We start from the raw sequence: 64109 nt of genomic DNA on the forward strand, positions 1-64109 counted from the left end.
ATTCTGTTGTGCTAGTCTACGTTTTTAGTCTCTCAAAGTAGTTTCTTCTGTTCTTTTTAGGAACTTTTTGCAGAATTTGGTACCTTGAAAAAAGCAGCAGTACATTATGATCGTTCTGGCCGCAGCTTAGGTACTGCAGATGTACATTTTGAAAGGAAAGCGGATGCATTAAAGGCAATGAAGCAGTATAACGGTGTTCCTCTTGATGGTCAGTATTGTATATTTGTTTCGATAAGGTTAAGAATTGTGACCTTTATGAAATGTTTACCTATGTGCTAATTGCAACATGTGAATCTGCTGTATTTTTTTTTTTTAGGCCGTCCAATGAACATTCAGCTTGTCACATCACAGATCGATACACAAAGGCGACCACCTGTTCAGAGGTAGGCACTTCTCAGAATCTATTTACACTTGCTCAAGAAAATTGTCAACTTCTAATTGAAGTGTGTCTCAAATTTTATTCCAACCCCCCCTTTCATACAGCCTTGGACGTGGCGGTGGAATGAAAAGGACCAGAATTGGCGGGGGATTTGGAGGACCTATGAGACGAGGTGGACGGGGCATTGGTGGTGGAAGCAGAGGCAGAGGAAGAGGCGGCCGAAATAATAATAATGGCAAACAGCAGCTGTCTGCAGAAGAACTTGATGCACAGCTTGATGCATACAATGCAAGGGTGAGTTGGAGTCCATGTAATATTTTTAGTGTGGGTTTTTATGCCTATTTTTAATCTGCAAGGGTGGGTGTACACAGTTTTGGATCTTGTTCAGAAAGTGGATGCCACTTGAGAGGGCCTTCTCACCAACACACTAACCTTAAGGTCAATAAAATAGGCCCCTGATAAGGCACTATTTTAAGGCTAAAATAACGGAAATAGATACTTTATTAATCCCCATAGGGAAATTCTCATTCTCCAGCATTGGCATACTGAAACAATATTAAAGAGTGATGAAGATGCAAGGTGGAGTGTGCAAGGCACGTATAAGTCAATCTCTATATATAATCATTTGGATCTTGATCTTTGAATTGGAAGAAGCACTAGATGGCAGAGAGACAGCTAAAACATAGGCATTACATTAAGAATCTCCTCTGGGCTTATACTACTGAAGACTGTAGTACGCCAGTCACACCTCAAAACACAGACATTCAAACTAAACAAATCGTTGTGCTTTAAATTAACTAAAGAGATCTTCATTTAGATCTTGATCTTTGTTTGTCCGAATTCCACGCATGCGTAGACCACCTTCCAGTTTAGTACGTTGTTGTTACTCACGGATGTCAACAATGTGCCGGAATAACGAAAGGGGTGGTGGGCAGTGTTACGCTGGTTAGCCCCTGAGGCCTGGTTAGAGCATTAGATTGCCAAAGATAAAAGGTACGCGCCTACGTAACATGAATGAAAGACAGACAGTGGGTAAAATGAATGACAACGTAACCGCATGTTCCGGAAATTGTTGTATCCGGCAAGTGCTGCGTGTCTCACAGTTGTACCGTGGCTTGCTCACATGTCAGTGAAGTGATCCCTATTTATGCTTTAAAAGACCCTGGATACCCATGTGTCCCCCTTTTATAACCATTGCTCCGTGTATATTGCCTTACTCTTTGGATTGCCACAAAGCAACCTGCGAGATTGGAGAAAGGTTGAGAAGACATTGTGAGAGGAAATGAGCGTCGTGAAAACGAGACGGACTGTGAACGGACAGAAGCAGAAATGCTCGTACACCACCACATAATTACGATTCGGACAGTAATGTCGAGTAGGCCGTTCTTATCAAATCAATGTCCAAGGGTTTTCTTTTGTAATTTTGTTTTCCTTATAAAAAATCCTAATGCTGTGCGACAAAGGGCCCAGTTCACGACTGGCAGCCACGTTTAAACAGGGAGCCCTTCACAGACAACTTTTAACACGTAAGTTGGGCGCACATGGCTAGTAACATTGTATAATGTTAACGTTTACCATGCCCGAGTGGAATTGATGAGTTGCATAGTGTGGGGAAGCAAAGATCTCAGTCTTTCAGTGGAGCAAAAAATGTGAAACCTACTTGTATACCTAATCTTGCTTGTGAAACAACCAAGTGGTGTCTGCTTTCTTAACGGCCGATTTTTCTAATCCGTGGGAAGTTTGGGGTGACATCTTGCACTCCTCTGAGCCAGTTGCCAATTAGTGGCCTGCTTAGTCTGTAATTGTTTACAAGCATTTGGACAGTCTGATGTGAGATTGCATAATGAGACCTATGAGCAAGACTCGTGGTACCAGCACAGTGTTGCTGCAGTTGAGAGTTACGAGGTATTTGGAACTCTGATTTGTGACCAGAACCACCCCGTGGTAGTTTTGCAGCATCTCAAATTTAGTCTTGTCCACATTTTGACTTTGTTTACACAGTTTGGTTCTAATTTGGTCACAGGAATCAAAAATGCACAATCTGCTTTCATGGTTTTATTACACCTAACATTCGAGCTGTTTCTTTGGTTTAACATAGACTAGCATTGTTTTTCTGATTGCTCTATTCTAGCCTGGGGTGGGTGCCAACTTGAAATCCCATCTCAAAAACCTGTTTTGTTCAGTAATTGAAGTTTTCCCCTCTGAATATCAGCATATACATTGAAGTGGTTTGTAGCGATTTTTAAGCTATTTCAATTTGTGGCAGTACAAGGTCACAGGATGAATATTTGTGTACACTAAGTGTTGAGTATGAGTGAACCAATCAGTGGAGACAATTGCTAATATCTTAAATGGAAACTTGCTCATTTTGTCTGTACCTTTTTACTTTGACTTCTCTCCCTTTTGTTCAGCAGTGGCTTTTGTAGTACTAGATTTAGCTGAATGGGGGTACATAATTGCAGTACAGAATCCTCTCTTCTGACTGCACTCCGTTCCTCCACCGCCCCAAATAACTCCTTCCTTGTGGGCTGCACTTTAGTGTAACTTACCTTCTCTTTTTATTCCTTCACAGATGGATACCAGCTAAGATGGGACACTGCGGATTTTCATTTTGGTTGGGGAGGAAAAACCTTTTGAACTGGGTTTGTCTTAATTGTGGAATAGGTTTTAAATTTTTTTTTTTATGGAATTTGTGTGGGCTTTTTTGTACTGGATTATTTTTGGCGGGGGGGGAGAAGGGTAGAAATGTTACTGGTTGTGTGCTACTGTGGGAGTGGGGACTTGTTTGTTCCCTCTGCTTATTGAAATAAACCTACAGTGTATTTAACCAAAGACTTCTTTTTTTTTGGTCTGGTTTTTGTCTTAAGTATTCCATCAAAAGTAAGACTAGTAGTTCTTGAACTTTGTATGTAATTTTTTAAATACTAGCTGAGATTTTAATGCCCCTAAATGTAAACACTCCCAACTGTGGGAAGGAGTGACTTGTTTTGAAAAGCTATGGTGAGATCTGATATTTGTTTAGATTTCATGGATATGATTGCCAGTCCAAGAGTGCATCTTTAAAGTTCGACTCCATTTTGTGCTGTTTTTGAAAATTAAGGAACAACCTAACCTGTCAGAGTCGAGGGCATTTTCTAAACGCTGCTTTGGAATATACTGCATTTTAAGCAGATCTTCAGTTTCTTTAGAAGAGTGTTCAGTGGGAATAATTTGAATAACTTTACAGTTGTGCTGTACAAAAGTTTAAGCTATCATTTTGCCTGACTGCATGTTCAAAGTTCTCTCTGCTGCTCTGCAAATGTTTAAACATAGCTGCAGCTTTCTTTAAATTCTCCAGTAAATGGCCATACATCTTCTGAAACATTTGCAAGATTTCATTTTGTATTTAAGACATTTCGGACAAATGACAGAATATGACTTTGTAACTGGAATTTTTTTTTTTTTTTTTTTCCCTCATCACTTGTCAATGACATTCTCAAGTCAAAATACACAGTTAATATTACTGGCCAGTGGACTTTTTTTCAGCAGTAGTTGCTGCTTTTGTTGGACAATTTAACAAGGAAATAAATACTGGTCTGTTCAAGTCACCCAGTACTGCAATGTATACACCGCCTCCGGATCATGTAAGAGGATCTGCTGCTATCCTAACACAAGCAATAACGAGAGGTTGTATATCATGCTTGCTTGTGTGTAGAAGCATTCTTTATGAATGGGTCCAGGTTAAAGTGTTTAAACTAAATTGCTGATGATGCATTGTTTGCATTTCCATTAATAAAAGATCTGAACTTTTTTTGAACAAGTGCACTTTTTATTGATCCTAAAAAATAATGCGGGGTTTAAATTTATGTACATTTGTTGGAAATGTTTACCTTCATAAACCTGTAAGGCATTTTATTACTTGAATAAGGTTAAATGTTTATGCAAGTCTGGGGGTTTAGAATTTGGTATTTCAGGTTCCTTCCATTCTTTCCATGGATGCACTTTTAAAGCTCGATTGTTTAAATTGCCCCTTAATTTGTGTCCAAATCTTGTTTTTTGGTTTTTTTTTCTTTCCCCGGAGTCCTCAATCATGTTTCTGGAGGGCCCCAGTGGCTGCAGGTTTTTGCTCCATCCCAGTTGCTTAAGAAGTGTGTGTGTGTGTGTATATAATTAAAATATATATATATATATATATATATATATATATATATATATATATATATATATTATACACATACATACTGCTCCAGTGATTTTTCTGCTTAACTTGTCTCACTCATTAAGATTTTGAACCCTTATTGCTTATTTTAGTCTTAAACTGCTGTATTCTTGGTTTTAAATTGCTCCTAAGTAATACGATGCAAATGACCAAACCAGCATTAAATACTTGGAAGGAAAGTGAAGCACTGAGAATTGCTCATCTGTTTTAGACTTCAAATCCTTTGGCTGATCCCCTTAGAAAGGGGAAGAAAGTCTAAGATACGAGTTACCTGACATGGCAGAGATAAAGTACAAATAAGCCATGAAATTGAATTCTTGGCAAGAATTGCTTTCTAATTAAGCAACTGGGTTAGAACAAAAACCTGCAGCCACTGCGGTCCTCCAGGACTGGGGTTGAGGACCCCTGCATATGTGACTAGGCTTTTTTTTTTTTTTAAAGTATAAAATTCTAGTTTAGGTTTCATGTACTGATTCCCTTCTTTCAAATGGTTATATAAAAACTAATCCAGCTGTGTTAACTTTGTTTTTAGGTTTTGATAACTGGAGCCTAGCTGTAGTATTAATTCATAGGACTTGAGATGAAAGTATGCTTTTCAGGTATTTAGGACTTTTTCAAAAATCAATGCTTACTAAATGACTGCATTAATCTGGTTATACCTAAAGCAGGGGCTGTTCAACTCTGATGCTGGAGGTCCACAGTGGCTGCAGGTTTTTATTTCAGCTGCTTTATTTAGTAATGAGTTAATGCTTCTAATATAACATGAGATTTATGATTTAGTTTTTCTTTAACTAGAAGCCAAAGAGATGCAAAATAAGCCAGTAGGTAGCCAAGTAACTGAACAATCATTGAGAGCCACCATTTTTCATTCCAGTCATTTTCCAATATTGGCCCATAATGTAATGAATCACATTTACAGCTTATTAGTTTTCTCCTGCCATAGCAGGAATTTCCAAAACTGGCGTAGTATTTTGTGGGCAGGTACAGATCAGTGTTTCTCAGACCACCTTTTTGTGTTGTGTGTGGCTTTTTTTTTTTTTTTTAAACCATTTAAGGTATTCAAGTGAGACATATTGACACACTGGTACAAATGGGACGTTAACCTAGTTATTTGGCTTACTTTGTATCTCATTGTTTGGCTGCTTGTTGAAGGAATGAGCTCAATAAAATGAGTGTTAAAATCGAGGCCGTTAAGTATGCTCCACAATTACTAATTTTTGATTAATGGAGAGTGTGGCAGGAATCTGTAGATGCAAGCCCCCCAACCAAATCCAGGAACAGAGTTTGACATCCCTGACCTAAAAAGAGAGAGGAAAAAATGCATATTGGGTTGAGGATCACACAGCAGTTGAAGGGTCTTTTAATTTATTCTTCACGTCTTCACTAAACTTGGTCCTGGCTTTGCACATGTTAAAGCTGTAAAAAAAGTACTGCATCTCCAAAGTGGGGAAGAATATGGTTGGTTTGAGTTGTATGTATGCTGTTTGGTCATTTGTTACTATCTTGAATATGTGATGTTGAGGGTGATTGCATATTTAAATTAAACCAAACACTTTTTAATCCCAGTTTTAGTAATGCTTGTTAATATTTCAGTTTTATTAAGTGGGGGTACTTTCCTAAATGTGTCCTAAAGCTTCATTTTTTAGGTGATTTTTGCATCCAACTGCCACTTTTGATGACATCTGGTCCACAATTTAAAGCTGGGAGAGGTGTGGGTGTGAGTAGGTACATCAGCATTATTCCTCTACTGCTCGTGTAAGTTAACAGTAAAAATTAAAACGGTTATTTATCTACAGGGTGGTCCAGATCTAATTATGTAGATCCAGATCGTCTGAATGAATTTGATTTATTTGGGGACGATTCCATTTTGGCGCAGAGGTGATTTTTCATGTTGTCAGTTCGCGCACTTGTCGATGATCCAAGATTTTTTGGGTGTTTTTTTCTATGTAATAAACTTAAGTTATAGTGTAATAAATTGCATAATTGAATCTGGACTACCCTATAGAAATGAACACAAGATCAAAAACTCTGTAAGCAAAGTTGCATTTAAGCCAATCTAAAAAAGAGCCCGACGGCTGCAGTATCTCCACCTTCAATGCTGGAGTCGGTGACACGGATTCACGGGCCAAGTTGCAGACCTGCTGTCTCTTCTGGTCCAAAGCGGGCAACAATTTTCACATTGAGATGAAGAAAAGTTTATAATTGCAATTGGACTCCCCACAACCAACGGCTAGCAGTAGGATGTTAATCAATGCCATTTTTACATCGCTTGAGTTGGGGTCTGTTAAGTGGAATTTATTTTGTCTTCTCTTCATCATGTAAAGCACTTTGAGCTACATTATTTGTATGAAAATGTGCTATATAAATGTTATTTGGCTCACATTTCTAAATATATGGCATGAGTTAGGGTTAGCTGGATTGGCAGTGCTAATCAATCAATCAACATTTATTTATATAGCACATATTCATACAAAAAAATGTAGCTCAAAGTGCTTTACAAAATGAATAAAAAATAAACATAAGTCAACATTAATTAACATAGAATAAGAGTAAGGTCTGATGGCCAGGGTGGACAGAACAAACAAAAAAAAAAAAAAAAAACTCCAAAGGCTGGAGAAAAAATAAAATCTGTAGGGGTTCCAGACCACGAGACCACCCAGTCCCCTCTGGGCAATCTACCTAACATAAGTCAAACAGTCCTCTTTGTATTTAGGGTTTTCATGGAAGAACCTGATGATGATGGTCACGTAGACTTCTGGCTTTCAGTCCATCAATGTTGGTGCATCATGATGCTTTGAGTAGGTGGTGGTGTGTGTGTGTGTGTTCACCCTGTCGTGTGTGTGTGTGTGTTCACCCTGTCCAGGGATGGTTCCTGTGTTGGGCTCAATGATTTCTGTGATAGGCCCCAGCTCCCCTTCTTAGGATGATAAGCAGGTTTGGAAGATGGATGGAAATCTCAATGTACTATTTAATAGCATGCATGTAATTGCATTACCTCTATTTTTAATATAATTTAGTATTGATCAGGAAAAAAATGGGATAACGGAATCAGTTATGAAGTACACATTTAAAATACTCAATTTCAAATCCGTTAACTACCTGAACCTTAATGCTATGTGTGTACATTTTATAATTTGATTGGTGGGTAACATCGGCCTTGGATGGCTGCAGGTTTTCATTCCAAACCAGTTGCTTAATTAGAAACCAATCCCTACTTTTCTCAGACCTTATTTAATTGTATGGCTCGTTAGTCTGCAATGTTAGGTTCTTATAGTGTAGATTTTTTTTCTTTTCCAAGGATGTCATCCAAATAATCTGAAGCCTAAAATGACACATTCTTAAGTGTTTTATTAAACCAAATAGTGCAGGATGCATTCCAGCGGGTGTAAATGGAAACAAGTCGGATAGAGAACTGCTGGCTTCTTTTGTCATTTGCATCTTATTGCTAATAAGGAGCCATTAAACACAGAGAATGCAGCGGTTTTAAGACTGAAATAAGCAGTTGAGTGTGGGGGACCTTAAGAAGTGAGACCAATAAAATGAAGCCTCAAAATGTCACTTGAGCAATTGATTTCTTAAGAACAAAAACCGGGCTGGAAGAAAAACCTGCAGCCCTCCAGGATCGATGGTGCCCACCCCAATGTGTGAGTGACAGGTGGCTGTAAGGGCATAATGTACTAACATTTAAACTACGAAGGTGTGGCATGAAAGTAATGAGACTGATTTTTTATTTACCAAAGTTTTAACTTTTTTCAAACATCAATGTTATCTCCTTCAAAGTAGTTCCCTTGGGCAGCTACACACCGATGGAGACGTTGTTCCCACTGTTGGTAGCAGCGCTGGAAGTCTTCAACCGGTATGGTCTTCAGCATGTCCGTTACACTCTTTTGGATGTTTTCTAAAGTCCCGAAATGACGTCCTTTGAGGACATTTTTCAGTTTAGGAAAAGGAAAAGTCACACGGACTGAGGTCAGGTGAATAAGGGGGCTGGGGGACCACAGGAATGCCTTTTGAGGTCAAAAATTCTGTTATGGAGAGGGCAGTTTTTCGGCACAGACCTTTCGCATGTTCAAATGTGCAGTCAAAATTTGAATGGTAAATGTGTTCAAATTTAATTGTTCACTCAACATTCTTAATGTTAAACGACGGTCTGATCTCACAAGAGTGTTCACACGTTCGATGTTTTCATTGGTTTTCGAAGTTGAAGTCCTCCCTGAACGGTGTTCATCTTCAACGTGTTTTCTGCCTTCCAAAAATGATTTGTGCCAGCGAAAAACTTGAGCTCAGGATAAAGAATGCTCCCCATAGGCCTGTTTTAACTTTTCAAACGTCACACTTGCCGTTTAATGGCACAACGTTGCTCCAAATTCCGCTGTTCCATTTTACGTGACGCACAACCAAAAACACAACTTCGCTAATAGCAGTCACAAAAATCACGGAGTTAACGGAAGGAGTTGAAACTCGCACTGCGCTATGGGAGGGGACTGATACACGTGCTCTATCAAGGACATCAGCGCAGCATTGCCAGATCGCTTGCAGTGTTGCCAGTCTCATTACTTTTATGCCACACCTCGTATATGTATGTGTGTGTGTGTGTATATATATATATATATATATATATATATATATATATATATATATATATTTAGTGTGTGTGTAACCCATGCTTATCTCGTACACTATATATTAAGATGCGTATGTATGTGAAAGTAATATGTACAGTAGATTCAATGACTTTTATTGTGTTTTAGGCTAAATTTGAAATCGATAAATTTAATTTTTCCCCCCCGTCAATCTACATTTAATAATCCGCAATGACAAAGTAAAACCATGTTTACAGAAAGCTTTTGCAAATATATCAAAAACTGAAATCTCTTGTATCATTTATAAAACTATTCCGACCCTTTGCTGTGGCACTCTAGATTGTAGTGGTGGGAAAACGAAGCCTCGTGAAGTTTTGACACTTTATTTCTATTCGTGCCAAAAAAGATTCGAAGCATTAAATCTTCAGCCCCAGTATGAACAGCGACATCTGGTGGTTAACTGAGGTTAAGGCAGGCTCTCAAGAGCGCAAGTGAAGCGACCCTCGCTATTTCAGTGTCATGTTACCATTAATAAAAGGTTTATTCTGCTAAATTCCTTGTCCATTTATACTATAACTTTTGAACGCAGTTTTAAGCTGTTAGTCGCCATCTGTCACAAAAGTTCTCTAAATCTCTCCTCACAACCCAACATCGATGAATGAGAATGATGCATTTTATACAGGCTACCTGTTAATTTAGAGTCAAAGCAACGAAACGCTACCAAACCAATAAAGCACACTGTGACGCAATGATGACGTTGGAAGCTTCAAACGTCACAAGACACGTGACAGCGGTGTTTTGACACAGTGATTCGGCTCACTATGCTTCAGGTTGACTGACACAAGCTCCGAGGCTTCGGTATCATTTTCCTATCTCTCTACCAGATTGTTTTCCAGCGTCTCCTGCTTGCTTTCATTCTCCTTCTTGAGATGTGTCCAGAACTTCATTAGAGTCCACCTGTGGCAAACAAAACTGATTGGGCCACTGCGAAGGACACATGCATGCCTGTGTATAGGTGGTCTCGCAATTCACACTGCATTATCAGGACAAAAAACAAGCCATCAAGTATACATCCAGAATCAAATTGTGATGGGCCATAGATTAGGGCAAGGAGAAAGACCAGTCTGTAAAGCTATTTGAATGTTCCCATGGCAAAGCGGCCTTAGTAATTGTGAAATGGAAGTATGTTTATACCCACCAGGACTCATCTTAGAGTTGGACATCCAGCCAAACGGAGCAATGGGGCAAGGAGGTCCTCTGCTGAGATAAGAAAATCTGTTGGAAGGACCTCCATCTTAGCCCAGCTCCATCAATCAGCTGTTTTTGGTAGATTAGTTAACTTCTATGTGGGGTCAATGTGCCTGATCAACCTTTTCCACAGCCTGGCCCTGCACCTTCTCTCTATTCAGGACCTTCTCCTTCAGATCTTCTTGTTACTTTATATATGCACCTCCGCTTTGGCCTCTCTCCCTTTCTCTTCCACACCCATCAGTCTTTTGCCCACATATCCATTTTCTCTCCCCATCACACGTCCATACCATTTCAACCTACTTTCCTGTACTTTCTTAGATATATCTCCTACATTTCTGCTACCTCTGATTGTCTCGCTTCTCACTCTGTCCTCCTTTATAACTCCACACATCCATCTCAATGTTCTTGTTTCTGTTGCATCTGACAAGTTCTCCTGCTGTACTCCCTTAACTGCCCATGTCTCCGCTCCATACATCTTTGCAGGTCCTACCACTGTCTTAAAAAGATGGACCTTAAAAAGGAATATTCCACACCAAAATTATATATTTTTTGTCAGTAACTTATTCTTGTGTATTTTGTAATGGTGACCAAGTAAAAATTTTAACTAGATGTTTTCATGGATCCACCTCTCCTCCATCGTTCATTGGTCAAAATTCCTCCCTTCCGTTCAAAACCTCAAGCTCATGTGACTTGTGTTTCCTGCTTTTGATGCACATCGGTTTTTTGGGAAGCATTCATTTAACAATATTTTAGCAAAAAATGCAAGTTGTGTGCAAATGGCTGGATAACTGACATATGGATAATGCAATATGAATAATCCCAAGATGCGGACTGGCTTGGCTTGAAAAGTAGACATATTTGGTATATTTGTCTGTGTCCCATAGCCTCCATTGCACAGTGCCAGAGCGGGCAAGATATACGTACACACACATATATATATATAAATTTATGGAAAGCACTTAACTTTAGAACATAATTCCAGCTTGTCTATGCATGTATAGCCAGTTTGTCAAGAAACAAGTTTGAGTTAAAAAATACCAAAGTTATCCTTTAACACGACCACAACTCGAATGCATTGTAGAAAAGTTAGATGTTCCTTCCTTTTGTTTATTTTCTTTTTCTTTTGTCTTTTTAATGGCAGTTGACAGATGCACTTATGGTACATTACTGCCATCAACTGGTCTGGAGTGTCATGAAAAGCGTGAAAGAAAAAAAAATTACTAAATTACTCCAAAAAGCCCATAGATGTGAAATTATGAAAAACTGTCTTATGATATGAATTCAATTTTTTTTCATAGCTAGTCATTTTTTTTAAATAACATTCAACCCCTGATGCTTGTATTTTAAATGCATGTGCTCTTATACTATAAATGTTTCTGATGAACCATCTGTTGGAATGACAACTGCAATGCATTTGATTACTACATGAATTACAAAATACATTCCAATAGCTGGTGCACTGCAAACATTAACGCTGAGGTCTATGTTATTTAGACTTCCACCCACCTTAGACTGGTAGCAAAGCTAGTTACTTTATAAAGTGTAGAGATTTGTGATCAGCAACTTCGAAATAGCATGACGCGAAACTCCACATTCCAATATTACCGACCCCCATTTTTTTTTTAGAAGTTTTGAGAAAGGGCGTAACTTGGACCCCTCATATCCCATTAAAGGTCGGCTGATGTGGAGGTCACAACTTCAAGTGCTATCGGTCATTTTTCCTAAAGATACCTACTGGATTACTCTGTATCAAAGGGGTGTAATTCCCTTCGGGTCTAGAGGGCCAAAATACGGAGTTACCTTTAGAAAACGTGTTGTCTCCAATAGCTAGACATCAAGGCTAGTCGAACAGCATATCATAAGTCGGGGTTTTCTCGTGCCGGCGAGTCAGGGGGCGTTGGACAAAAAAAAAAATAAGTGATTTCAGAGCGTTCAGAATGAATTGTTATGACCTTAGTATTTCTACTTAATATATAGATTTCCAATGAAAGATAAATAAAAGATTTCCTTTAGTTAACACAAAGTAAAATCAGCTAGCGACAGAATGGATTTCGCTTGCTTGACGTTCCCACTGAATGAAACTATCCCAGTGGCAAAGGAGCTGCGCGCGCGCGCACATTGCCCCGCCCTTTACGCTTGATGGCGCGCACACGCACTCAGACTCTCGGGCGCGCAGCCCCTCCCCCGCCTCACTTTGCGCGGCTCCCACCGGTTCCCGGAAGCGTGTCGGGCGGGCGGTTCCACTTCTTATTCGCCATTCCAAGCAAAGGAAACAGAGCTGCTGTTGCTACACTCCGAAACGAGAAGGGCGAGACAGAGAAGGCAAAGCACGGGTAAAGAGAACGCGAGGCGGCTTTCGAAGGTAAGGTTAGTTTGATGCGTGGGGCGGTTGAAGGGTTAGTGCCGACAGCGAGACTGTCAGTTTGCGGAGCATTGGCCATCACACCGGCTGAGCGTTTTTCAAAGCCTGCGCGACACTGACTGGCGATTTCGAGTCTTGTCTGGCTGGAACAGAAGTTAGGCGTTGATATGTTGGCGTTTTCGGTGGACTGTTTGCTCAGTGTCCGCCGTTTTATATTTTGAAGCGAACAAGACGGATGGAGAAGATTTGCGTAGTTGGTGTTCTTGCAGAAATAAATTCCTCTCCGCTTGGTCTGTACAGCACGTCCTGCGTCGCTGCCGGTTTTGCATAGTGGCGCATTGTGTTACTCACTTTTCTTTCACCCTCTAAAAAGTATACGGTCTGCAGACTCGATTCGAAGCCCTCGTGCACCTGTGCCGAAAACGCTACCCGAGTGTAAAAGCCGCGAGGGTTCGCATCTTCTCCCGCGGCGCGGTTGTCCTCTCCACGATCGCAGGTGAATTTGACATCTCGAGTCCGGGTGGTTCACATCCAGTGATTCCTGTCGGCCGCGGCGCGTGCTGACCTGCCTGTTTTAGGCGGTTTGGCTGCAGGAAGTGATGCTTTGTGTCTGGCATTCGGGGATCTGGAAAATGTGAAATCGAAGGAAAAGCAGAATCGATTGAACAGTGAAAACTTTTCGGAGTGCGATTTAGGCGAAGTTGATTTTTTTTGTAACTAAAGAGTCACCATGAAACCGGTGGCTAATGGGCCGAGATGGCAGATACATCAAAAACCCCGGGTTTGTCGGCACTGACGGGAAGGAAACTGATTAAGATGTAAAATTTAGTCTCACCAATGGCTATGCACTTTGCCACACTACCGATAAAAAGATATCTTGACAATCTGTATTACTTAGTCGGACGTTTATTTTTATATGAGCTGCAAACGGTGGTTTTGAGTTGAGCAAGTGGCCCAGCCTCATTCTCCTTCTAGCTCCTTCTGTACAGAGCAGGGCGGTGGCGCCTGAGAGGCGGGGGAGCTGAGCTCTTGCAACTCGGCGGCGACGCTTTACTCGCTTTAATTTATACACTAGATGTATATTCTGTGATAAACCCTTCGCGACGGTCTAAGACCCCGCTGCTCCCCCCTCAACGTTTTCTTGGTCGTGACAGCTTGGCTTGTGTAAGGTACCCAAGTAGTCTGTTACAATGCCCCTTCCTGAAGTACCGATCGCAAAGCCTCGTGTCTCTTTCAAAGTCAGTCTTCACTTCATATGAAAGTGGGCCTTCCCTCCCAGCTGGTTTACTTTAGCGTACCGAGGAGGCTAGGTGTTTTATGGAATACAATTTTATCCCTTATTGCCATCGCCGTGTAACTCAAATCCGGTCAAATCAAATCCTTGTACGAGCTTCTGATAATATTCTGCTTAATACGTGGGCAATCGGGTGCTGCAGGTGTTGATAGAAACCCCTGAGTGCTTAGGCATCCTGCTGATTAATGTTAAGTTCCATCATACAGAATTGATGCTTTGGTTTGTTTTTATTTTTGAATATTTATATATTTTTTTAATAGTTGTCAAATATTGTACCCTATATGCTACCTGCATGATAAAATAAGGGTGGCGCAGTGGTAGCGCTGCTGTCTCGCAGTAAGGAGACCCAGGTTCTCCCCGTGTCTGCGTGGGTTTCTCCCCACAGTCCAAAGACGTGCAGATTAGGTGGATTGGCGATTCTAAATTAGCCACGGTGTGTGCTTGATATGTGGGTCCTGCGGTGGGTTGGTGCCCTGCCTAGGATTGGTTCCAGCAGACCCCCGTGACCCTGTGTTCGGATTCAGCGGGTTAGAAAATGGATGGATGATAAAATAAGAGATGTATTTTTTTTTTTACACATGATGATGACCTGAATGGTCACACATCTCGCCAGCGTCTTGGTCACCAGAAAACCCATGTCTTGTCACCAGTAGTTGGAATGTAAGCGTTTTAGTTGGGTGTCTAGAGTTAACCCTCGTTTGATGGACAGTATGTTGCCCTAGTGAGTTATTTCAGGACCCTCACTGTAGAAATAATAAAACAGTCAAAGTGTACGCTCACTGAGCAAATTAGGAATGCTATACTCTGTGCTGCCTGTACACTGTGGGTGTATGCTCCCTCTTGTGGATCAGATTGTGTTGTTGTTATTTTAAAGTCAAATCAAAAATCCCCCTTGGGGATGGGAATACATTTGTATCTGTGTATGAATTTGAAGAACTGGATTGTTGGGTATTGTCCTTGGATATCAGGGCACATTCTATTTTATGGAGTGGGTAGGGGAGGGTTCAGAGAGATTGATTTGTCCCTCTTGGCGATTGGAGAATACTTGTGTATATACCGTCACTCTATAATAACAGAAGAGTGAGGAGGTTGGGGAAAGATATGTCTTGGTGGGCAAGAAGTCTCAGTGCCCAGGCAAGCAGCTACTCGGCCTTAGCCCAGATCTAGCCCAGACTATACTAATACTGGGTATGGCCTCCTTTTGCTGTCGTAACAGCCTCGGTTCTTCATGGCGTGGATTCTACAAGATGTTGATAATATTCCTTTGAGATTTTGGTCCATGTTGATATTGTATCATGCAGTTTCTGCAGATTCGTCAGATGCACACTCACCCTGCGAATCTCCTGTTTTACCACATCCCAAAAGTGTTCTATTGGATTCAGATCCAGAGACTGGGAGAGCCCACTGAAGAACACTGAACTCCTTGTTATGTTCATAAAACCACTTTGAGATTAATTAGTAACAAACTAATCTTGCTAGAAGTAGTCGTTAGGAGACAAGTAAATTGTGGTCATGAAAGGATGCACATGGTCAGCAACAGTTCTCAAATAGGCCATGGTATTCAAGAGATGATTGATTTGGTATTTATGGGCCCGCCATTCTGTACACAATTACACCCCCACCAACCTAAACTGTTGGCACAAGGCAGGTTGAGTGCATGGATTTATGTGGTTACTGCCAAATCCTGACCCTACCATCTCTGTACCCTCGGCGTTCTGTTCTTGGCTGACAGGAGTGGAACCTGACTTGGTCTTCTGCTCTTGTAGCCCATCCTCCTCAAGGTTCATCAGGTTGTGCATTCTGATTTGCTTTTCTGTCACCAGAGTTGTACAAAGTGGTCATCTTGGTTACCACAGCCTTTCTGTCAGCTTGAACCAGTTTGGTCATTCTTCTCTGACCTCTTTCATCAACAAGGCACTTCTGTATGCAGAATTGCTACTCACTGGATGTTTTTTGCACAATTCCGAGTAAACCCTAGTGACTATTGTGTGTGACAAATCCTAGGAGATCAGCTGTTACCAGCCTGTCTGGCACCAACAATTGTGTCATGGTCCAAATCCCTAAGATTCCATTTCTTTCCCCAGTTGTGGTGTACGTGGTTTTATGCATTGCGCTGCTGGCACATGATTGGCTAATTAGATATTTGCATCACTAAGCAGGTGTACAAGTGTCCTACTAATTCGCTTAGTGATTGTAATCCTCAAGTGTCTTAGAATGCTTTCTTGGAGAACTTCATCCCAAGTACAGTTAATGGACAGTGTGCCTTCTATAGGCTAAGGTTGTACTTTAAAATATACATTTTACTCTTTTATATCCAGCCTAGATAAAATCAAATTGCTTGCTAAAGGCACAGCTTGTGCCATGAGGTGGTTCTGCTCTGTATTTGTAATTTTTCTATTGCACTATTTATATTTGTATTGAGGATTACTTGTGTTCTGTTCTGTGTATTGTGTTGTATTTGAAACCCACTACACGCCCAGCCAACCTGGAAAGGGTTCTCTCTTTGAACTGTCTTTCCCAAGGTTTCTTCCATTTTTTTTCCCCCTACAAGAGTTTTTTTTTTTTTTCTTTTTGGTGTTTTTCATTGTCTTAGAGAGTCAAGGCTTGGGGGCTGTCAAAAGGCAGAGACTGTTAAAGCCCTTTGCAACCCTCCTTGTGTAATTTTTGCTATATAAAATGCATTTGTATTGTACTGGCATGTAAACCAGAACGTTACCTGTTTAGTTACTACCTCTTACTCTTGTCACTTAACACCCCAGTGTGTCAGCTGTAAAGTATATGTGCAAACAGTTAACATTGTGTCTTGATCTTGTAAGCATCTTTGGGTGAAGGTGTCCGCTAAGTATTTAATAACCTGCCAGTGCATACTTCGTTCCTTTGATGTGGTTCAGCATGGAAAGATCCATTTGTATATTTCCTGAGCCTGCTTGTATAGAACAGGGGTCTCTGATAGCACAAATAAGCGGAAAATGGCAATGCCTGTCCATTACAAATTGTGGTATGATGTTGCATGAGATGGTTTAGATGAATAACTTGACAACCAGCAATAAGGTGCATAGTAACCAAAATATTGTATATTAAGTCCCTACATACAAAAATACTTATTTTATAGCCTTGTGTCCATCACTTTAGATGGATGTTGTTGCTCTGGGTTTTTGTTAGACAATCGGTAGTTAAGTTATACCAGTATGTCACTAGTTTACCTGTCTTTGAACCCATTAAAGCTGTCTATTTGGAACTCATCTGTCCATTTTCCAGACTGCTTATCCAGTTTTGGGTTGTGAGAAGATCCCTGGCAACATTGTTTGTAAGGCGAGAACCATCTCTGGCCTGGTGACAAGTCACTGCAGGGCACACTTGCTAACTGTCATGAGCCCAGTTTGATATCATTTAAATGCACAGTGTTCAGCTAAGTGTTAAGGTTTGGGCAAATTGCCACCCTCACTGAAAATGTACGGGGGATTTAAATCATATTTTAAATGATAACTTTGACTGTAATATGAGTGTATGTTTAGATCGTCATAATTTGTAATCGATTAGAAATTAATTTGTTGTCAGCCTAAAAACAAGCAGTGCTGTCCAGTTGTGGCATGCCATGAAGAATTATGTTCACTTTCCCTACATGGCCTAATAAAAGTGCAACAGTAACCCCCCCTTTTTTTTTTTTTTTTATATAAAAGAATTTTACAGTTTAAAAAATAAAGTACTAATTTTCTGGTTAGTCAACAGATTCACAGCTCCCACCTTTGGGAAATGGGTTTTTTACAACAAAAGCTTCCAGTGTATTTGCAATCAAGTTTTACATAAATGTGGTAATAAAGATAGAGCCGTCCACTTCACATCCTATTATGGAAATAGATCTCCTGCACGTGTGCAGAAAATTCTGTCAAAAGATTATTAAAGTAATTAAAGTCTTTAAAATGTGATTCACAGTTGCCCAGTCTAGCATACCACTGTGGGAGAGAAAACCTTTGTATGCCTGGCAACCTGAAGATTCCAGCTCTTCGTCTTTTGTGTATGTGCACATATGAAATTTTCTAAGAGAATGCACCTTTGTCCCCCTGTCACCATAAGGGTGATTTGTCTGAATCAGTGCTGGAGAGTACTGTGTGTGTGTGTGTGTGTGTGAGAGCGAGCATGCATATTTACAGTACAGTTTGTCAGCATTGAGTATACAGGTATGGTAAATTTATTTCTTCTGAAATGATTTTTTGTTATTTGTGCTTTAACAGGGGAAAGCCTAGAATCTGGAAAATTCATTGTATGCCTTGTAGCTTTATTAGTAAATGAAGAAATATTCAATTTATTGGTTTGGTTGAATTAAGTTTTAACAATTCTGTTTAAATATTTAAAATACCTTGCAAATGAACAGGCTGAAATACTAAAGTCTCTAAAGAGGGATTTTATAAAGGACTTCTACCAGAATTAAGTTACAATTATTTTCTTATACTCTCTTCTGTTGCAACCTCTTTATATTTTAATGTTAAATTCAAAATGGCATTTTATAAAAATAAATGATCGGAATATTTAGTCATAATTTTACCTTATCTTTCATTATAATTATTCAGTATACAACCTCAAGGTCTGAATGCAAATGTGTCTCAGTACATGCTATTGATTATGTAGGTTCTGCTGATATATATATTAGTTTGTTTTTATTTATACTGAATTTGACCTATTCTGTATATTGCTCATGATTTATGTATTTAGCTATTATTAGGATTACATAACACAGACTTCTCTTGAAACATGTTTAGTGTTCAGGGAGCCTGTTCATTGTTAAATACAGCCAGTCATTGACAGTAGAGCACTGCAACCGAGGATGCCAGAATGAATGTGAGCCTTTTTTGTTTGTGAGAGGAATACAAATGTAGGCTTTCTGGAGTCTTCAAGCAACATGAAGACCTTAATCTTGGGGCAGAGAATATGAATAATGCTTAAGTATTTTCTTTTGAAAGTACAGTGTTAATAATCTTTCATTATTTACACAAGCTGACCTAGCTTTGACTGCAGCTGCTTGACAGTATGTAACTTGAGTGTGTAAGAAATATTAAGTGCTGCTCTACATCCACTATTTTTAAGAGTGGAATGAGATGTAGATTATTTTTAACCTTTTTCCTTGAATTTCTCACATTATAAGTACTTATTAATTTAAAAAAAAAAAAAAGACTTGATTTTATTTAACTGTAGTAACTAGAGCCTGGATAATCTAATTCAGGTTCCGGTGGGATTGGAGACTATCCCAGGAGCATCAGGCAGAGGCCATACAGGAAACTGCCCTGGACAGTGTGCCAGCATTTCACCGGGCATGCACTCATACTAGGGTCAATTTATAAACGTCAATTAACCGAACAAGCATAACTTTAGGGGATGTTTGAAGAAACACCACACAGACGTGGGGAAAATGTGCAAATACTACACACATAATAACCGGTTATGGGTTTGGCTGGGTGTGTGATGTACCATTTCTTAATACTGTAATGAAATAAAAACAAAAATGACCTTGTTTTATGGCTCTGAAGTTAATTGGTTAAGAACAAATGAGTACTTGAACATGCTACAATGCCATAGTCCAATAAAAGTATTTAAACTTTGCCATTTAATGTCCTGCAAGTTTGTTTATTTCTGATTTAGTCCAAATAAGAAATTATCACATAAACATTCCGACTGTTTAGCTGCCTTATTTGCTGCCTTTTTCAAAACATATTACCCTGCAGTATAATGCACACAGTTGACATTTTTTCTGTCAGGCTTATGGAAATCGGGAGAAAATGTTATTTAGCCTTTTTCAGATATGTACCAATAATGTCATCTTCTGTGCATTTGAGTGTACCATGTAAACTACTGAAGAAAATAATGACGGTTAAATACTGTGTGTCTAGTGTGTGTTGTCAAAATGTCCTCCAGCAGTGCATCCGTACAGTGCCATATTTTAGCTATTCCAGCCACTTCAATTGTTTAATAGTCCATTTGTGGTGATCAGCCATGAAAACAAAACTGAAATAACCATAAATACCATTACAGTTCTATTGTTTTTATTTTTACTAAGTTTAATTATGGAACTGTGCAAGAATTTTTGCTTTTGATTTTAATGAAACAGTTAATGTGGGTTTGTTGCATATAAGCCTCAGTTGTATATGCAGTAAACTATCACAGTGTTGTTAATTACACTTGTGTACACTGGCATTAGAACAAAATATGGGCACATTGATAATGAGGTGCCATTTAGGGCATCATTTTTTTAAAGGGTGTACAATCTGAACTGAAATTAGTGCACTGTATATAAAATAAATATGCAGTAAATGGAAATAATTTAACATTTTTAGGGCTGATTATTTTTTTTTCCTTTTCTCTCAGGTCTGAATATTTTTCCAAAAAACTAAATTTTCTGAAAAGCATACAAAGAAATAGTTTTTCACATATATCAATGTAAACCATCTGTTACTGTATGCAGTGTCTTATTTCAGCATGTTAGCCATCTCAGTGTCAGTAGGTGCATAGGGGTGGCATCAGCAGATCAGCTGGGGACTGATCAGCACAGCTGATACCTGTACCTCACTTTCGTTTTAGATCTTGATCTACAGATCTCCTACACCAAAACTGTAGTCCGACAAGTCAAATTCAAAATAAAAAATATACGTAAAACGTCATCCACTGCGTATTTGCTTTGCCTCTCTCGCCAGATGTTAATGCCATTCTAGGTATTGTTTACGCTACTCCCGCTAGGAGGAATGTTGAATTCCTGCATGTGCAAGGACGGCCTACCTATAAAGTAAGGGTGACTTTTGTCAATGTTTCCAGATGATTATCACCCTCTACCCATGGATGTCAACTTTAGTCATCTGCCCTCAACCCTGTTGTCGACAAAAGTTGACATCCGCCTTAAAAGAGTTAAAGCATATGTGTTTCTTTTTATAGTATATAAGAAAATATCAATGTGTGCCTATTCGCCTCTGTGTATACAATAAATCTCCGAATATTTATTTTTTATTTATGAGTAATTCAGGTCCTAAACAGTGCAACATTTAATGGCTGACAACTTAATTACTGCCTTCAAGGCCAGTCTTGTTCTAGGGCGAACTCTGAACGAATTTGCAGCAGTAAGTTCTGTAATTGGTACTTTTTTACCTTGGAAAGAGAAAACAATGATTTTCATTTGTATTGTAAAATAATAAAGTGCAAGGCAGGAGCCATTGTCTAACAAGTGTTCCTCATCAGTGAGAGTTTCCTGAATGTACTGATGTAAACATAACTGTCCCAGCATCAAATATCAGGTGCCACCTAGTAACTTGAGGACAAGCCTGATTTGAAAAGTCTTGTTACAAAAGAATCTTTAATGGTTTGTTGTAAATGAAAGCGTCCTGATAGTCTCATTGTTTGCTGGTTCAGGTTATACTGATGTTACAGTAAGTTTTTATTCTGATATTGTGGCTAAGTCATTGTCTGTTTTTTCAAATACCAAAAGCAACATTGGTGAATAAATTTAGCTAATGTTTTAGCTTGCATATGCTAAGATAAGGGATATGTTGGTTTTTGTTTTTTTTTTTTTTCTTTCTTAAACTGAAGGATTTTTAATTTTTTTTTTTTTTACAGTGATTGTATGCATTCTTTTGGTCTGAAAACCTTTTGTTCTTAAGAGAAGCATTATTTATAAATTAAAAAAAAAAAAAAATCCACCAAGTGACTTAAACAATAGCAGCCTTTGGGACACCAAAGGAAGCTTGAAACAAAAGCCTTAAAGCTTACCAAGTACAGCCACTTTAAAACAGAAAATATTCCCGAGTGTTGATTTACTATATGTAATTATCAGAAACGTTTGTATTCAAGATTTGTTTTAATGAAACTGTATTTTTGCATGTTACAATTTTCGAGTACAGCTGTCCTTTAGACTTTACTCCTCATTACCCCAGGGGATTGTATTTTTGTAGTTTATTTTATTAAGGGTCCAGCCGCATTGATGCTTTTCTTTGCAAATTCAAGCAAGTAAAGCTTTTTTTTTTTTTTGAGGAGGGAGGGATATCTGGTGAAATTAAAATTTTAAGAGCATTTTGTTATGCAAGCTTATTTTATGTCAGCAATATGCCTGATGGACAATGAAAATGACAAGACATATATTGCTAAACCTTATTTTTTGAGTGTGAACGTATCAATCTGGGCAATAGATTGAAGAGAACATGGAAAGACAGAGAAAGGAGAGAGGAACATTTCCGGCGTGAAGTTATGGCAACACTCACGATAACTAGCAACTGTTGGTGCAGATGTGGAAAATGTTTTCCAGCCTTCATAAACCCTGGAATTTTGGACACACTTTTCAAAATTTAAAGTGGAAGAAGCGGTTTAGACTGAAGGACCAAATTGACCACTTTTGTTATATGAAGTCTGTTTATTTATTAGCTGTAGCTACACCCTGCTTAGCACAAAGCTCCAAGTGGCACAGTGGAACCTGTACTTTAAGAGGTTGTGTGAGGGTTTCCTTAAATATTCTGGTTTGTTTGCCACATTCAGAAGACATGCATGTTACAATTTGCCCGCTCAGTGCATGCTTTTTAATTTTAATTTTTAATATTGTAATTTTTTACTTCATGTTTGTGCTTCTTTAGCTTAAAGGTGGCGTTGTGCTAAGCAACTAGAGAAGCAGATTTCAGTTTATATTGTCTTACTATGGCACTTTCAGTTTGCACAGTAGCTTCTGTTATATTAGTTACTGTTGATATGAAAACTCCACCCTTATCAGTTACTGTGAATAGAGAAGTAAACATTTATCCTTTCCTGGGATAGATATTGCCAAAAATCTGTGATTTAAAAAAAAAACATAAAACAATGTTGATTTTGTAAATATTACAAAAAGGACAGGCTTTTTTTTTTTGCTGACCATTTTCATTTCGCAGCAAGCACACACAGTACGTTTTTTAAAGGATTTATTTCAAGTTTTTCCTGAAGCCTTTAAGCTGATGGGTGAGGCTTACTAAAATAAAAGGTTTTGGTTACATCATGAAGATATCGGGCAAAACCAATGTTCATGTTAGGATAGCATGACTGAAGCCATGGTTCACTTATAAGGAGGACAAGTTCAGTATGTCTGGAGTAATGTTGTATAGAAAAATTAGGACATTTGGAAAATATCATAGTCATCCATTATTTGAGCAGCAATTCTTACACGGATTATATACAGTATAAAGTAATGTCCTCCTACTAGTAGTCAAGCATTGTGGTGTCACTGATGTCTGGGATGCAGTGATGGAAAACAAACAAAGAAACTTTACATTAATTAGAATGGCTGATGAAAAACACTGGAATAAGAAAAGTGCACTATTTACCAAAAATATTTAATAACTTAAATTTGTGGGGGCAACTTTTTTCACTTTTTTTATAACTCTTTATGTAATCTGTTGTTTATCTTAATTAGTAATGTTGCTCTTTTGCCAGTTAATGTGAAACTGCGTTTGTCTTAAGTGCACTGTGATCACCACAGAAGAGCACAATGCAGCAGTGTATGTTAACTCCAGATATAATGGTTGCCTGGAAAGTGTTCCATGTTTTTTCAGATCTCTTTTTTGCTGTTCTTATTAGTCACCCATGTTTTCTGCTGTGCTGCTCTAGTAGTGATCCCAATTTTGCCTGCTAGAGAAAGAAAGGCGAGTGCTTGTGACATCGGGAAGAGACGGCAGTAACAGAATCCACTTCTTGAGTCTACTTGTGCTACTTGCTTTGGAGAGTTAACTCTGTTGTACCCTTTAGTCACTAACATGCAGTGGGCACCAGTTTGCTGTTTGGAGTCAACACAGGCTGGTTTGAGCTTCAGAATCTGGTCATATGTATCATGCCACCTAGAAATGATTGCTTAGTATTAGTCGAAAGCAAGACAGCTGATTTTAATCACTTGTTTAATATACTGTTACATTTTAGTATATTCATTCATATTAAATATTGATATTTGACATATCTTATCAAATATTGGATTCATGCTGATGATAAACCAAACCAGCTCTCTGCCAAACGTCAGTATGAATTTAGCCAATTTTATATGCACTGTTGCTTGGTGAAGTGGTTAAGCTGGGAGGGTACTATCTGTGTGTTTTGTTCCATACATTGGGCCAATATTTTGTAATGTCAATTTCCCCCAGCTGTTATGAAGCCAGTGCGGGGGTTCGGATATTTAGACAGTTTTTTTTTTTTTTGAGTGGGTGTACGCCGGAGAGTGCCTTGTTGAAATTTGGTTCTCGCTGTGCTGCTGAGATAACTTCAGCTTCAAAGTCAATTGGATAAACAAGTTCAGAAATAAATGAATGTAATATAGTCTGAACTAACAAACAACAAAATACCATATGTTTATATAGATTAGAACATTTTATGTTGAAATGGATTGATAAATAAGTTCAACTTTATTAAGGTCTTGAACAAGTCTTGTTTTAGGTATTGTTTATCTTGGGGTTAACCAATTAAAATTATAAAATTCATATTCTGTGCTTTTTATAATGGTCAATAAAAGAAAAAACTTTATATAAAAAAAAAAAAAGTTTTGTTTTAGTACAATTTGCTATTTTAATGGCCAGTAATTGCTTGCATTTACCTGTATACAGGCCTGCTTTTGGTCTCTGCCAAATACTGTAGTTCTGAACACCATGTTACTTCACATTTCACTCAATGTGTTTAAAAGCCAGATTTCTTTTTTTTTTTCCTCTTTAAATATAGCTAAACGAACAGCAAGTACTTTTCCAAGACTCATTTTTTTCCCCCCAGTGAAATTAAGGTAACTGCCAGCATGGAGAAAGAAAACACCGCTGAGCAGTTTTTCTTGCTGTTTTATTAAGAATTGCACCTCACTAGGAATCCAAAAGTTAAAGTATGATTTCATATGTAGTCATGGAAAATGAGAGCTACATTCTATACACACCCCAAAAGGAAAAAGAAAATAAAAGAATGACTTTCTGGATTTTCATACAGAAAGGCAGATGACAGATTTTCATTGTAGTCCTTTAGTAATTGACGTACACTGTGGCTATATAAAAGTACAAAAGAATCAAAAAAGTATAATTGTTTGGTGTACAATCTAGTTATTAATGTTATGAAAAAATTACTCCCCAAAGTTCCTGCTTGTGCCTAAGCCATATATTTTGATGCATCTTTCTTTAGTTACAGTATGTAAGCAGATTTTCCATATTTATTTATTTAAATCTGAGTTGTTGGGTAATTATTTACACATTTATTTAATAGAAGTGGGACGCTGACTGGGTATTTTTAAATGAAAACTACAAAACGGGTATAATTCCCTATCAGATATCTTTGTTCCTTACTTTAGTGTAAATGTATTATTTGCACCCTGCTGCTTCAAATCACAATATAAAAATGACTTCCAAGTATACTGCCTACAGCAAAAGTAACCAAAACTGTTACGGAGGGATCATGCAGCTTGTTACATTGGGTATTTTATGTTGTGCTTGGAAGTGGCCCAAATGCTGTCAGCATGAAAGCACATGATCTAAAAACTTGATTTTGTTAAAGCTCGGGGGGGCTTTACATATTCTGTTGTGTAATTTCACTTGGGTGTTTTAGAACTTGCATCGTATTTAGGGTGACATTATCAACTTTCACTGTGTTTTGGCAGTTGTTGCCAAGTGTATTTTACATTTCATGCCAGTCATTTTGGTTCCTGTTTTCTGCTTTAAATGCTACAACTTTCCTAGGATCACATGCCACTATTTTTCTACAATCTTGGTCATTTAAGCAGAGTGTTTGTGTTTTATTTTTAAGTGCTTGGCTTGTAGGTTTATTTTTAGCTCATTACGTTTAATGGAGGTGTCTGTTGAATAAACCATTACTGGGATTGGCTTTGTAAACGTAATATCATTTTAAATGGCTGGTGGGGTGACTGCACAGGTGTCTTCTCTTTGACAGCTTTTCAGTCACAGGAGTAATCCACAATGATGGATATTTTTGTTGTTTTAGATTATTTGTGAAGGAGTTTGCTTTTCATTAGTTGTAGAGCTTTGCCCTCAAATCTGCTACATTCATAGGTATTTAGTTAAAATGCAGCAAGATGAGCATGGTATATTGGCTGTACAATTGTTTTTATGTCCTGTCACTTCACCAGTAAAATTACTGCAAGTGCGAGTCATAGCTGCGACGTGCTGAACTTGACAATCCCCATTTGCCCACCACAGCCCAGCTAAGATATCTAGTTCCCTCCAGCATGTCTTTGGTATACCCAAAGATCTGCTCCCAGTGGACTGTGTCTGATTTGCCAAATGGGAAGGGATCGTTTTAACTACGTGCTTGAAATGCATCAACTGTCTCTGCTGGTTTTGGAGCAGCAGTTGTAGTGCAGATCAGCTCTCCCTCATCCCTAGTAGTGAACACTGCAGCCCTGTGTGCAGAAAAATCACTTCGGCCACTTTTACTTGAGTCCGCATCAAGAGTTTGTGACCAGAAGTGGAAATGGGGCGATGCATGATTTCAAATGAAATATGTGCAAAATTAAAATTCCATTAATATTATTGAATATATTTTGATGTTTCCAACTGTTCTCAACTGCTGTCATTTATTTACCTTTTGGTTCTGAATGGCTTTCCATTTTATGGTACTGCATCAACATTTTTTGAAAAATGTTTATGTCGAATCTGTTGGAAATCAAAATATAGCTTTTTTAATTTTTTTTGTATTTACATTTATTCATTACCAATTGTTTATCTAATTTGTTACGAGTTTAATTTAGGTAATTGTAATTTGTATAATTAAGTTTCCATTGAGAAATGCAATTGCCTTGCTGCACTGTGTTACTGATAAACTGTGTTTGTGATACGTTCTTTATTTAAATTGACAGTATTTCAAGGATAACAGACAACATTTTCTGACATAATAGTAAAAATCCTGTAATGTAGAGGCTTAAAACAATTGCAATGTGAAACATTGCAGCTATCTTGGTATAAATTGCCAATCTAGAATGGTCCAGTGGTATAACTGGTTTAGTATTGCAATGAGGAAAAAATGTAAAAACCCAAGAGTCAACACAATGGGTTAGGGGGGATAGCTGGCTATGCATGGCTTAGTCCACCCCACTGCATTGGTTCTTGGGATTTGAGTTCTTCCCCTCCTTCATTACTAGACCAGTGACGTTACCGATCAACTCTTCTGGCAGTTGAAATGATGGGACCATTTAGTTTAATGCTGCAGGATTTTTTTTCCCCAAATCTCCTACATGAAAGAGTTTTTCACTATTAAATGACAGAAGAAAGTGACTGTTTCCTTTTTAAAGTACACATTTACATTCAAAAGTGGAATAGATTCAGGGTCTTCAGTGAAAAAGAAATGTGATTAAAGGCTGTTTGGGGAATTTAGAGTGAGGTTGTTTGAAAATTGTACAATACTTTACCAAAAAACCATTTAAGCCATAATCTTGAGCCAGGCAGTACTTGCTTTCAGCTGCCATTTGAGGACCAATTTATACTTTGTGTACTCCTTTTGTTGGACCCTAGTTCAAATAGGGTCTCCTTTTCTTGCTTTTTTGCATAGAGCTGTTGCTTCAGATCTCTTTTCAGTTTAGAGGGCATGGCTGAAGGAGGTTACACCAGACGAGTTTTCCTGCGTCATATCCCTGTCACCTTTTTGGAAACACTGAGTAGCAAGTGTGTGGGCTGAGGAGAACTAACAGCAGGAACACTTCATATGCAGTGAAGTGCGTGGGTGCCCTGACAGTAAACAGACTGTGCAAGTGCTTGACTCCTAAATATGTCAATATGTGCCTAGTGCTAAACAAAAATGCACAAAATACTTGTAATATAAAGAGAGTTTGTGTCACGTTTTCACTTTTAAACAAATCTTTGCACAGACAGTACATGGCATGAAATGTCTTTAAAATTTATCTTTGCCTTATTTTCAGTGTTCAGGTTTAATGATTAACAGTAATGCACTGACCAGAGCTAGTTCCTTTCTTTTCACTTTAATGCAGGTTTAAGGAAGCATGTTTGTGTGTATGTCAACCTTCAGTGGCAACACGGCAAATAGTGGTACAGTAGTATAGGAAAAAGGTGGTTTGAGTACTTTCTACTCCCACTGTACAGACCACTGGAAGAAGCATCCCATTTAGAATCTGTGCTTTTATACTGTGCCTATGCAAAATTCTTGGACTATCCAAGAAAATGTTTAAGTCTATTTACCTGAGTAGTAGGTGTTTCTTTTCTTCTGAAAATACTGTATAATATTAGAATCAATGTAGTTTAAAGATTGATATGATAAAAAGTAGCATAACTTTACTGAGTTTTCCAAAAATGTATTGTTCTGTGAAATGCCTAAACTTGTACATGTTTTACTCCAAGACCTCTCATCAAATCTTCCTTGCCATACAGAGCATTTATAACATACCCCCAAAAGCGCACTTGATTCAGATTAAACAGAATTTGATTAACTGAGACAGGCGTGCCAGTGAGGTAATTTAGCAAATTATTGTACTGTTTGGTGACCACAAATACTTGGGGTGCCTTGAGAAGAGGGCTGGAGAGGGACATAGTTAATTTTCATTTTCTTTGTTTCTTGTCTCAGGATTGTGGGTAGAAGAAAATGGCAGAACATGAACCCACCCCTGAACAGCTGGCAGCAATTGCGGCAGAAAATGCAGTAGATGAGTCCTCTGTAAACTATAAGCCACCTGCACAAAAATCATTGAAGGAGATTCAAGAGCTAGATAAGGAGGACGAAAGCCTGTGCAAATATAAAGAAGCCTTGCTAGGCTCGCACCCTGTTGTAATAGGTGAGTATGTGATCATTAAGTCAAACGGTATACAAGACAAAATACTGCAATGTCTACTCTTAATTTAGATTTTCACTTAGCAGTATTGGGGCCTTTTATATTGAGTACGAAAGAAATGCGGTTAACAATATCTTGTTTACATTTTCAATAAGGAAACTGCAAAGAAAATAAGCCTTTGAATGCCTAATACAGTGCTAAGATTGTATTGCAGCCCTCTGTTAGAACTTTCAATTAAAGATAGACACCAACGTAATGATTGAATTTATTTATTTTTAAACTGCACATATAGCTAATAATAAGAGGATTTGGGGTTTGAATGGTAAATAATTAACAGCAAAAACATCTGTAGCTAAATGGAATAAACACTCTAAGGGCCATTTCTAGATACTAATTCTTTGTTATGTTAAACTGTACACATCTGGAAATATGTGTTTAATTTTCACTTTTTGCTTTTATTAACGGAAAAGTGCTTTATAAAGGCTCTCTGTTTTCACATGGTTTTAGACGTTGTTATCTGAGTGTGTCCATTAGGAATGTGCATGGGTGTCTGTGAAGTTGAATATTTTGTTGTTAATTATTTGTTTTAAAAGTTATTATCTTCAGAAAAGAATGGTAGACTACCCAATACAGTATGTTTTTAATATAACTAATGACCCGTTTTATCTTGTCAGCTTTATGCTTTGAAAAGACCAATTGAACCCTTTAAACGCTTGAGCATGTGTGTCTGGGAAAGCTACATTCAGCTGCAGGAGGCATATTATTAGTTGGGTAATTACACCATTAGATAGTGCCCTCGTTGTATTGGCGGCGAATAAATGCATCTTCACAAAGATTTGGCTAATTAACTGTATCGTATTAAAGCATACTGTGGGATAAAGTACCTTGTGATGTTAACCCAAACCATATAAAACGACATTCAGTAATTAAAAGGCAAAAAGGTATATACAGTATCTTTGAAATTTTAAAGAAAATGTAAAGGTGGCAGACGTACTTAGGACCTTTGTTGTTCATCTCAGTACTCATTTTTTGTCTTCAGTGCTACAGTATAATTTAACACTGTGTATAGTGTTTAAAATTGTGCAGGATAGAGTTGGAGTGCATCAAAGTTCAAGAATCGGGCCAAACATAACAAATTCATACGTCACCAAAACCTAAATGCTGTAAAAACGTGTTCAGTTTGTTTAATTTCGGTTTGTTATTTAGAGTGTTATTCACTGAGCGTAAGTGTAGAGAGCTGCAAGCTAACAATATCTAGCCATTGCAGTTCAGGAGAGGAAAACAAACTTAAGCTAGGAGTGCAGCATCCCTGGAGAAAATAAACCTTTGGTGGAGGTCTGCAGTTGGTAATAACAGTCACAGTCCTGAAGACTAGGCCAGCTGGTTGCCCACCACCTCTTGGGCATTCTGTTGTACAAATATAATACGATTCATTTATTTCCTGAGCTGTGACAATACACATGTGATTCATGAAGAAATGCAATTTAAAAAATTGAGCCAAGTGGGTTCAGTAAATGAATATATAATTATATTTTCTATAAAAATAAAGCACAGTTTTGTTCACTTTGAATAGGGATAAAAAGTGAAAACTTCTGCATGTGAGCCCTTGTGCCATTTCCTGAGCTAAACATCAACTAGACATTCTCCCTTTGAGAAATGGCTGGTAGTGCCATCAGTAAAAATTCAAATATAACATTGTTAAAAATGCCCATGTTTATTGAACACCCAAAATTCAAATCAGGGAAAAGATGTCTTTACAGCAAAATTTCTTCTTCTTCTGGCTGCTCCTGTTAGGGGTCACCACAGTGGATCATCGGTTTCCATATCTTCCTGTCCTCTGCCTTTTACTCTGTCCCACCCACCTCCTGCATGTCATCTCTCGCACCATATGCATAAACCTCATGTTAGGCCTTCCCTTTTTTTCTTTTGCCTGGCATCTCTCTCCTTAATATCTTTCTCCCAGTATACCCAGCATCTCTCCTCTGGACATGTCCAAACCAACACAATATCGCCTCTCTGGCATCGTCTTGGAATGGTCCAACCTGAGTTGACCATCTAATGTACTCCTTTCTAATCCTGTCCATCCTCATCGCACCCAATGCAAATCCTAACATCTTTAACTCTGCCACCTCTAGCTCTGTCTGTCTTTTTGTTAGTGCCACCTTTTCAAACCATATAACATAGCTGCTGTCTCTACCGTCTTGTAGACCTTCCCTTTCACTGCCTGTCTGTCGCAAATCATTCCTGACACTCTTCTCCACCCTGTCTGCACTCTCATCTTCATCCATCTTCCACGCTACCAATTACTTTGTACTGTTGATCACAAGAATTTAAACTTGTCCACCTTTGCCAACTCTACTCCCTGCGTCCTCACCATTCCTCTGACCTCCCTCTCCATTACACACGTATTCTGTCTTGGTCTTACTGACCTTCATTCCTCTTCTCTCTCTACAGCATATCTCCACCTCTCCAGGGTCCCCTCAACCAACTCCCTACTCTCATTACAGATCACAATGTCTTCTGCAAACCTCATAGTCCACAAGGGCTGCTGTCTAATCTCATTTGTCAACCTGTCCATCACCACTGCAAATAAGAAAGGGCTCAGAGCTGAACCCTGGTGTAATCTCGCCTCCATCTTGAATGCATCCATCACTCCTACCGCAGACCTCACCATGGTCACACTTCCCTCGTACATATCCTGTACCATTCTTGCATACTTCTGCCACTCCCGGCCACCTCATACAATACCACAGCTCCTCTCTAGGCACCTTGTCATATGCTTTCTCCAGGTCTACAAAGACACAACACAACTCCTTCTGGCCTTCTCTATCATTCTTCATCAACATCCTCAGAGCAAACGCCGTATCTGCAGTGTTCTTCCCAGCATGAAACCATACTGCTGCTCACTAATCACCTTCCTTCTTAACTGAGCTTTCACTACTCTTTCCCATAACTTCATGCTGTGGCTGATCAGCTTTATCCCTCTGTAGTTACTAGAGCTCTGCACATCAACATTATTCTTAAAAATCAGTACCAGTACACTTCTCTCATTTTCCAAGATTACATTAAACAGTCTGGTTTAAAAACTCCACTGCCATCTCTCTTAATCAATTCCATGCTTCCACAGGTATATCATCTGGACCAACGGCCTTCACATTCTTCATCCTTTTCATAGCTGTCCTTGCATCCTGCTTGCTAATCCGTTGTACTTCCTGGTTCATTATCTCCACATCATCCAGCCTCCTCTCTCTCACATTGTTTTCATTCATCTGCCTTTCAAAGTACTCTTTCCATCTATTCAACACACTCGCTTGTTGGTACATTTCCATCTTTATCCTTTATCACCCAAACCTGCTGCTCATCTTTCCCAGCACTGTCCCTCAATATAGCCAATTGGTACAGTTCCTTTTCTCCCTTCTTAGTGTCCAACCTCTCCTACAATTCATTATACACTTTATATTTAGCCTTTGCAACCTTTCTTTACCTTGCACCTGTTCTCCTTGTACTCCACTCTACTTTCTTCATCTCTCTGTTATCCCACTTCTCCCTCATCAAAGTCTTCCTCTGTATACTCTCCTGTACTTCCCCATTCTACCACCAGGTTTCCTTTTCCTCCTTCCTCTGTGCAGATGTTACGCCAAGCACCCTTCTAGCTGTCTCCCTTTCTACTCCTGCTGTAGTTGCCCAGCTATCTAGTAACTCGTCACTGCCACCTAGTGCCTGTCTTACCTCTTCCACCTTACAGTCTTCCTTTTTCAACTTCTAAAATTTGATCCTTGGCTCTGCCCTCACTCTCTTTCATATCTTGATCTCCTTTGTCATCCTACAGACCACCACCCTGTGCTGCTTGGCTATGCTTTCCCCTGCCACCACTTTGCATGAAAGCCTCCAGTCGCCTCCACACTGACTCTCCTGCATAGGATATAAGCCACCTGTGTGCATCTTTCTCCACTTTTGTATGTCACTCTGTGTTCTTCTCTGTTCTTAAAATACGTATTTGCCACAGCCATGTCCATCCTTTTCTCCAAATCCACCATCATCTGACCTTCTGCATTTCTCTCCTTGACACCGTACGTACCCATCACCTTCTCATCCTCTCTGTTCCCTTCATCAACATGTCCATTGAAATCCTCCCCAATCACTATTCTTTCTCTCATGGATACACTGTCCACCACTTCATACAACTCACTCCAGGAATATTCTTTCTCATCCATTACACACCCACTTTGCAGGGTGTACAGTATGCACTAACAACATTCATCATCACACTTTCCAATTTCCCGCTTAATTGCCCAGTTAGTCGTGCAGTTAACCTTGTAGCAGTTGGGTTATAGTATACGTATTCTTTTATGATTTAGAATCATATGGCCCAGGTCCAATGTAGTGTAAACACCGCTCTTGTCTCTGTCTGCTATTTATAGGTTGGTTCCTCTTAGTGTCTGTTCATCTGTGACTACATTGGCATATGTATCACCACAGATGTAAGGAATTTTCTATATTTGTAAATGATCCCTGGTCTTAAATGGTGCATTTCAGATTGTTGGACAGTGGCCTTTAAAATCTTCCAAGACCGATGATGAGCAATAAACGCGGCTCCTCTGAGAGAACTGCAGCTGTCTTTTGTTAACATGAACCTGAATGTACCAGACTGAACTGCCAAAAGCTGTACTTACAAGAACACCAATGCAGTTTTCACAACAATCATAAACCTTTTCTGTTTTTACAAATGCTATGTGTAGTCTTAATGTGCAGCTGAATTTTTTTGGTAGCTAATGAGTAATCTCCATCATTGGTATAATCTATCCTACGTGGTTCGCTCTTCAGACTGGTGGTGGTCACCAGGAGAATAGTGTTATGTATTGTAATGTACAGTTTCATATTGCAGCCTTTTATTAACCTGTGTAGTGTAAGTAGGGGCATTGTTGTGAAGTAGATAGAGGTTGTTGGCAATTGTCTTTGCCACTTTTCCAAGATTGACTGCTGCAAAGATCAAAGCAAATAAATGTCATTTTGAATAGTTGTGTGTGTCACTTGCATATAACCAATGTGAACTACACACTCGTTACAACTTGTATAACTTGCACTGGCTGGGACCTAAAAATTTCTTTCTATTGTTTTGATTCATGCTTGGGTTTTGGATCACATGGTGGTCTTCAGATTTCATCTCCATTTATGAAATGCTTCCAGGGCTATGGAGTCTTAGTCAGAGACAATTTTGGGTACCTGGAGTCGGGGTCAGAGTTGGCAAAAATGTACCGACTCCTAATAAATTTAAATTGTAATGAATAAAAAATACAGCAAATTCAACTGTCCCATTTCACAAACAATAGTCCTAATTAAGTACTTCTCTGATGTAAGAATAAAGCCCAGTGCATAGTTGTGTTACTACTAGTGTGAAGTTCAGCTGAGCTATTATACAACCTAATATTCACATATTGTGATCTGGATTATGGTTCATTACAAAAAGTGTTTTCATTTTATTTCAGATATAATGTGTTTAACAAGTTCATGTGAGTGTAAACCAGTGTAATGATGTAGGTGGAGGTGTGTGCTATGGCCTGATGTGTGTTCAGGGGTTCTTGTCTTTTGTTTAAACTGGTCAACACTGAGTTAGAGAGTCAGCTTCCTAGCCAGTAGTTCTCTGGTTAAATGTAAGCACATCTAAACATATATCACAGATTTTTCGCTGGTTGTATGTTGCCTTTCTTCAATCAACATGGAAAATACATTAGCATATTAAATACAGAGGAGTGAGCAGAGTCAGAATTACCGGAAACTAAGGACTCTGAGTTGGAGTCGGAGTCGAAGGATTTATCTACCAACTCCACAGCCCTGAATGCTTCAGTTGTATTTCTTTTCAGGAGTCCAAATTGTGGCCATCCAGTATGCACAAATTGTGGTCATGTTTAATTGTTCATGACGAGGGGATTCTACTAATCCTTCAAAGTTTCAGTTATATTGTTTGTCCATTACAGTTAACTCCATGGTTGCAGCATTTTTTTTTTCTTTTCTTTGATCATCAAGGCCTTGGTTTGTTTTTGATAGATTTACTTTCTCAATGAAATTCTGCCTCCTATCCTTTGTATGAGGGGGGATTTTTCCAGGAATATGTTGACCATCTCTAAACGCATTCTGTTCTTGTAATTCTTGTAATTTAAAATATATTAGTACACAGGATCTGTATTTAGGCCATTTAATAAAATAAACATCAAGGAATGCTTCTTTCAAATTAAGGCTCAGAAGTTTTTAACCACTCATTATGTATGTGTTTTTTAACATTCCAGTTAGTGTAAAGAACCAATGTATATCATGTTGGATATCAACAATTACAGGTTTTAGGCCACATAATCCACCCCTGTTTAGAGTTATTAAGTGTGCAGTTAATGGGAGACAAAGCGTTTCTTTTTTGCCGAGCACTACTTTAGATTTTGCTGCATCTTCTTTGGTACAGACAGGTTTTTTTTTTTTTGGAAGACATGAAGAATTTTTTGTTGATAAAATAATTATACTAATTATGCATCTTAGAATGGAGTTAAAATAGAAGCTGTAAATCTGTTACCCTGTTATTAGGATCTCTGGATTTGTGGTATTGGAAGCTTGTGCAATTCATTTTAGTCAGATGTACCATCGTTAGACTTATCTGTATGCCACACAGCCTATTTTCTCAAAGTTTTTACTTTATTATATACATTGTGTGTCTGTGTGTAGATCAGCGATAAATTCATCATTAGAGTTATTTAAAAAAATAATTTTTTTAGTTTTTCCCTGTAATACATAATAATGTTTAGATCACTTTATTTTGTCAATGCAAGAAATATCCAAATTTTCTCTTTAAACAAACAGATTCACAGCTGATCTCTTTAGTAACCTGTTCTGTTTTTTTTAAATCACAAACTTTTATGTGTCACTGCATAAAATATTCTTTTGAAACCCAACCATTTTGTAACTCTTATGGTGTCTATAGTGCAAACCTAATGCTTTCAAATGAGTCCAAAGGGACTGGATATGTGACTCTTTGTAGTCCTTTGCTGAAGTCAATTGGTTGGGTTGTCCATGTGTAAGGAGCAAGACTAGCTGGATGAACACTTAGACCAGGGGTGGGCAAAGTCAGTCCTGGAGGGCCGCAGTGGCTGCAGGTTTTTGTTCCAACCCAGTTGCTTAATAAGAAGCACTTACTGCTCAAGTAACAATTCTGCTTCACTTTAGTTGTCTCGCTCTTTACGATTCTGAAGCCTTATGCGTGTCTAAGTCTTAAACAGCTGTTCTCTTAGTTTTAATGGCTTTTTATTAACAATAAAATTCAAATGACATTTGACTTGTTGCCATTTACACCTTTGTGTATTTATCATGCACTTTTGGGCTTAATGAAATACTTGGAAGGAAAGTGAAGAAACAAAAGTGAAAGACTGAGTATAACTCATCCATTTTAGCCTTCAAATCATTTGGATGATATCCTTAAAAAGGGGAAGAACATCTAGGATATGAGAATGTCCTGATATAGCAGAATTAAAGCACAAACAAGCCATGAAATTAAATTATTGGCAAGGATTGTTTTCTAATTAAGCAACTGGGTTGGAGCAAAAACCTGCGGCCCTCCAGGACTGACTTTGCCCACCGCTGTCTTAGACCTTACAAATCACAGACGGGAAGTTTTTTTTTTTATTTATTGAAAAACCTCAAATAGCTGTAGATAAGGAGAGTTTTGGTGAGGGGAGCAACAGTTTTGCCCTAATTTAGAATAGCACAAATTTCATTGCCTCAGTTTAGTAGAAAATATAAGCAAAAGTGCAAAATTAGTTTAATGAAAGAGGAAAACAAATCATTAAGATATGTTACTAATGTAATTTGCTTTCCCTTTTGATCAGATCCCAATGCTCCAAATGTACAAGTTACCAAATTGACACTGGTGTGTGAAGCAGCGCCTGCTCCTCTAGTCCTAGATCTTACAGGTGAGTGTATATTTCCCACGGCTGAAGAGCAGATTTAACAAAACCCGAATTGTTAGTACTTGATTGTCAATAAAGACTTGGTTTTCCTTTGTTCCTTTGAAAATGAAAAAACGAGATTAAACATTAGCCGGTTTCAGTGGCGGGGTATGTTGGAAGAAAATTTGAAATCATATTAAAATTAAAATTTGGATAAATAACTGAAAAATGAATGGTAAGGAGGTGTTATTAATTTTACTTTGTAAAAATGTACAGGGGATATCTGACTGCTTCCTTTGTGCACCTTATACAGTTAAAGGGTATGGAGTGTTTTCAATAATTTGCATAACATTCATTTGATTATATTGGTATTGAAGCAATAACTGGCACAAATAGAGAATGCTATGAAGGTCATAGATATCATCCAAAGTATAGCTTACGCAGTTGATATGGTATGTTGACTGTATTTTACCTTATTGTTGGAGAGGCCCATGTATAAAATCCTCAAGAACATGCAGCACAGGAGGCTGATAAAATGCTTTTTCAAACGGGTGTTTTTATTTTTAAACTTGCATGTTAACGGTCCTATTGAAGTACCAAGCAGAACCATCTCCATTTACCTTTCATCAACATTTACGATTATTTGGGAAGCGTTTTAATGGAAATTGTCGCACCAGCTACTCTAACTTATTAGAGAAATAGGATGTGCAGTCCTTTGATGATGTTTAAAACTGGTATTGACTCTGGTTGCTTTTATTATGTATAATGCATGTTGATTTTTAAGTTGGCACTGTGTTTCACTTGGCTGTGTTTTACTGTTAGGTGCTTTAAATTACATAATTTCTGTTCAGAAATATACTTTCTGCACCTATAATATGAAATGCAGCATTGGCTCATTTGGATATGCTTTCAATTAAAGACAAAATTCTGGTCTTAATTCATGGCTTTATTTACAGCACTTAAACAGGGGGTGATATTTAACGTGTACAGTTTAATTTATTATGCGGTGTAACCTCAGTGAATATACATTTATTGCAAAGAAAGTAAGTTACTAATTTTTCTTAAATGTTTCATTAGGAGATTTGGAAACTATGAAGAAGCAATCCTTTACCTTAAAGGAAGCAGTGGAGTACCGAATAAAAATCAGTTTTAAGGTAAACGGCTCTAGTGATACAGATAGAATGTGTTCTGCTGTACTGTTGTCCCCATTTTTTGCTTATTTGACGAGTCTGGCCATTTAATATGTCATTAAGAATCCTTAATCATTAAGAAAAAAATTATTATTGTAGCAGATCTTTATTATTGAATAAAAATATCAATAGTGAGGTCTAATTTGTACATTGTGAACTTAGCGTCATATTCAGCACCGTCAGCATTTAAATGGGTGCACAGACAATTCGACGGGGGGGAAAAAAACATACAGAGAGCACAAGGAGTTTGAAGTGTGAATCCCTGTTTATTGGTGGCTTGGGACTCATATATATATTATGTATTTATTTTTACATCCATTCCAACAACAGCTATCTGGGTAATGGCAGTAACCTAACTGGTCATTTTTCAGTTAATTACGTTAAGAGTTTACATTAAAAGATGGTATCACTTACAAACCTATTATGAACTTTAAAAAAGAAAAAAATATATACTTTTGGCAAGGTTTTATCAAAGCTTAATGCAAGATGTGTAGTTCAGTTAGATAGACACATGAGGGCGTTATTTCAGCTGCATTTCCAAATATTTACAGTACATACAGGAGCAGAAGAGACATCTTTGTTAAAATAAAGTGTGCTAGGTGTACTTTAGTTTGGAACATTTTGAGGAAAAAAAAAACGTGAATTTGGTTTTTTTTTTATGCTGATGAGAAAATATTGTGGTCTGAGACAAATTTAACTCATACTGTGTAACTCGTAGCCTGTGACAGGTTTACTTCAGTATACCTGGAAAGTAGATGTGATTTATAGAGTTTTATCAGCTTCCAGCCTGAAGTTAATCAGACTGCATGTACAATGGATTCCTGAGAACAGCACTATGCTGTTGTTCCTAGAAAAATTGCATAAAATGTATCATAAACCGTTCTTTTATATTGCAGAAAACCATTTCAGAGAAGGTTAAAATAAATAGTTGCTGCCATAATGTGCAATTAGGGAAAAATATCGTTGAAATATTTCAGTAACTTTCAGGAGGGGGTCTGTCTGTGATAGTTAATTCTTATTGAGTTAACGGTGGGAGTGAGTGATACTCTTGTTATGAAAAAGGATCAAAACTTTCATCACTTGTTGAAAAGCACTTTGCATCCAAATGGGCCCATTTATAAAACAGGAGCAGACTGACGTCTCTTTTTGATTTTTCAGTCCTTGCTTAAACAATAAGATGACAGCTGTTGTTGATGTGGATCAGGGATTTTGCTCCTCACAATGGTTCGGAAGCTGTTTTTGTGAAAAAACATTTGTTTATGATCTCATTTCATGCTTCCCATTACACAATGATCATCAGTTATTTTTTTTACAGCAGCAGGTTTGTCTTTAGTGTGCTTGTGCACTTTTGTAGATTATCTGTTTTTATTTTGACCACTTCTTTAAGTTTTCTTAAAGTCTTGGAAAATCTTTTACTCAATCTGGTATAAGCAACAGGAAAATCTTGACTTTGTGATCCATGTGGAGTTTCATCTTCTCATCCACAACATATTTTGTCTCTTCTTTCCTGTCTTTAGTTAAGGGAAAATTAATCAGAACTACCGTAAATTGCTGAGTTCCCTGTTTATGATGAAATATGCAAGGTCCAAAATATGGAGCTATTGCATCCCTGACTTTTATCGGAGGTTCTAAGGTTACTAACTTATGCATTGTCATTCTTTGCATTGGTTGGAACATAACGGTGTAGGCCTTTTCCTTTGGGAGCAAAACTAGTCGTGTTTGTAGTACACCATTGTACGTCTTTCTGTGTATAATGTGAGTTGCACGGGTATCAGGATTGCTTGGCGGTTTTTGTTATTTACCTTCCTATGACCCTGACTAGCCAGGATCGCTTTCCAGCTGTAAGGTAATCCATTTTTTATGGCCTCTCTAAATTCATCCTGAGCTTAGTTTACTCCAGATGCAAGTGGACAGCTAATATTTTCCGTTCAGATCATTTAATTTTTGACCAGAATTTTCAAATATGTATGGAAAGGTTGTCTTCTATTAAAGTATCTGAAATGCTGCTTGAACCTTTTAGTTTGTTTTGAGTGTCATAAATTTTGCAATCTGTATACTTCACTTGGCTGAGTAGCACACGGTATTTGTAACAGAACTACTACTCTTTTAGTTTTTGTAATAATTTGATCATTTGTGTTTTTTCACAGGTTAATAAGGAGATTGTCTCGGGGTTGAAGTACATTCAGCAAACCTACAGAAAAGGAGTGAAGAGTGAGTACTTTTAATTTTAAATCTCTGTTTAAGTAAACATTCATTGTTTGTTTTCATTTTTAATTCTGGAAAATGAAAAAAATGAAGACTTTTTCCGGAAAACATCTAAAAAAAACTTTGACTTGTTTTCTGATAATATTTTTAGTGAATGTTTCAGCATTAAAAATAAGCTAACTTGTAAATGTGTCCTCTTCATTCTGTCACCTAGATGTCTTTTTACTGAAATATATCATTCCTTTTGTCTCAAATAATAGATGTCCTTAATTTTAGAAGAGCACCAATATAGATTTACTAAGGTCAATAACATAATGCCTGTTATTACACACTGACAAAATGTAAAAGTTTTTTTTGTTTTTAAATAAAAAAAAAAATCAATTTTTAAAGAAATAGCATTTTCTAATAATAAAGTATTTTTCAAGTCTCCCAACTAGCCAGTGTTTATTAGTCTGATTTGTTCTAGCTGTTATTTTTAGTTATCTAACCAGCCAAATAATTCATCTAAATTCTTCAGAGGCTGACCCTGAGAAAATAAATTAAAATTAAAAATACATTAATGTGTGTTTAAAGTGCAGTGTCCAAAGTAAAATGTACAGGTACTTTAATGATGCCTTTGCATTTAAGTCTGCCGTTGTAACTCTAAAGCCGCCTTATTCAAATTGTGGACCATGGGCCACATGTGGCCAAGAAGCAGCCTCCGAGTGGTCCTGACAGAAGTGCAGAGAAAAACCGAGAAAAACGCCTTTCAACCTCCAAAGCAATTAAAAGGTAGCCTTCTGCTTTTCTGCATCTTGCTGCTCTTTTTCCATTCACTCCCCTCTCACCCTGATCCTTTCACTTGGCTCTCTAGGGTGATGCCCTGAGCTCTCACCAGCGCTGTCCCCCAAGAGTGCAGTAGTGCGACACATCACAATATCAACATCATACGGGATGTGAAACAAAGCCAAGCCTAATCACACATGTGGCAACTTCAAATGAACCAGTGTGCCCTCAGTGTGCAGTAGATGTTGTCACTTGCTATGCCAAAATGTTTATTTTATTTCAAAAGTGGGGAAAAAAATATTGCTACTACATCAGAGTCTGTTCAGTGTCAGATTTTATTTTTTATACATTTTTTTTGATGTTCCTTTGTCTGGTGTGACAACATTTAAAAGGGAAACAATGAATAAACGTTAACTGTTTTTCAATACATTCTTTTGTGTTGGTTTAAAATTTGTCATTATGTGCTTCTTACCGGCTGCTGAAAATGGCTGGCCCAGCTGAATTTCTTGGTTTAAAAATCTGTCCCAACTGAATTTGTAATTGTAGAGCATCATAGGAGATTCATTATTAACACATTGCTGCATTTTAACTTAATTACCAGTAAGGTGTCTGCATTACCTGTTTAAAACCACACAGATTTTCTCTGTGCCTCTGCAAAAAAAAAAAAAAAAAGAGTGGGAGATTACATTGATGAATTTGAGAAAATAAGAGCATTGAAGTTTTTTTCGATGTGGCCCCACAAAGTTCGCCAGTCCTAAAGTTCTACTGTCTACCACACTACTTGGTCACTTATTTCAGGTATTTATGGTTCTTTTCGTGAAGAAAACAATGAAAGGTGAATGGTGTGATTTAGGCAGTGATGGTCCTCCAGGCAGGCCATGCTTGTCACCAGATGTTTTCCAGCTTTGCTCCTTGACCACCAGGCTACTCTTCCCACCCAGCTTTCACTCATCCATGTTTTTCACCTGCCTTAAGACGAGTTGAAATCGGAGTATTCACCTGGTGGTTTGTGTTTGTGCACTCTCTATTAGAGTGCATTACATTTGTCATTCCGGCAGATAGCACATCACGAACATTTATAGTAATAAAATGCATTATTCCAAGTGTCTGTCATTCTTTGTGTAAAGAAAAACTTCCTAATGTCTGTGCAAAATTTACCCTTAACAAGTTTCCAACTGTGTCCCCGTGTTCTTGTTGAACTGATTTTAAAGTCAGAGTCTCGATCCACTTGACTAATTTCTTCTATAATTTTAAGCACTTCAGTCATTTCACCTTCTAAAAGCCATTTGCTTAAACTGAAAAAGTTAAACTCCTTTAACTTATGCCTCTTAACAGTGGCAACCCAGGGAAGGAATAAGACTCCCATTTACAATTCCATAAAACAGAACAGTTCTTGCGTGTTTATTTATTTTTTTTAAATATCTTTGTGCCTGTTGCCCCCCAGGGATTGTCATTTAAAACATTGCTTTTAAAATAGCTATACAGCTGAGGCAGCATTCAAACCTCAGGTGAAGGTGAACATCTGTTTAGATTTGTTAAAGTAAGCACAAGGTTTATTTTCACAAGAGAGAATATCGTGTGTCTTTTTTGGAGGACATGTATCCAGACATGTAAGCAGTGAAAAGTTTCTCAGAATTCAGTCATAACTGTGCTTGATAAACTTCAGATCACAATCCCCAAATTGGGAGCCACTTTATGTGAATTAACCTGTAGTGGTGAGACGCAGACAAGCTTACCTGATCACTACCAAAAGTGATTTAAGAACGATGTGCAATGCTGCTAATGGTCACAAATTTACTTACTTGGCCAGTTAAAAATGTCACCCTTGCTTGTACATTTATTTTCAGGGAGGCCACAGTGAGTCTGTTGATCTACAGGAGCTCACCTTCCAGAAATAAAGGAATAAGTGTACTACACCTATAAAGTGCCTTGGCATCGTGCTTATTGTGCAAAGGCGCTATATAATACAGTAAAGTGTGAAAAACAGTCCAATCCCCCTAAGAACCAGCTGCCCCTCACCTTTGATAAGTGAAAGTGACAGTTTTCATTTCAGGGCTTATTTCATGTTGGATGTGAGTTTCATGAAAGAAATAAATACAAAGGAATATGCAACAAAGATTTTGTGACAGAATTAATTATTTATACTCCCATTTCATGTGATTAACCCTTTATTGTCACATTTCACATTAGTTTTATTTGCAAGGTTTTTTACTCATTAAATTTTGCTCAAAATGTTCCTAAATTTGAATTATCTGTAGCGGTCCAGTGGTGCTAAGATTCACACCGTCAAGAAGATGGTGATTTATTTCTTTTTATGGAGGAGATCCCAGGGACACTCCAAGCCTTGACCCGACCCGTACACACTTACATACAGAGACAAAATAATGCACACTGGAATCAGACAACAATTAAAGAATATAATGAAATTAACTGAAAACAATACCACCCCTGTACCCCTACGGCGATATTACATTAAACACACAAACAACCCCCACAGCAAAGTCCATGGAAAACCGCACCGGATGTATTGAAATGATGAAGATAGTAAGTTCAGAGATCTGTACGTTGAAAGGAAATGAAAAAACAGTCCTACCAGTAGTCCCTGAACATGGTGAGGATGGGTGGACAGTTCAGGAAAGCCCCTTTTCTTGCTGGTAGGCCATGAATCCACTATCAGTCCACAGCACATAGGCAGACAGAAGACAATCCAGACCCCAACAATGAAATAATCCAGGACACAGTGAGTAAGTACAGTTAATCCAACAGAAGGCAGACAGGTACACAGAACACATTACAAAAAAAAAAAACACAACCTCTCCCTCTTTGGACACCGGCCCTCCTTTTAAGAGCCACTCTGACCACCTTTGACCCCAACAGCCCCTGCACCCGAGACAGACCAATCGGAGCCTCTGGCAGGGACTGCTGGGAGATGCAGTTTTAACTTCTAGTAACACTGCTACAATCTGTTAGTCTTTCTCCTCCCCACGCCTAAGGTTTTTCTTCCTATTGTGGCAGCAGGCGCTACTAACCTTGAAAATGTGTTTATCACTGAAGCTCATTATTTGGAATTTACCTTGGAATTCTTTACGAATGGGAGAGAAGATTTGTTTAAAAAGGCCAATTGTGACAGATTTGTGTATGGTAAATGGCTGCTATTGTTTTATTTCCCTTTGCACACAGTTGACAAGTCAGACTATATGGTGGGCAGCTACGGGCCACGTTCAGAGGAGTATGAATTTCTGACGCCGCTGGAGGAAGCGCCAAAGGGGATGCTGGCAAGAGGTACCTACAATATTAAATCGAAATTCACAGATGATGACAAGCATGATCACCTCTCCTGGGAGTGGAACCTCAGCATCAAGAAGGAATGGAAGGATTAAACCTGTGGAAAAACGAGAGGTCTGTCTAGTTAATTGTCAACAATCCAATCAGCAGCTATAGAGTCCACCTCCACCTTCAACACCCCTACAGTACCAAAGTAAAATAACTTTCTTTTGTAAACTTCCTCATTTTCATTGTTCAACACAGGACAAACAAAATGTACTAAATAATAAAAATACAGTATTGTATAATCTAGTTTTGGCATCTGTAAAAGTGGGGGGGAGAATAATAATGGCATGTCAGATTTTCTGTAAACCAGTCCTTTCTTTCCTGATTGTTTGATTTTCTCTGTATTTTCTTTACATGTTTTAACTCTTCTTTTTTTTAATATATATATAAGTTGTCTTACCAAGAGCTGCCTTCTAATGTTCAGTAGTCGATTTCACATCCAAGGAGCAAATATTCATAGGAAAACTATGTCGATGAAAATATGGTATTTTTGTCGGCTCCATGTAGAAAAGATGAAGAGTGTCCACCTTTTAAGAGGACATTTGAAAGGCAAGAGAGCCTCTGTGCAAATGGAAGGAGTTGGCACCATAGACCTTAAGCATGAGAATCTGTCAGTTTCATGAGATTTGTGCATTTATTTTATTTTCTTTTTTTTAGGAGAGCACTAGCCTGTGTTGCCTTATGTCTGGTGTTTTAAGTTTTAAACAATTTATCTTTGAAGCCCCCCGCCCCCCCATATGTCTCATTTGCTCCTTTATAATGTTGGCCAAACAATTGTTTTTCCGTCAAATATGCATACATTTACAGTGGTGTGCAACTAAAGTAGGTGTTTAGGCAGTTTCATTCCAGGAATTCAGTTTAGTCCATTTTTAGTAGATGATCTTGTAACCATGTTGCCTTAAAATGTTTGATTACTCTAACAAAAAAAAAAAGAATGAAAATGTGCTTAAAGACAAAAAAAGAACTTGTCTTAAGCAGGACTGTATGCTGTACATGCCTCCTTTTCTAACTGTCCAAGCCGTTTTCAAGTTGTTAAGATGCTTGGTTTCTAACTTAACAGCAGTGACCTCCACCTACTGACAAATGAACAGTGTTATGGAATTGATCCACTCGTGTAGTTCATAACAAAAGTATAATTTTCAAAACTGTGTGATCCGTACTTCTGTGTGTCATTTAATTAGGGGAAAAAAGAAAAGAGACGGATGACCTACTCCTGCTTTGTGCCATCTGAATGTATTTAGTTTTATATGCAGTTTACCTTTTCTTTGATAGCTCAATATTAAGATAAGTCGCATGTTTAAACAACTGTGAAGGCATCTTACCTGTCCGTTACAATCATGCTGCTGACTGAAAAGGAAAGGACAAATGATTGAAACACGAGATGTGGCCTTGTGCGTTCTCAGAAGGACCTCGCACGGTGCAACATCATGAATTTGCGGTTGTAGGCCCTCACTTCACATTATTTGTGTAAGTTGTGGTTTTTTTTTTATTTACTGAGGAGAATTTTTTTTAAAAGATAAAATGTAAAAAAAAAATAAATAAATAAATTAAAAGTTCTCTTTTGACGAATGGCAGAGGGGAGGGAGAGTAGTAAATTGTTGATTTAGGTGACCCTCGGTCCCGGAGCACACTATGTAACATTAGCTGCTTATTTAATGGGAAACAAAGCTGTTGTATGTATATGAATGCTCGTATTTCCAGTATATTAATACAAATGCATTCTAAAAGTTTTTATTAAGAACAAATGATATTACACTCCCTGTATGTTGTGTGCGTTTTAACTCAATGTTAAGCCTATTAAATGCTGAAGTGGAATATGGCATTGTTATGAATTGGCCAGGCTGTCTGTGTGTCATCTTGTACCCGTCTGTGTCTTTCTGTCCTTTTTTTTTTTTTTTTTTTTTTTGTAACATGTCCATTTTTAGGCTTACGTTGAGTCTTTTTGTTTAATGAAAGGAGATCATTTGTCTGTCATCTGGGTAATTATAAAGCTCTGAAAAGAACATGAAGGAATTTTGCATTTCCGGGTGGTTATGCCCATTTGTATTAAACGGAGTCTTGCTGTGTTTAACGATACCAACCACACTGTAATGCATGTGCCTCAGATTATTGACTTTTTTGGTTTTTTTCCTCCCTGTTCTCTCTCACTGTTATTCTTTTTAAAAAAGAGACAAGCCGCCAGAGCTAGCTAATAAAAATAAGCGATAATTTGTAAACCTTAAGTATTGTGACATTTGTGCAGTTGATGAGAATGCGCTGCCATATTCACGCTGCTGTACATCGTCATGAATCATCCCATTCATCAGTCAGGTATTCGAATCCTCCACGTCTGGAGTTGATCGCTGTTGTAGTAAAGCTGGTTGTTTTATTATTATTAGTGATTTTCCTCTCGGAAGTTCTTGCTGGCATGATTGATGCCCAGTGCCGTCTCTTGTAGAAGTGAGGTTCGGTTCTTTAATGGAGTTGTTTAAAGTGTCACAGCCAGTAGCACAGGGACCAATCACGGGGTTACTTTCTCTTTTGATGTTCATTTGCCCACGGCCTCCTGCTTCCTAGTCCTCATTTATACCGTTTAATTCTTTGGATTTTCTACCTCTTTGTAGCCTTGAATCATTATAAACCATGACCACCATTTATTTTATTTTTCTTTCTTTCAATCAATTACAAATAAACATGTTCAGAAAAGTGTATAATCCGTATATTGTGCAATTATTTGAAACAAGTTTCCCTGTGTTGTATGTTTTAAATGTGCTTTTACTTGGCAGGCTGCAGCACTTTGATTGACTTGTGTCGTCACATCAGAAACCCCAACAGGTATGTGTTACAGCGCCGTCACACACTCTTCACACTGCGGTTACATTTTCTTATGTTACACCCTTCTGCTCAAATCGCTGAACTTCCTTTTTGCCCCCAAACCCCCCATCAAGCAACACTCCAGAATGACAAAGTGAAAACGGGATTTTAGGCATTTCTGAAAACGTATTAAAAATAAAACATCCCACTGACATGAGTAGCCAGGCCCCCTTCACTCAGTGCTTAGTTGTGGTAGCCAGCCATTCCAGCCTGAAGTCGTCTTGGGTTTGGAGATTTTCTGCCATTTTTCTCCCGTGCTCGGTCGGGTAGGATGGAGACCATCGATGCTGAGCTGCTTTTCAGGCCCCTCCAGAGATGTTTGATTGGGTTCACGTCTGGGCTCTGCCTGAGCCACTCGAGGACATTCCCAGAGTTGTCACTAAGCCACTCCTGTGTTACCTTTGCTTTGCCCTTTTAGACGGTGACCCTTTGGCCGAGTCCCTTTTTTGGGGGTCAAGCTTCCATGTTATATTTGGCAGTTCTGCCATAAAACCCACATCAGTGGTTGGTTGCCCTCCTGGAAGTTTCTCCCATCTCCTCACATCATCTCTGGAGCCAGTTGGACTGACGTATGTTGTTCTTGATCACTTCTCTTACCAAATCACTTCTCCCAGATTGCTCATGGTGGCCAGCTCTAGGGAGAGCAGTGGTTGTTCCAAACTTCTTCCAAGTGGGCTTTTTATGTGCCATCTGTCCACTCTGCCATAAAGCCCAGATTAATGGAGCATTGAAGTGTTGCTTGTTGTTTTGGGAGTTTCTCTCATCTCCACACGGCTCCTCTGGAGTTAAGTCACAGTGACCATCTGACTCTTGGTCATTTCTCTTTTTAAATCCATTCTTCCCTGATTGCTCAGTTTGGCTGGGTGGTTTGTTCTAGAAAGTGTATGGTTGTTCCAAATGTCTTCCATTTAAGAGTTCTGGAGGCCACTGTGCTCTTTAGGACCCTTCAGGACAGCAGGTTCTTTTCCCCTCTCCTTCTCCATTTCTCTCTACCTCAGCACAGTCCCATCACTCAGCTTTCTTGGACCTCCTGTCGGACCCTCCATACCCAGGCATGTGTGTCTGCCTTTCCCAGTTGGGCCAATCAACTGAACTGACGGCAAGGTGGACTCCATTGAACGGTGTAGAAACCCCTCGATGGGGATCAATAGAGTGGGATGTAGGGTGGGTCGGAGTAAAGGGGCCGACTACTTGTGTTAGTGGGATTTCTTTTTTTATATGTTGAATTAATTTGTAAATCCTGTTTTCATTTTCTCCATCTGGACAAATGAGTGCTGTTTGAGGGGGAAAAACTGAATTGAAATCATTTTAGTGTAAGACCGCAACATTTTAAAAAGTGAAGGGTGTATTTACAAAGAGTGCAAGAGAGTCTGGGTGGTGGGATTGTGTAGCACTGGGCAAAGTCACAGGTTTTTTTGTTATTCTTTGAAACCCTGGTGGTGCTCAGTGGTTCACTCTTAGCCCCCTTTCTTGTGAGGCTCTTTGTCTGTTCACTGCTGAATTATTAAAAAAATGTAAAAAAGGAAGTAAATAAGAATTTGGAATCCTCAAGAGTACTAAAATGAAGCATCCAACAATCTCCTGGCAAAAAGATTATTATGGCTGTGCCAGGAGTTACACTCAAGTCTTTAGGCTGGCTGCCATATTAGGGTGTAATAGGCTGTGCCATCCCATAATTGTGTGATGAAACGAGTGCTTTTTGTGGTGGGTGGAAAGATAGATGGAGTTCTGAGAGCTCTTGAAAGCAATTGAAGGCACTCATCATACCAAAGAGAGCAAAAACAGCAGCCGTGCTAATTTGGCCACCAGGGGGCACTTAAAGCCTGCTGTTGTGCAACTGACCCTGCGCGATGAGGGGGGGGGGTTTGGTGGAGAGGAGTTTTCACAGACGCATTGGGTTACTATGGGGGTGGGTACTCCACTCCAGTCCGGGGGTCTGCAGTGGCTGCTGGTTTTTCTTTAACCAAATTTATATTTAGAACCCATTTACTTCACAACTAAAACAATGTTTGTTGGGCTTCATTTTAATTAACTCTCTTGTTATAATTCTGAACCCTTCATCGTCTATTTTAGTCTTAAACTGCTATATTTGGACTTTAATTGTTGGCCATTTTCTTCACTGGCCATCAGCTCATAATCGGGTACAAATGACAAAGAAGCCCCCATCTCTGCAGGTAAAGTGCTTCCATTTAAACCTGTGTATGATTGTGTTATGAAGTATCCGTATTAAAGGATGTTTTGAAATAAGTGAGAGGGGAGAGGAGGACCAAGAGGTACAAATCTGATCGGGAGGGACCTCAAAATGTCAACAGTCAAAGGGGAAAGAGATCTCTTAGTCAAAATCAATGACGTTTATAAAACACAAAATGATTCTTTTGATGTTGAATTAACGCTAAAAGGCGAGTGCTCTTTATAGACACTGTATAGAGCTGGTGCCATGGTGGGTGTGATTAGGCAGTGATGGTCCTCCAGGCAGGCCATGCTTGTCACCAGGTGTTTTCTAGCTTTGCTTCTTGACCACCAGGCTACTCTTCCCACCCAACTTTCACTCATCCATGTTGTGTCGCCCACCTTAAGATGAGCTGAAATCCGAGTATTCACCTGCTGTTTTGTGTTTGTGCACTGTCTATCAGAATGCAGGGCATTTGTCATTCCAACAGGTGGTACATCACAAACATTTGTAGTAATAAAATGCATTATTCCAAGTGTCTGCCGTTCTTTGTGTAAAGAAAAACTTCCTAATGTTTGTGAAATTTACCCTTCAAGTCTCCAACTGTGTCCCCGTGTTCTTGTTGAACTCATTTTAAAATAACAGTCGCGATCGACTGGACTTTTTCCCTTCAGTCAGGTCTCCTCTTTATCTTCTTTTGCTTAAACTGAAAAGGCTCCGCTCTTTTAATCTTAATTAATTAGTGCAAATGTTTGTTATATTGATAAATGCAATGCATAGCTCTGTTTTATGCTGTTTGGTGTGAGATTTATAAATGAAGTGTTAATGTTTGAGATGCACCATCTGTTGGAATGACAAATGTGCAGTGCAAGGCATTTTATTACTACAGATATTCCTCACTTGGCATCACATCACTCTTTGCACCAAGGTTACACTTTCTGTTGTGTGGTGGGAACACAACACACGTATGGCTCTGAGCGGACATCATACAGGAACTCTGTGGTTCCTGAGGTGGGAAAACGCTTAGAGGATGTGGCGGGGCAGCCCTTCAGTTGTGACATCACTGTGGCCCCACCTCCGGGGGGGTCTTCACCCACAAAGCATTCGCAGCACTAAGAAAACAAAGAAGCAAAATGAGTAAACTGAACAATATCACCAAAATGTGCATAGTTAACGAAAACAACAGAAATACCAAAAGTGAAAATAAACATAAGCCAGGGAGCCGATCCTGGCTGGAATAACAGTGCCCTACGACAGACTGGCATCCTCTGCTGCTGAGGTGGGCACTGGCGTCCTGCAAGCCTAAGCTGGAGCAGTGGGTTAGAAATTTGGTGGGCTCGTGGCTGACCAGTCGAGATGTGCTCGTTTTTTTTTTTTCTTTGTGCCTTGATGCTGTTATCAGGCGCTTCAGATATCGTATAGTTCATAGCGCAGTGTTCTTGTTAATTTGGTGGTGACTCACCCTCCTAACACTTTGGTTAAAGCCCCTTATCTTAGTGATGGGCAGCGTGAGCCGCTTCATCAATGGTTTCTCACATGATTTTCAGCCTCATTTGCATGCTTTTCAGTTGCTATCACTTATGCAAATGACTCCATTAAATATGCAAATTGGATCTGATTGGATTTCCTTTGATATGAAGTCCTGCTGTGGGTTGTAGCCTCGTTTCGATGTTTCTGCCTTGTAGAACCCTTTCAAAGGTGGTCCTTTCAGTCGTTCTTTGTGGTGGTGTTTTTTGTTTTCCTGCCACAAAATGAGGCTTTGGCTCCCAGATGAGGACTTCATTAGGGCTTCTCCACAAACTATAAGTAGGCTTCGGCTGTTTGTTTTTAACAGTTTGTCCCTCTCCTCTGTGACAGCCATTTTTGAACTTTTAAAAGCATTAACCCTTTTTTGGGGGGACCTGTGTGGGCCAGGAGCCTGCTGCTTGAGTTTGGGATTAGGTCTGATGTATGGGCACAGTAAGAAAGGAGATGGCAGTGACACTGCTGCGTTCTGTCACCTCTCACTTTGGAAGGTGCACAGGAGAGTTTGAAGACCACCCTCTGTAATGAGCTATCACAGGCAGTGCCTGAAGACTCCTTACTCTGCTCTTCCCCCTAAAATGATTTTCTGATTCCCTCCTTGTAAGTCAAGACGCTGTTCTCTGCAAATCTGCCCACACCAATCAATTCCCGCTTGTCGACAGCGCTGAAAAAAAACAAACAAACCAGGAAACACCCACCAGCTGAATGACATGTGGCCACCGAGTAGAGGCTGGCCTTGGCGTGACACTCCTGTGCACAAGTGACAGCTCACTCCATCGAGGCCAATCGCAGTGCGCCCTGTCTTGGTGTTTGTTAAATGTGTCCACACCTGGCAGCCGACGTGACGAAATGTGCAAGAAGTGGAAAAGTGTGGTGGGGGACAATTTAAATACCACTGACCTCTGGAACAGAATGTGAGGGCTTTAAAAAAGACACGGAGGTCCCACTCCACTCACCTAAATGTACACACTGCAGTAAAACTCCGGGCTCCACTCGCCTCCTTTATTGCTTTCGGCCTTTCTGGTCCTCGGCGGGCGGGGAGGGGGGAGCGGGGGGCTCTGATAAAATAAACTTCAACTGCATTAAAAATGAAACCCGATCACAAACCACATGGCACACATTCCTAGAACAACAATCACGGAAGTCACTGTCACCGTCGCCTGCGCTGCGCTGTCCTCTGATGGCTTCGGCTTTTATCTGCACTTAAGTCAGAGCAGCAGGCACAGAGCATACGGAGGACTTTGATTTAGCAACTGAAAACCTCAGAGCCAAGTTTAGGTCTGAAGAACCGAGATAAGTTAGTCGAGATAAGCAGGAAAAACAAGGAAGTCTGACTGGGGGCCGGCAGGGCTCTTCCAAGATTTAAGGAAATATTTAAACGTCATTAATTGTGCGAGGGTCTGCGCTGACAACTCGCTGTCACAACAGAAACTCCTCCTTGGGACAAATGAAGTACTTCACCTACCTATCATTATATAGCGCCTTATTATCTGTCTATCTTTACATTATATAGCGCATTACATATCTATTATATAGCGCCTTACATATCTATCTATCTTTTCATTATATAGTGCCTTTCTTAGCTATGTATCATTAAATATTGACTTTCATATCTATTTATTATACAGACTTTTCATATCTATCTATTATACAGCGCCTTTCATATCTATTTATCTTTTCATTATGTAACTCCTTTCATATTTATTATAGAGGGTGGTCCAGATCTAATTATGCAATTTTCAATATGCTGTAACTTATTAAGTTTATTACATAGAAAATCACCTGAAAAATCCTGGACCATCGAGAAGTGTGCGAACGGATGACATGCAGAATCGTCCTCGCATAAATGAAAGTCGTCCAGACGATCTGGATCTGCATAATTAGATCAGGACCACCCTGTATAGCGCCTTTTATATCATTATATAGTGCCTTCCTTAGCTAGCTATCATTATATAGCACCTTTCGTATCTATCGTATTTGTTTCTTTTCATTATATAGCACCTTTCATATCTATCTATCTTGCATTATATTGTGCCTTTCTAATCTATAATATAGATTATAATCTATATTATATCTTTTTATCTATTTACCTATCATTAGTGTCTTTCCTACCTCCCTATCTTTCATTATCGATTTTTATCTGTTTATCTACTATCATTATATGGCGCCTCATATAAAACATGGAGTCACCTCTTTGAATGCTCTTTGACCAGCAGCGTGAGTGGAATGGAGTGGTCGAGTGTAACGGGTGTCCTGGCCACCGTTGTGTGGAATGCAGAATGGAGGATTTGGTGGACCTTATGCAGTGTAGTCAGACTTTTAACGCCGTCTCTCTCTTTCACACACACACACGTTACGGGAGCACATGGATGGCTCGGGTCACGAGGTAAAGTGGAGGACAGATGAGGGTGAGACAAGCTGCTTACGACTAACCTCTCTTCTTCCAGCTCCAGACTGGAGACCACCAAAGGCCCCCCTTCTGGTTCACCATGGAAGTCTCACACCTTCTAATAATAATAATAGTAATTCTTTGCATTTATATAGCACTTTTCTCACTACTCAAAGCGCTCAGCAGTTGCAGGTTAAGAGCCTTGCTCAAAGGCCCAACACAGCAGAGTCCCTGTTGGCATTTCTGGGATTCAAACCAGCAGCCTTCCGATTCCCAGTGCTGGCCGCCTGGCTGTAAAAGGAACAGTGCAAGTGAAAACTGGGGTTCATACTGAGGACCACCAGTGTCGGGGTGGCCCTTAACAATCATCGAGTGTTTTGCTTTCACCCCATTCATTTTCTGTCTTTTAGTGTCTAGCGTTGTGGCTGTAAAGTGGGGATCTCACTGGGGACCCCCAACACTTCACCCCGTACTGCCTCTTTTATCCTCTGTGAGTGCCATATGGGGTGGACTGGCATTCTGACCCAGAAGGAGGATGGCTGCCTTATCCAGAAGGGAAGGACAGAGATGGACTAGGGGGGCTTGTACCTTTCCCAGAAGCAAGGTCTGGTTGGGGGTACTAAAGAAGTTTGCTGACTGGGGTTATGCACCCCCCTGGTGTAAGACCCAGCTGGATACCCGCAGGGTAGGCTGGGAATTGCACTGTTGGCGTTCCTGAGTGCCACCAAGGGGGGGGTACCCAACCCAGAAGTGCTTCCAATGTGCAATGCTGCGACATCAGAAGAAGCCCCCCAGGTCCGCCTGTGCTGGGACGAGGCATTGGAGGAGAGAAGGTAAAGCACCTTGTATTTGAACCCAGGACTGTGTTGTGTAGTTGTGCAGAGGGGAAGTGGTTTGGGGCGCCGCTACACCCCCCGGTGGGCACACCTCCCAACACGTAAAATTTGATTAAAATGTGCTGTCACACACAAGTTGGCCAACACAGCAGGCTGTCACCAAACTTCCCCCCAATGTGCTGCTTTTATAGCTTTTATAGAACACGGAAAATAAAAAGTGAAGAGTGTCAGTTGTGGGTTCAAAGGCTGCATAAAGTGGCACAGATAATCCTGTGAATTGGAACATTAGAACACTCGGCCCACCCGAGCCCACCAGTCCTGTCCACTTAACTCCTCCAGAGCTCTGGAAGTCCCTGAAGTCCTGCAGTTCAGCACACTACTTGGTCACTTCCTCCAGGTCTGTGTAGTGGCATGGTGACAGTGACACTCAGAATTGAAGCTTTAATGGCTAGACTTGGGGTCCGGGTCTGTGACACTGTCACACGTATGAGAAGAAGAAGAAAAACGTCTGCTGGTATCGGTGACCTGACAATCAACTACAGAGCGCCACTGGCCTCAGCCCAAGAGGGCCACTGTGACCCGTCCCTGTTTGTCTCCATTGTGTTCCTGTTGTACGCCAGGTCCTCCCAGTGCCTGTGTGTGTGTCTTTATTTGATTTATGACGGCAGTAGATCTCGCCTGTTTGCCTGTTTGCTCAAGCAAGCACCATTTTGTTTGGCCACATCCTCGTCCCTCCTCACAAACTCGAGTGCTTTTCACTCCTCTGTCACGTCCCACCCTCTGGCCGCCCGCAAATGAGGAACCTGACGCCAGCGGTGGGCACTTTCTCCTGCACGCGCTAAAGGAGATGAAAACAAGTTTCAGCAGGAGATAAAGGGTGGTCCGGCCTGCCTGGGTGGGAGCGGAGCTACCTCTGACAGCTACTACCTTAAGTGGAGTACCTTGGGGTCCTGTTCACGAGTTGAGGGGCTGTATGATGAGAACGACAGAAGGATCGGGGAGGTGGGCACAGTTTACACGGCTGCTGTACCAATCCATAGTGAGTCAGAAGGGGACACTCAATAGATGTTCCTACCAGCTTTGGGTAATGAGATGGCGGGTACAAGTGGCCAAAGTGGGCCTTCTTCACGGGTGGGCTGGGCTCCCCCTTAGAAAGAGAGTGAGGAGAGGCTTAGAGTGGAGCCACTGAGGTGCTTCAGGCCAGCGCCATCTTAACAGCATTATAGGCCCCCTGCTCAGCAAGTCACAACATACGTAAGATTAGCCGTCTAGGGTGCCCATGAGTTAAGACAGCCCTGGGTATGACCAGCTGGGAGGAGACCCCTGGGAAGACCCAGGGCTCGCTAGGAGAGGATTGTTTCTCCCACAGTCTGAGTTGGCAAGTGTGTGTGTGTGTGTGAAGGGGTGGGACGTGGGGGTCTCGATGTTAAGACCCAATTTCAGATAACTGGAAGAAACAAAATGGAATTATTTACGAGACCCGCCATCCATAATGATGGGAGGTGAGACTGGCCTACAGTCCCAAATTTAACAAACTTAATCTTAATTAGAACCCCTCTCTACGGGTCTCATGATAAACTGACCCCCTTTCTTCTGGAAAGTTCCTTTCCTTTCCTCCTTTTAGTCAAGCCTTGCACCCGACTTGGACTCGCCAAGTGGATGGAGGTGCCCCCTTTTACACCAGGCCCGGGAACACTTTGGGTGTCAAGTAGGAAGCAATCCTAGGTCATGGAGCCACAGGACTGCAACTCCCAGCATGCCCTGCAGGCACATAAATGGGCCACCACCCAGCATGCACTCTTGGGAGGCTGTGTCCCCCTGTCCATCCCCTACACTGGCGTCCCTGCCAGGTAAGGGTATGTGGTTTTCCCAGCTGGGATGCCAGTCCACCCCTGCTGACCATCACAGTATATATAAAGTATACACACGTGACTATTTATATCTATATATATCTATATCTATATACAGTGTATATGTGTGTGTCTGAGTGAACAAGGGTGTGTAAAGTAACATGTTTAGGGTCACGGGGGGCTCTTAGCCCATCTTTACTGCTTTGGCCTTAAGGAAGCTCCAACCTTGGTGGGGTGCCAGTCTGTTTTACACTCGTAAAGATGCCAGTTTAGAAGAGTCGATAGGCGTATTCTGCACATCTCTGGGGATGTGGGGAAAAAAAACCCCAGACATACATGACAAGGACACGCGTGTTACACGATGACAGAGACTGGGCACAGAACAGTAGTAACATCAGACAGAAACCATCAAGCACCGCCCCCAAATATGATGTATGACAAACGTGATTATGCCGTATGAAGTCTGATTTATGAAAATATGAATTATGAAATATGCAATTTACCCCACCCTGAAATGTATAACCTCACAACCCCGCACCCCATACTTACCCGAATTATCAATAACCAGCCGTGTTGTAGTGAAACAGGACAGTGAGGAGGGCCCCGCCTGGCTCCCCACTCCTGACGTCAAGTGGATGATTGATGACCTTAAGCCCCGCCCCAAAATATGAATTATGAAATATGCGCTATGACATTTACCCCACTCCAAATTATGATTTAGTAAATGTACCCGCGCCCTGAACTTCACAAACTCCCAATACTTACCCGATCTCCTAGCCTTGGCTCCCCACTCCCGTCGGCCCGTAGCCTCTGTCTCGGATTAGCGCGAATAAATCGCTCCTGTAAGCGAACTACGATACAAATCAACTGGAATGTTCAGTTATAGAAACGAAAATGATCTAAATCTGTGAAATAGTTCTATCGTTCGCTGGCTAAACGGAGGTAAGGTACACGCCTCGTGAGTAAGGAGGGCCCCGCCATGTTGCGTCTCTCTCAGATTAGCATGAATATATCACTTCTGCAAGCGTGCAATAATTCTTGGCGCGATGAGAGGAGTCGCAAAATTAACCGGAATGTTCAAGTAAATTCTAGGGGAAAAAGACCCGATCTAAAATCCGTGAAGTGGCTCTCTCGTTCGCTAGCTAAGCGGATGTGAGATACGCCGCGAGGCAGATGCGTGAGTGATGAGGACCCCGCCACGTTCCCTTGGCCTGCAGTGTCTTTGTCTCAGATTCACGTAAATAAATGGGCACCTGCAAGCGAACTGTGATACTTAACATGATGAGAGAAGATGTCAAATCAACCGCAAGAAAACCCGATCTAAATCCGTGAAGTGGTTCAGTCGTGAAGAGCGGACAGACAGACAGACAGACAGGCAGACCGACGCTGGTTTTTATATATATAGTATATATATTATATACAGTATAGAGATGATAATTATACCGTCCATGATGCAGGGACTTCACTTTATAAACACTTGATTCAAAACTATTAATATTAAAAAAATATTGAATAATAATAGCCTTATTAAAATACACACTTATCTTACTTGTAATACAAAGCCAGGCAAGTGTGTGTCTTTTTCAAATTCAAAGCAGATAATATTAATAATAATAAGAGCCTAATTAAAATAATCATCCCCATCGAATAGACCTCCTTTACTGTTAAAATACCCGGCCGACTCTTTGCGTCTACTAATTCTAGGACACAATTAAAGATTTTAAAGTACTGACCAAGCAACACCAAGCCGATGTGGCAATCAGCTGAACGCTTATGGCCGTGACGTTCAAACCAAGGAAGACGTGTGTGTCTTCTTAAAATTCAAAGCAAAGCGCAGCCTAATTAAAGGTTTGAAAATACGGACCAAGCTGCATATCATGTGAGGTGGCATTTCAGGGCGGGGGTACACTTCATAATCCATAATTGGGAGTGGGGCAAATTTCATACTGCGCGTTTTTAATAAGTCATATTTTGGGGCGGGGCTTCAGGTCACCAATCATCCACTTGACAGCTCCTGCCTGATAGTACCACTGAAACACGACCTCTGCCACCCGCATCAGTGAACTGTGAGTCAACTGGCGGCACATCCACTCTGAGTGACTTTCCGTGAATATCAACAGCACCACAGCGGGGTCTCGTGATCCGTCTACAGATCCATCAGTCCATCCATTTTCTGTGATTTGCTTATTCCAGTCCAGGGACACCAGATGCCTACTTCTGAATAAAACCATGAAAAATTGTGATGATTCATCTCCGTACTTTCTGGTCTTGCTTTTTCCTAATATTTTCTATCACAGGGAGATACAGCCAGTGCCAGCGGCATGAGGCAGAAACAAACCCCGCAAAGCCTGTCACTCCGTCACTGGGCACACACACACACACACACACACTCATAGTGGATCAATGTAGCTGAGCTGTCAGAGGAATTGGTGAGTCTAAAATGACAGGGTGGGTGATGTGTTTGTAAGTGTGCCCTATGGGAGGCTGGCACTTTCTTTGGGTTTTGCTCCTTCCTGCCTCGACTGAGTAAACATGACAAAAGTGTAAAGTGCCCAGGAAAAAAACCCGCGTGGGCCATGAATCAAAGCCAGGCAGCAGAAGTGACTTCTGTGCCAACTACCATCATTACTGATATCTTTTTAAATATATTTATCAACTTCTTTTCCAAAATCTCTAATCTAGTATTTCTAATGTGAAAGTGAAAAATGAGTAGACATACATTGTACGTGTGATAGGTACGGCTTCTAAGGATTCTTACTTTTCTTTGCATCAAATTAATGTTCCTGAGTGGAATTTGAGAGCACAAACGCAAAGAGCAGAACGAGCACCGCAGTAAAGAGCTGAAGCCAACTGACCGAGCCTGGGAGCAGGAGGAGGAGGAGGAGGAGGAGGAGGAAGAGCAGCAGGTGACATCCATCTTCCTTCTAAATCCACTGTTTAATTTTCTTTGTTACGGGCTGCCAGAGAAAACCAAAGTAAACACACAAGGAACATGCAAACTCAACAGAGAATCCGCACCCAGTCAGCAAGACAATTTGAGTGTGAGTGCCAGAAGTCAACAGTGGGATCTGCGACACCAAAGTGTTATCTGGAAAGGAGATTTCAGTAAACCAAAGCAAACGCAGCCGTGTTTGACAAACCGCAAAAAAGAACAACAGCGACTGGTGGAGACCCCAACGTCCAGACTACACGTTAGAAAGATAGAAAGAATTTGGTGTAGTGGGCAGGGTTAGATAGATAGATAGAGAGAGACAGACAGACAGGAAAGGCACTATATAATAGAGATGTTTATTTAAATAACCAGTAAAAATTCAAATTTCCCGTAGAGGACAAATAAAGCTCTATCTATCTATCTATCTATCTATCTATCTATCTATCTATCTATCTATCTATCTATCTATCTAATCCTGCCTACTATACTAAATTCTATCTTTCTCTCTATCTGTCTACACACACACACTATGAATGACTAAAAAGAAAGATAAGTTCTGCCTTGGCGGTCCCAGACCCAGTGAGGCGCTATACAGACGTATTGCTGTTGGTATAAAGGAGCCCCCCGTTGTGTCTCTTGGCCCCTTTCTGTTGAATGATCTGATGTCTGATGTCCTCAGTGTTGTTGTGTCACAGAGAGGATGTGCAGCGTTGTTCATAATTGGCACTCAGTTTTATTTTCATTCTGTCCAGGGGTCCAGAGTGTGTCCCATAACTGTGCCTGTCCTTTTTATTAGCTTGTTGATTCGGTGGGCTTCTCCTGAAGTGATGTGACCAGCCCAGCACACCGCACTGGCCATCACAGAGTTGTAGAAGATGTGAAGGATGTCACTTCTCACATCAAATGAACGCAGCTGCCTAAGACAAATAGTTCCTCAGTGGCATGATACCAGTCCAACCTGGCATTGATGTGAACCCCCAAGTACTTGTAAGTAGGAGTGGACCCCCTCAACATGCGTTCCCTGAACAGTGACTGGACACAGAGGCTCTTTAGTTTGGAGTTCCTTCTCCAAGTCCATCAGTGCACAAGTGAGGTGACCTGCTGATATACAGTATTTGTAGTCAGAGGTGTGCAGGGTGACGAGTGGAGGTGACAGGCCCGCCCCAGTGTTGTTCTCACAGTCCTTGAGCCTCAGCACAGATCGTCCATCATGCAGGACACCACAGGCTCATCCGCCTGCACACCGCTGAGCAGACCCCTTAGCAGGGCTGGCTGGGTGGTACTGAAGGTGCTGGAGAAATCGAAATCCTGCCCATTGCCCTTGCAGTGCTGCCAGCTTTGACTGTAATCTGATTGTTACGTTTACATTTACATTCGTTTGCTTAGCAGACGTCACATACGGCAGAATTCAACGTAATCAATTGAACATCAGTCTGGGGGGGACGGCTGAAAGCCAATTTCGAAACAGTCCAACTGCCAAACGCATACCGCATTTCACAGAGTTTAAAGAAAATAAAAAACAGTTTTTTAAGTTTTTTTTATTTTTTTTATTCTCTTCTCAATGGTTACAATTGAAGGAGGATTACCTCACACTGGGCTTGAGCTTGTGGTGTAACTGCTGCTTATCTTTATGCAAAAGCAACCAATTGCTTCAAGCCACATTGTGTGCTGCAGGAACGCCTTTGTTCGAGACCACTGCTCATGTGAGGGAATGAGGGAAGCCAAAATGGCCAAATTCATTAAACCCATCAGGACGCAGCACCTTCTTCACCGCCAGCACCTTGTATTGTTTTTTCTGTACTTTCTGTCCCCAGGGTCCGTGGACCAGACACATGCTGATAATTCCATGTCTTTTTTAACGCTGAAGCAGACTTGAGGTTGACTCACATGCTGCTGTGATGGTCGCTATGATGGCCCCGTTCAGCTCCAAGGCTCTCTTCACGTGGGGTCCTCTTTGGTCTTCTTCTGCCTTTCACAGTCCAAAGCCATGTTGGTAAATCAATTAGACTGACGACTCAGTTGGCGTGTTTCACACGCACTTCAAGGACCCGAGTAATTCCCAGAAACCTGTTTTCTGCAATGCCATGTAAACCCTATTAGAGAAATGAGAGTTGTTGGCCTCTGAGAACCCCGATGAACACACAAGTAGATTCTCCGCGTGTTATCTGATTATATGGCCCTGTAAACCCTTAACTACGTTACTGTTAAAGGACAAGTTAGGTGTTTTTCTTCACAAACATGCGATATGTGGATTTGCTATGCAAAATTGTGCCCATTATCTGTGTCATAACAGGATACAAACTAACGGGAACTGCAAACAAATATTATTGATTTTTGTGGAATCACCGGCAAGAATTATCATAGATGATGCTTTATTTCCATATCTTCTTCCTCTTCGTCCTTTTCCCTCCTCTTTGTGGGGTCGATGTGCCTGACCAGCCTTCTCTATACAGCCCAGTCCTGCACCTCCTCTCCTGTCAGACCTTCTCCTTCAGATCTTTTTATACATCCACCTCTGCATTGGCCTCCCCTGGACGTCCACTCCCATCAGTCTTTTGCTCACATCTTCATTGTCTGTCCTTATCACATGTCCACTTTCCTGTACTTTCTTAGTGATCTCTCCCACTTTTCTTGATTGTCACGTTTCTTCTTCTGTCCCTTTGTGTAACTCCACACATCCATCTCACTGTTCTCATTTCTACCCTCATCCAACTTCTTCTTCCTGCTGTGCCCCCTTTACCAGCCAAGTCTCAGCTCCCTGCACCCCTGCCAGTTTTACTATTTAAGGCTGACGCCTTATTCCAAGGCAACTTACAACACTGGTTCCATTTCTTTCTGGTTTTCCAATTGGAGCACAGGCAGGTCACGTGACTTGCTCGGAGTCACACAGTGGTGTCAGTAGTGGGATCTGAACCCACAACCTCAATGTTTGAAGTCCAAAGCCTTACCCACGTGGTCTTAAACCTCACCTTTAGCCTTCACCTCAATTCTTCACTCACACGATACTCCTGATACCTTCTTTCAACTCGCGACAGAATAAGAAACGTGACAATCAGACGTACAACAAAGGTGGGAGAGAGACACCCATTTGGGACAGCACAAAGTAGCCCCTTTAGCCTTACAAAAGGCACTTGACTTATTGCTTCAGTTTTTCGGTTTCCTACCGGACTCGGAGTGATCAAGCAGGTCCAGAGGCAGCCTTAGGGGTGTGCGGGGCCCTGGGCTGACCAACCCAACGTCAAACGTCGTTACCGGTGTGTGTGTGGACTGTATAAACTTGTGCGCGAATTTGATAAAAATAATATTAACATAAACTGGATTGTCTCATTACAGTATTAGCTAAGATAACATGCCTGAAAATATAACGATAGCTCTCTATTATATAAAAAAATCCTGTGACGAGACGAGACTTTTTGGAAGATTTTTTCAAGTCCCACCCTCCTCTCCACCATTTATGGTTCACGGCCCAGGCTCGTGGGCCTCTCACCTCTCATTGGTGTGAATGCTTTTGTCAGACTCAGTTCCTGCGCTCTCAGCTCTTATAAATGTTAACGTTTTCCCCACTTTAAGTTCCCAATTAATGAAGACATATTATGTCCAAATGTTATCGAAGAATTTCATCACGAAGGGTTATCCATCCATCCATTATCCAACCTGCTATATCCTAATTACAGGGTCATGGGGGTCTGCTGGAGCCAATCCCAGCCAACACAGGGCGCAAGGCAGGAAACAAACCCCGGGCAGGGCGCCAGCCCACCGCAGGACACCCACACACACACACACACCAAGCACACTCACCCGGGACAATTTAGGATCGCCAATGCACATAACCTGCATGTCTTTGGACTTTAGGGGGGAAACCCATGCAGACACAGGGAGAACATGCAAACTCCACACAGGGAGGACCCGGGAAGTGAACCCCAGGTCTCCTTACTGCGAGGCAACAGTGCTACCCACTGCGCCAACGTGCCGCCCACAAAGGGTTAGAAACAGAAAAAATGAGTACACAATCCCAGCACTGAGAAACGAGGAAGTCGAACGAATTAACGTAAAAATTGTCAGTTGGTTAAATGCATCTCAATAGACTCTGCTGGAACAGTTGGTGGTGACGGTGCGGAAGATGAAAACATCAACTTACAATATCAGCGTAGAATATCTACAACCGTTAACACTGCCTGGTCTTCCTCCTCACGATTTACGTATCAAAGAAAGGTAATGGAGTCCATCTTCAGGGGATAACATGAGACACCAAAGGAGATCTTGATATGCCATTCGTATTAAAACATTTACAGTTTCCTATTAGAATAGCTTTTACAAAGACAATTAACAAATCACAGGGACAAACATTTGAAAAAGTCCGTTAACTTAATAGATAGAAAGCAACGCAACTCACTCACGGCCAGTTATATGTTTTATTGTCACAATGAAAGTCCAAACACAGAATCAAAATTCAACGTGATATTGCCGAAAATTTAACTCAAAAAAATTGTTTTTACCGTAAAAGTGTTACGTTTAAAAAGTTTTTGCGTGTTAATTTCAAAGCCAAGCAGAACGAAATCGTATTACGCAATGAATAACGCGAACGCAACATGAAACATAATTTACTTTCAAATTATTACATTTTACTATTTTTTACTACGGTTAATTACTCGCTGAAATGTGAAATAGTTAGTAAATTGTACATCTGCATCCCCATATGCGAGCGGTGCAGGCACGTGGGTAGGCGAGTGAAGTGAGCAGGGGGCAGAGCCCCCTAATAATTATTAAAAAAGTGTGCCAGGATCTCTTCCACTCATGGCGTGGACTGTGATACAGCGAAACCAGTAATAAAACGCATTCCACTACCAGACACTTCCCACACTGTTTCAGCTCGGCCTGCTGTAGCAAACTGAACCAAACACTCGACTAAGAAACGATGGCAGGCTCTCCGGACACGACGGAGTTCTAAGTGACGAGCCATCAGTTGTTCCCAAGTCAAAACAGAAGCCGAGCCAGCGACTACACCCCAGGTCATAATGAGAGAAAATGGCACCCAAATCAATGAAGGGAAAGGGAGAGGGGCTTGAGCCAGTGTAGCCATCCCGATAATTGTGACTGTGCAATGTATTATTATTTAGGCCTTGCTGGATCAACGGAAATGATTGTAAAAAGATGCATTGTGTTCAGGGAAGAGGTATTCAATAGAGGATGGCGCAGTTAGGGTTAAAGCCCTGGGGGGGCCCTTACCACCTAATTCTGCCCCTGTTCAGCCTATCCAGGCAGCGTCAGGTAGAAGGCTGGAGTGAACCCACTCCACTCAAGGCCAAATCTCAATTAAGCACGACTGAATTTCA

General features: G+C 40.1%; 2 protein-coding genes across 2 annotated transcripts in view; both read left to right on the top strand.

Moving 5' to 3' along the window:
* The window catches only part of alyref (Aly/REF export factor), a 6460-nt gene extending 2285 nt beyond the window's left edge, over positions 1-4175 (top strand). Inside the window, exons 3-6 of the mRNA XM_039739293.1 lie at positions 61-208; positions 317-383; positions 484-673; positions 2952-4175. Of these exons, the coding sequence (XP_039595227.1) occupies positions 61-208; positions 317-383; positions 484-673; positions 2952-2966 (420 nt within the window). The 3' untranslated portion in view covers positions 2967-4175. The remainder of the gene's footprint in view (positions 1-60; positions 209-316; positions 384-483; positions 674-2951) is intronic.
* An 8441-nt stretch (positions 4176-12616) lies between these two features.
* arhgdia (Rho GDP dissociation inhibitor (GDI) alpha) lies at positions 12617-46059 on the top strand. Its single transcript, XM_039739218.1, has 6 exons — positions 12617-12773; positions 28603-28810; positions 36673-36756; positions 37810-37886; positions 40070-40133; positions 44073-46059. The coding sequence occupies exons 2-6, from the start codon at positions 28621-28623 to the stop codon at positions 44270-44272; spliced, it is 615 nt and encodes a 204-aa protein (XP_039595152.1). The 5' UTR covers positions 12617-12773; positions 28603-28620; the 3' UTR covers positions 44273-46059.
* Positions 46060-64109: the final 18050 nt, after the last annotated feature.

This window comes from Polypterus senegalus, chromosome 17, assembly GCF_016835505.1.
Source record: "Polypterus senegalus isolate Bchr_013 chromosome 17, ASM1683550v1, whole genome shotgun sequence".
Classification (NCBI taxonomy): domain Eukaryota; kingdom Metazoa; phylum Chordata; class Cladistia; order Polypteriformes; family Polypteridae; genus Polypterus; species Polypterus senegalus.

What these genes read in the sequence shown, in the direction of transcription:
- arhgdia (XM_039739218.1), top strand. Translation starts at nt 28,621, where the DNA reads ATGGCAGAACATGAACCCACCCCTGAACAGCTGGCAGCAATTGCGGCA. An exon ending in CTCGCACCCTGTTGTAATAG is followed by an intron (nt 28,811 to 36,672) that starts GTGAGTATGTGA and finishes CCTTTTGATCAG; the next exon opens with ATCCCAATGCTCCAAATGTA. An exon ending in CTACAGAAAAGGAGTGAAGA is followed by an intron (nt 40,134 to 44,072) that starts GTGAGTACTTTT and finishes CTTTGCACACAG; the next exon opens with TTGACAAGTCAGACTATATG.